Below are 72,089 nucleotides of genomic sequence, written 5' to 3' on the forward strand. Positions count from 1 at the left end.
CCATTACAGTTTGTCTGCAGTAAAATATTAGTCAACCATCACTTAACAGGAAGCCTACCCTAGATTTTCTTCTTGGTATATCTTCTGGCCATACACAATGTAACCTGGATCTTGAGCTAAATAGGTTTTTCTGATCTCTCTGTGCCACTAAAGTGCCCTGTCAAAGACATGCAATTTAGGTTTCTGTATATGGTCAATCTCAAATGAGTAATAGATGAAAAATGTTCTAAAACGTAGCCAGATAAATGAAATTCTACATATCCCTTAAGTTAGAAGTGAAAGGGTCTTATAATGCGTAGAAAAAAAAAATGCCTTTTGCAGAAGGAGGGAGAAAAGTCACTGTATTATTAACCAGAGAATGAAGAAAATTCCATGAAAGCAAAAATGCATTGGCACTGTAATTAGACACAGGGATTTAAGAAATGGCATATCTGTATTTTAAAGAAAAAAATGGTGAAGTGGGCTTTTTGTAATCTTTCTGGGCAAGGGAGGGATTTTGTTAACATAGGTCACCCAAAAAGCGCAGAATGTCCCCACGATCTGAACCCATGATAAGCTTCTGACAAATCCTGTACCATTAACAGTATTAGTTACCTTTAACATGTCTGTGGTTCTGAAGGACTTATGTAGGTAACCATCAAAAGAAGTATTTAACCTCAGTACTGCATCTCACATGCAGAAAAAAAGCATACAAAGGGGACTAAAATAGTTCCCTGCTGCAGGCGAAGGAGAACTTGCAGAAGGTCACTTTTCAGATGCATGTTGGGAAATTCACCATGCAGAAGGGTTGGTGACAAATGCTGCAAATTCAAGCACACAAAAATTGCATTCACTGTATTTTATAACATTTATATGCAGTAGGCATTTGCGTTTGGAATAGATACTTCAGTAAGTGGAATTGGGGAAAGTTTTGCAGAGAATGAAATTGTTCTCTTAAAGGAAAAACAAAAAGTTATACATGAATGATAAAGAGAATAGAGCTGACAGAAATCAGTTACCTGTTTATATTTCTGACATTCTAGAGAGATAACTCAGCAGTAAAAATTTAACCATTTACACTTCTGGTGGCTGGGGAATACAACAAGATTTTTAAAAGTCTTGACTGGCAAACTGAGAAATAGGCAATGTCCAAAATTCTCTGCAGTTATAGCCACTGTTCAAAAATATCTCTCATGCCAAACAAAATCATGTCTTCTCTTTGTGTTTGTGACCGTTAGTATTTGCACACTGACAGAAAAAAATATCTATCAATGTGTACATTCAAATATTGATTGAAGGATTCTTATTATTTAAAATGAATTTTGGAGCATGTTTATAAGGAAAAGTGAAACTTGATTTGGCAATACTAATTATAGGATCTATGAACTTAGAGTAATTAGGGCAGGACTGAGCCCAAGTGAAATTCTTCAAGAGAACATGACCAACTTGACTATCTGTAGGCATGATTTAGCAAGAAAATCCTAACTCTTTTGCTGCAAACACTGAAGTCTCTGGTAGTTAAGTGGTAAAAGTTGAAATCTTTTCAGTGTTTCAAATTAGTTTATTTTACATGAGTAAAATTATGTAATCTGTTTCTACATAGGGCTCAAGAGCAACCAGAAGTGGGGGACCAAGAGGACAGGTCTCTGGTACTTTGATACATACATTGCTGGTGTTTAGCAAGTGTTTTAGTATCAAAAGAGATCTTGGATATGTGCCCTGTGTTTTAATTCCTATTCAGCTATATAAGAGTTTACTAAGTACCATACAGTAAAGAAACCAAACCACTGGATGCAGGAATTCAGTTCCTAGACTCCCATTCTCTCAGCAGGAAAACACTTTAGTTATAGTGTTTGGGGTGTTTTGTTTTGTTTTTTACAAATCAGAAAGAAAGAAAGAAAGAAAGAAAGAAAGAAAGAAAGAAAGAAAGAAAGAAAGGTCAGCAAATATATTCCACCAGAGGATGGAAATGTTTGAGGTAGAAAAAGCAATAATTTACATAAATGTGTTTCCCAGACTTGAAAATTTGAAAACTCACTTTTTTTTCCCATTTACTGCTACTTGCTAACAATAGACTTTGTTCATTTATGTCAGAGCTAACAGAAAAACCAGAGTACAGTGCCTGACAGATTCAAACAGCATAAAGAAAACTATGCCAAAAAATAGGTAAGTGAATAAATTACCTTTAAAGGCATCCATAAGTAACTTTAATAAAAGCCGTAGTATTGATATGCCCATGTTTTAAGCAGCAGAAAGCAAAGACCAGATGTGTGGTTTACATACTGCTCGCTGAACAGGAAACCACTCAGCTTCACTCTGTTCAAAAGCTGCTGCTAACCTAAATTATATTGTGATTCCAAGAGTGGGGCACTTGAAGCTCAAAGTTTTACACTGATATTTTTGCAAACTTTAGGAAATTCCAAGAATGGGTCATCAGAAAGTAGGTAAAATAAGTGTGTATTACTTTACTCCTGATGTGAACCATCTCTGCATATTCATTGTAAAATAATAATTCCTGTTGTTTCTGAATACTAAGTACTGCTACTGTGAAGATCTATATATGTTGCTGGACAGAGTGATACAGAGACAAAGTCCAGTGGGTAATGAGGGTGATGGTGAGAAAACTATCGTCCACAACACCAGGGTTAGGTCAAGACCTGTCAATGCATTTCTTCTGCACTCAATATATCTCATATATTCCCTGTGTCTGAGTAATAGCAGGATGGAAGAATGCCGTGTCAGAGTTGGGGGAAATTGTGATACCTGTGGGGGTTGGCAGAAGGGGAAGGGAGCCACGTGCAGTGGCACAGCTGCATGCTAAAAGGTTTAGGTCCTATCTCTCCAAGCAAATTCATCCCTGAAATGATATACTGAAGATGCTGTCAATAAGGCAGTTACAATATTTATGCCTAAAATTAATATTAGCAGTATCAGTAGAGTTCTCTTTAACTGCACCAAATTTGGGGCTGTAAATGATTAAAAAAAAAAAAAAAAAAAGTACAGTTTGACCAAAAGTGTTGAATTTCCATGTCTATTGAATTGTTTTTCAAATGTAAATTATTATCCTTGCAACTTTCATTCATTCTGTTATACTAGATTGTATGTAAAGTTTAATAGAGCAGTGGTAATTTCTAATATTTAAATTGTTTTTTTTTTTTTTTTTTTTTTTTTATGTTCTTAGGTCTTGTCCAAACATACTTGCAGAAATGAATCTGGAAATACATCCAAAAGGTAAAATTCATTCAGTACTGAAAAAAAAACAAAAAAAAAAAGTGCTATAACATATCTTTTTACCTTACTGTTTATTCAGTCAGTGATGGTTTCTAGTATGCAAGGAACAAAGGGCCAGAACATTTTAATGTGATTAAAAAAAAAAAAAAAAAGAATTGTAAGAAAAAAAGGAAAAGAAAGCTAACTTCTTGGATACCCACTAATGAAAAAAAAAAAAAAAAAAAAAAACAAGAAGGTGTTTGTTTCCAGGCTGCTCCAAAAAAATGTTGGCTTCATGATGTTATATACTGAAAAAAGCCACACATAAGTTATCTTCTTGCTGGAAACTGAAAATATTACATTGGCTGGTGACTTCTAGAAAGCAATTGAGGGAATTTAAAAAGACTCACCTGTTTTAAAACAATCACTTTTGTTGTTGTTCCAAAACAGTGGGACAATGACATAGGAGCTCTAAATCTGATTCCATGACAGTTATGGTCAATGTTAGGCATGTGTTTAATTCCCATTGACTTCATAAGTAAAGTACTGCTTCTTCTCAAGTCAGTGGAAAATGATACCGTATTTCACAACTTTAGCTGAGCTTAGAGATATTTAATGCAAAGCATATATAAAATTATCTAAGTAAGTGCAAATCTGTTTAGCATACCATATATTTATTGTGTTATGTGAAGTTTTCTTAAATGTACAATACAGAAGATTTAGATTTAAGTCTGGAAAAAAAAGTAAAAGTGGTTCTGGAAAAATAAAACCCGACAGTCGAGCATCTTACTGCAGGTCTTTTATTCCCTGTGGATAACTGACATATCACAAAAGCTTAACATAACTGGCATTTATTCACATACCTTTTTCACAGTCTCTGAGGAGAAGCCTGCCTAGCCTTTTCCTTGGTCCTGGAATTAAATCTGTGCAATTTATGAAGGTTCTGCTTGTCTTGCCTAGCTCCTCTAGAGGCTAAAGGAAAATGCCAAGCATTTTACACAGTACTTTTGGACCCGACAGAAAAAAGTGACACTGAAAATTCCTGTGCAGGTTCTTCCTTGCAGTATTCCATCCTTTTTTTTTTTTTTCTTATTTTTTTTTCCTTCTATTGAAGAGGTTAGGAGACACCCTGTAAGTATGACAAGGTTTATTGAAACATAACCCGCAACACTTTATTGTTTTCTGTCACTTGCTGAAACACCACAAAAATGACTGAAAAACCACAGCACATTCACAGACCCACAGAAGTCTGTGGGAATAGATTTATCTTCTGCTTTCTCATTTAAATATGGACTAGATTTCTGACATTAGATTTGCATGCACGAATTGTTAACCAGTCACTCTTTTGGTCAGACTTTTTTTAGGTCACAATGAAAAGCAAGCAAGATGGTCAGAAAATGCACACAATTTTATTCCGCTACAAAGTAAATAAATTTAATTTCTTCACTTTTGTCCTTTGACAAGGACAAAAATGTCCTTCTCTATCAGCTGGCAGAAACACACCCACACGTATGCCATAGAAATCCAACACCTTACTGTTGTTACAACTGGTATACTCCATCTATTAATTTCACAGAGGATGCAGTGAAGCAACAAGAAATTTTAAGACTGATTATGACATGTTCAGTCTCTATAGCTTGAGAAAACTCCCACCAGTTGCAAGTTGTTAACTTCACTGAAAAAACATTGATGTGAGAATATCCACCTGATTGCAAACTACCTGACACAAAGATGGAGAGAGACTAAGAGAGCTGGCGTTGTTCAGCCTGGAGAATAGAAGACTCCAGGGAAATGTTATAGTTAGTTGCCTTATGTTACAGTTAGTTGCCTTTCAGTAATTAAGTGGGCATACAGAAAAGATGGAGAGAGACTTTTTACCAGGACCTGCAGTGACAGGACAAGGGGCAAGAGTTTTAAACTGAAAGAGCGTAGATTTAGATTGGATATAAGGAATAAATTCTTCGCTATGAGGATGTTGAGGCACTGGAACAGGTTGCCCAGAGAAGCTGTGGATGCCCCATCCCTGGAAGTGCTCAAGGCCAGGCTGGATGGGGCTTTGAGCAATCTGGTCTGGTGGGAGGTGTCCATACCTGTGGCAGGGGGTTGGAACTAGGCGATCTTTAAGGTCCCTTCCAACCCAAAACATTCTACAACTCTGTAATTCTGTCCTCTTTTATACCTGTACAATAGGGAATGGAAGCCAGGGAATTGGAAGCTCCAGGGCAATATATATAGTAAACAGCAGAAATTGTCTCTCCCTGAGTGGTGAGTCTCTTTGACAGTCTTCCACCACCCAGATGGCAATCAGCACTTTTCATTCTGCAAACCCAATATGTCTAGCGTAGTTGACAAAATGAAATATTCATCCTCACTTCCAAAATGTCATCCTTAAATAACAGGAGGGGCAGTTTCTGTCTGGTTTGCACTCCTCAGCTAGCACAGAGCAAATATTTGGGAACTCACCTTATGTAAAGGGAATGCCCACAGAATAGCACAACTCTCTCTCCCCCTTCACTGGCATTGTGCAAAGGGCTGCAGTTCCTCCAAACTGTGGTGATTCTTGGGTAACAGAATAGGTTATAAACTAACCTGAACATCAATTTGTAAATCAATGTTAGATATCAATAAATCAACCCAAAGGCTCACGTCAGCCCATTTTTGGCATTAAGCATGAAATGTGCATCAATAACTTTGATGTTTACCACTATTTTTCATTTATGTTGTTCACTGTTACTCTGTGGGAGATAAAATGACCATTTTTATTAACAGATGTACAAAAGTGACAATTTAAAGACACTGACTGTTTTTTCATTGTTATATTGTCACCGTCTAATTATCCTATCATCTCCATCGGTTTTACTCAGTGTCATTGATTTAACTGGCCTTACTTCTGATTCACACCAGCATAACAAAACAGAAAATCAGATAACTATTTTGCATGAATAATTCTCCTCCTTGTCAATGACCCTCTGAGTAGAGATAAGAGCACTATGTACATTGTATAAATGAACATTGAATGCCATCTGCTGGGGCATACAACACTCTGCAATACCAGGCTTATGTGCTTTTCAGACCTTAAAAAGAAATAATAATAATAATAATAATAATAATAATAATAATAATAATAATAATAATAATGATGAAGGTGGTAAAGACTGGCTTCTCTTAAAACACGTCTGGAAGGGAGGGCTGTGGGATGCTGCCCATCCTTCATATACTTGCACAGAGTACCCATTGGGTCTTGTTTTAACTCTCTCCTTGGCATAGAAGAATTTCAGTCCACAATTCTCCCTTCCTTCTAAGCATTAGATCATGTTGTAATTATGTTAGTCTTGACAGAACCTTCATTCTCTGCTTTTGAAACCAGGCCATTACGTAGGCACAGGTGTGAGGTTAGTGAGGCTAAAGGGTCATTTCAACAGCTCAGAACAAGAGGACTTACTGGGCAAGGACATACTATGGCTATTTTGCATTTACCAGTCACCAGATTAAATGTGTAAACCAGGTTAAGGGTGAAACTAAGGACTCTCTTCTCAAGTGAACACACTGTCTTGTTCACCAGCCCCTTGGCTCTGTAACATGCTTTCTTGGCTAAACCATGAAACAACATCTATGGGCAAACAGTCACCAGCTGGAACAGTTTACATCCTGGTAGATGGAGTGCTCTTATCTTGGGAATCATGGCTCTGAAGCTTCTCAAGCTGAAACCAGTCATATCTCCAGGGCAAGTGCTGCAAGTGCTGTGCTATTATTACAGAAAAGACATCAGCACAACTCCTTTTCTCATTCAGTCTTGAAAGCAGGAGGCCACGTTTGCTTGTACCACTAAAGGAACAAGATATGTTTCTATCCAGAAGAGGGATTTCCAGTCCAGCATCCCCAAGCTCAACACTTGGAGTTCTGCCCTAGGCAAGCAAAACTCAGAAGAGAGGTAGGAGATGGAGCACATCCTTCTCTGGGTGTTTTCTGTGGGTGCACTTAGACAAGCTAGTGGTTGTGGATCCTTTTTCTACATAGCTACTTTCTTGTGCATTGTATGGGTCAAAAAACTCTTGGGTGGATTTGCTTCTGCTTCTTTGTATCAGTCACTGATCTGTAAAATACTGTGCCATTGACAAATTTTTATTACTCTATGTAATCTACTAGTTATTGTATCATCTTCTACAGAATGATATCTGCTGACATTTTTTCTCCATTTCATACAGAATATGAGAGGAGGAGTGTTCCCACTAATGCACATTGTTCTGTAAGTACCATGCTGTTCTTCCTAGCATTTTATATTTCTTTCACTTCTAGATGTGTGCTAATATTGTCTTGGCTACAGCACCGGTAACAGAACATGTAGTCCTCACTGTTAATGTAAAATAAAGCATGAGATTTTTTTAATTACATAGGATAACTTCAACTTTGTTTTAATGGGAGCTAGATAAGTGAAGTCCATATATGGTATGCATCTAAAATGCATCTTTATCATAAGATCATGCAAAATTAACAGGAGTCAAGCTGAGCAAGTATGTAAATCGTAAACTTTGAGCTTTAATACAAAACCAATGCAAATAAAAGCTGAAAAGATAACAGTACACATTTCAATATCTTCCAACTCATATCTGAAAGATGATTTTGAGTTTCAGCTGTTAGGTAATGCATAAAAGAGTGCAAATACCTTACAAGTTACAGAAAGGTGAAAAGAAAGCACAGGTCCATTGCATAATGAAGAAGTTAAACAAATAAATGATGACAGAAGAAGGCTGCTGTAATTGATACTGTGGCTGCTTCAGGTTTTGTAGAAAGCTTAATTACATTCACACTATATGGATTTAACAAAAACTAGAAGGCAGTAATGGTGAAAAGCAGAACAAGGAAAGAACTGCTAGGAGAATATTTATTTATGTGAAAGCACTTAAGGAAGTATTCGAAGTAATTTCTGAGATATTAATTTATTATCTTTGGGAACTCTTCAAGGAGTCATAGGTTCCTAAAACAGCGGAGAACAGAGGTAACATCAATTTCTTACAAGTAAGAAAGCAGTTTCTGAGGGTTCATTGGATACCTGGAGAGACTATTACACAAAGTCAGTTTGAAAGCATCTTTTGGAAATATTAAGTATGTTTATTAAAAAAAGCTGTTATTGTGAAAATGAAGAACCATTCATTGAACCAAAATAATTTTTTGGCAGAAATATGAGCATGCTGGGGAGAAAGAAAACAGTAGATGTGATATATCTTGATTTTTGTTAGGCCTTTGACATTTTGTAGAAGACTGTCTCACAAGCAAACTGTGGAAACCTGGCCTAGATTATGTATATTATGTATATTATGTGTAAAGTGTTTGCACAATTGATTGAAAAAATATCCACCCTCAGTCTAGTTCACAGTAGGCCTGCTGCTAAACTGGAAAGAGTTACCCAGAAGAATACCCTGAAAATGCAGGTATCCTGCAGGGGTATGTCTAGGGTGTAGTGCTATTTTTTTGTGCAATATGTACAGTTATAAAAAGGCATACCTCACCCTGATATGTACTGTCTAAAGCACTATATTCTTGGATGTCCACGTGATGTTTTCATCAAGCTGTGTACAACCTGGAGAGAGTTTCTAGGAAAGTAATGCTGGGGGTATGAGGTTCAAAATCCTTTTGAGGATATAAGGTTCAAAATCCTTTGAGTTGTCTGAGCACAGAAAAGCTTTAAGCTAAAGCTTTAAAGAATTGTTCTTTTTTAGTCTAGGAATGAAAAGACTAAAAGGAAGTATAATTATAGACATTAAACATAATAAAGGTTGAAATAAAGTGGATAGTAATCAATTTGTGTGTGTGTGTGTATGTGTCCTTGGAGTGTGAAACAAATTGGTTTAATTTGTAGCACTCAAGAGAAAAAGCATTAACTGAAAGGATAGTTAACTAGTGGAAGAAGACACCTCAGGAAGCTATTGATTCTCTATTACTAGCAAATTCAAAACAAACATCAGAGAAGATCCAAGTATGCTGTGAGTGGGTGGATGTACCTATACTGTCTCCAGTAGCAAAACATTATTAACTGAGCTGCTGGGTGCCCTCAGCTGAGTTGATATGGCAATAATCTCAGCTATGTGCTGCCTGTGCATTTCTCCTCCAGAAGTAAGCCAGCAGTGATGTCCCAGCATGTAAACAGTGAGTAAGAAGTGTGGAGCAGGACTCCAGAAAGAAATCTTGAGCAAACCTGGTCCAAGTATGTAGACACATCCAGAGACATCTTGAGTCAATTGGACTGCTAATTTGCTAGCATGAAATCCCGAAAACAGTGCATGCTTTTATTTTAAAGCATGAAATTTGTGGTGAGCTAGTTGATATATTCTTGCAAGTAACATATATATATGTAAACAGTCAGTACAATACAAACACCACATGGATAATATTATGAAAGGCATAGTTTCAAATGTCTGCAATGATCATAAAATTAAACACTCTCAATGCATTTTCAAGAGTGCTGACAGGGAGATTTAAGCCGCCTCCCAAAAGGATATTGTATGAATCAAAAACAAAAATGTAGAGCCTCAAAACTCTTGCTCAATTACTTTTCAACCCTTCAATTTCCATCAGAAAATGTACGGTGTACCAAAATATGTTCTTCTGGCCATCACTTATTTCCAAATCTGAAATTAATCTTGAACTTAAACTTATTTGCATTATCTGTATATCTCTACCTCTTTTATCCAGGACAAAAATTTCACAGGGGAGGATCAGGCTGACTTCAAATCATGCTCTAATCTATACGAGAAGGAAGAAGATGATTATGAGACAATAAATTCTTCCACTCTGGAACCCATACATACTTTGAGAATCCTTCCTCCCAAACCTGTACAGGAATCTGAATATGCAGGTATTTATTTTTTTTCTGTTTGCTGAAAGTGGGCCAAACCTAGACATAAGCAGGAACAGTACACATTTGGTTTTATTTCATTCTTGGTATTTATTTTAATGGTATAGTTTAATTGAAAAAATAAAGCACTAGTGAGCAGGATCAAGAGAGGAACTTTGTCTGCAGTTTCATGTTCACCCCCTTTTTCCATTAGAGTATGTTAAATCAATACTTAGATGCTGCTTTTTGTTGGTTTTGTTTGTTTATGTGTTTGTTTCATTTTGGTATTGCTTTCATGGAAGAAATTCTATAATCCCGCCTTCTAGAAGAAATTCTATAATCCCATTTGCAAAAACTGACTAGTCAAATCTACAACCTTTACAGAAAAGCTCACTGCTATTTAAGCCTAGAAACCTTTAAGATGGAAAGCATATTTAAAAAAAAAAAAAAAATTTCCTCCAGATGATAATTTGCAGATGGATGAATGCAGCATTCTTTTAAAAGGTATTTTCTGCTGCTTTTAATGTCAGTAATTAACAATTACTTCGAATGTGTTTCTCAGAAGGTATTCTTAACTTTACAAGATAGCTGCATCAGTCAAGTTTTAGATTACTAAAGCTATCTGAAGTCAAATTTAATAACTAAACATGGCTAGAAGCCATGGATTATAGAGATTCTAAACTATTTTCAAAATAAAAAGTACAAAAATGGAGCAAATCCTAGATGAGGAAGAATGGAAAACAGAAGCCAAACACAATCTGAATTTACAGGATATATGTGTATATATATATATATATTAAAAAAAACTTGCTCCAGTTCCCATCAAAGTCTGTGAAGATTTTTCCATTGATTTTTGTATGAGTTTGATGTCTAAACAAATAAATGGCTTTTTATGTGAGAACTCTATCAGTGTGTGAGCAGATCACAATCAGTCTGAACATCCAGATATTCTACATAATGTTCCAAAGAGTCATTTGGGCATTTTGTTTGGAAAAGAGTTATGTTGGTTAGAAAAGATTTTACGTCAACAGCCAGTACCTTCTGTGGTTTATGTAACTGTCCCAAAATATCAAAAAGAAACTTTTATTTTTTATGGTTTTGGAGAAAACATATTAAACAAAAAGCTGCCTTTTACCTGCATGTTATGCCCAGTAACTGTGATGTAGCATTGATACATGAATTCCATGCTACCATCCCATTTTGCCATCTTTCCTAGAAAAATAAAAATGCCCTTGAGATACAAAGTAATGACTTGAAAACATGCCAGTTAACAATCTGCGCAGTTCCTTTAGAGGGCGATAGGTGCAGTATTTATTAGAGGCTAAAGTAAAAATTAAGATGTTCTCTGGAGACCCACCCCCTCCACCCCTTGCTAAACCCAAACAACTCATTCAAGAAGGCTGTTGGCATCTCCAAGAACAAATGTTCCAGTGAAAAACAGAATCACTGATATGTTCACAGCCTACATCAAACATCTGCCTTAACTGTGCATCAGCTCACAAAGGCTTTTTTTTTTTCTTTTTTTTTTTTTTACCACAGTGAGGTATGCCTCAATACCATTACTAAAATAATGTAGAAGTTCAGAAAAGACAAAATGAAAATGCTATAAAAATGGCATCACCTGACCTCGTAAACATGTTCTAAACCTATTCATATTGAGACACAGCATCACCGAATTACTAAGGTTTACTTTTTCTTCCTCTTTTACAGACAAACGTTATCTGATGCCTTCAGGTATCACTTCCGAGATGAGCAGCCAACACCCATGTCAGTCACCTCAATACTTGGCTGTAAGTAAAGACCTTAAACCCTGTTCACAAATGTTATTTCCTCTTTTCTGTAACATCATTTAAAGCTACAAGCGGTCCAGTCAAAGTCTTAGCCACATAACATTTGATTTTTTCCAAAGTCACAAAGGTTCCTGTTTCACTTTGCAACAATGTGCTCTCGACTAACTATTGTTTGTTGATGCCTAAAGTCAAGACTGGATCTACAAAGTATATGGGGCATCCCAGTGAAGAATAGACGTGTTTTTACTAGCTACAGTTTCAAATAACAATGCCTAAGATCACATCTTTACTTTGTTTTATTAACAGAAATGCACGTCTGCTCTAGAGGGGAGGAGCATGCTGACTATTAGAGGTATAATTAAAAAAATCTGTTTCTGCAATCAGAAATAGAATACGCTGATTCCATATTTAGCTTTGTTATATTAGGTACACATTGAAGATGATAGAAAAGACAGTTTTCAGAACAGCAGCTGCTTTCCAAATTAAACCTGCTGCAAAATGTGGAATGCTGTTTCGACAACCAAACATTTAAGTAATTATTTAACAAAGGAGATACATTTTATCCCATGAGAACCTTGTTTCTCAATGGAAATATATTTATAAAAGCTATCTGACAATGTTCTCCTACTCAGAACATGTTAAATCTATAGTATTACCTGGTATATATTATATATAGATATATATCCACTGCGTTTGTTCTATTTCTTGTGACAAATTTGTAGACAGACTGCAATCTTATTCTTCAAGAACTTAATGAGGCCTCTGACTATTAAATCCTTTAATTTACAATTTTACTCAATAGTAAGTTTATTTTAAAAGTATATTTCTAAATAATTTTCTATATACATTTCTATATGTTTGATATACTTTAGATATAGCAAAATATCATGAAACCAAGTACTGAAGAATTAAATATGATTCACCTTGAAAGGGAATTATGATTTTTCTCTTATCATTTCAAATCTTTGAACCATATTTGCTAAATATTGCCAGAAAAAATACAATTACCAAAATATGATCACTTTCTATGTTTGATGTAAAGGCTGATTTTCAGAGAGTAAGTATTACATTTGACCAGTCAGAAAAATAATACAAAGAATTTCATTAAAAAAAGAATCTGTTTAAATTTTTCCTTTTATTTCATACTTTAATTCAAAGCATTGAGCCAAGTAATTCCTACAGATGATGAGAAAGTAAGCAGTATAAGTTCAGAAAATGAAAGGTTAGACTGAATCTTATGAGCAAATACTGATATAGCTTGTATGAAAGCTAAACTGAGAGAAATACCAAGCAAGGCAGCTTCAAAATCTGCAGAAATTAGTAGGAAAGGTCCTACTGACAGTTGGATGGTTTGATAAAGCCTCAAATTCCACGTTTTACGAGTTGGCTATATGTGTTTGCCTGCCTTCCTGAGATGTGTGCTGACATCATTAAAGATGAACCAAGGACAATGCAGGAAGGTAAATTAAACTCTGCAATTCGAAGGTGTAACTTAAACATATTTTTGAGCACTTCCTGAGCTAACAGTGCTTGTAGAGTAATCTAATAGTTTTAGATAATAACTACACTATTATTAAATTTGTCTTAATGTTTATTCTCATACACACTACTATTAGTAGCTTTGCCACAAGATGGCATAAACAGCACAAAATTTTTTTCAACAGCTATTTTCTAGAATGGTTAAACATTTAAGGTGTCAGTATTTTTGTTCAGAGCAACTTGCTCTGGCTTACTTGAAGGAGAACTTAGGTTGTTTTGCATCACTTTTAACGTTACTTATGATGTCAGTATATAGAATTTCTGAAAATATTTTCAAAACCAAACTCTAATGCAAATAGAGTGAAATAATTTTTACTAGTAAGATGTCCTATGTGCATTTAAATAATCAGTCAAATTGTGGTAAATTTGGAAACAACAGCAATGACAAAAAGTATAGATTTACTTTCATTTTAGCAAAACAGACCAAAAAAAAGTCCTAAATAACTTGATAAGCACACATATAAAGTCTCTGAACAGTGTTTAAATTTGCAAATTACATGAAAAAAAAATCTCACTTTCAAATATTTCATTCTGAAATCCAGAGGTAAAAACAAACTTTACTCTGTTTTATCAAGCATCATGAAGAGTTTTTAGTTTGCTTTATTTTATATTTTGAGCTGAGAAGCTGAGACAATCAAAAATATTTTTGTTGTTTTTTGGTTGGTTGGTTTGCTTTGCTTTGCTTTGTTTTTTTCCTGCTTTAGCTTCAGGTAATTTCTAGTTATGTCTCTTATGAAACAAATGTTTGTGAGTGATATTAAAAAGATTTACCTGGCTACTATACAAGAAGACTCTCAATATTTCCAGGACTGCCATAATTATACAAGAACAAGTAGTCTACTGTTTAGTTGGAGAGAAGCACAAATGTTTGAGAAGGAGTTTTAAATTGCATCTGAATCTATCTCCAAATCCATCCTTAAAAAAAGGCTAAATAAAGTAGATTGAACAAAACCCACATGTGATGAGACAACAAAGAGTTCGAGAGGTGGAACAGGGTGGCAGGTGGATGGGGGTGGACTGCCAATAATAATACTAGAATAAGCCTATACTTTTATTTGTGGATTATATGGACAGCATTCTATCAACAATTATTATCAATTTTCTTTAGGAGAAAGAGGGAAAATACATGGACCCCAGGTAAGCAGAATCTCTCATCAGTTAGATTTTTTACAGGGCATTTTGCCATTGAAAGTTTTTTAAAAGCACACTCCAATTTTGCTCGCACTAACTGAAGGATGAGAGAACTTGTATCTGTAGTCCTACATTATCTCACTTATTTGTATTCATGGTTTGTATAGGCATCTTTTACCCCTCAGTGATTTTAAAGTGGCATATTAAAGTATGATGTTATGTGTTGTGGACTACATAAAACTTTGACTGTTGACACAGACATGCCTGCTTAATCTAAGATAGCAACACTTCTTTTAGTAAAACAAGGAAGAAAAGCTTAAATGTATTTTTGTTTTCTCTCTTTCCTAGCAGCCTTTGCCTCCTCCACGGTAAGATCACTTAAGAGATGGCTTTTGTGCATTTCCCAAAACGTGTGCTCAGGGCACTGAGTGCTGACGACTGCTCACATCCAGCTGTAGCAGTTTTAATCACTCCCACAGAAGACAGGAGTCCTACCAGGCCAAGCTCTATTCCATGAATACGTATGAATACATTTTTCTATGATACGCCCACACACACAAAAAAAATCTTTTTTGATTTTTTCCAATCTCAAACAATAATAATTGCTGTAGTTAATAGATACTTTCAAAAGGTAATCCAAAAATTCCAAGCTTATTCTTCACCATCTATATTAAATGCAGTAAGAGCTGTAAATCAGTTTTAAAATGTGATTAGAATTACAGACATTCAAATTATTTCTTAAGTAATTTGCAGCGTATTCTGCAGCTGGGCTCTATACACAGCTGTACCCACCCAGAGATGTCAGCACTTAGGAGCTGTATTTGGCACATACCAGTGAAGTGTATGAAAGTACTGTTAAGTGGCACAGAACATAGTACAGTAATGTCTTGCAAATTTAGAATATTATCCAAAATTACTTTTGCTATTGAATCCTGGACCTGAGCTAAACTCAGCACAAATACATTGAAAAAATCTTGGAAAAATCCTGTATTTTCCTTTTCTGAGCTTGCAGTTACAACAGATATAATTCTTGTGTCTCCTTTATACCCTACAAGTTCTTCCAATTCTCCTTTGACTTCTTCAGGCCACTGAAGACACTGCCAAAGCAATATCAACCACTTCCTCCAGAGCCAAAGATAAGCAGCCAGGTCTCTCACACCAGGAAAACGCTCAGCCAAGCACATACCTTTCCAGTATCAGCAAAGCTCACAAGGTACTGCTATGTTTCTTCATGCTGATTGCCTGAAAATTAAAACGCTCTCCCTGGCAAAATCACCAGACTTTACATCCATTGCACCTTTGCTTTTACTTAAGGAAAATAAATGTTGATTCTTTAGACAGCTGTGAATAATCAAGAGAAGGGGTATTTAGAGTAATCTGATACTAACATTCTTTAAAGAAAAAAATGCCAAAATAACGGTAAAGAAGTAAAGAGCAGAAAAGTAAAAGTCGAAAAGGAGTAGAAAAGTAGACTAAAAGTCATGAACACTTAGTATAAGGTTTTTCCTACTTTTTTCCTGACATTTAGAGGTTTTGCAACCACTTCCAAGCAAAAATAATAGCACTTGCTTAGCACAGTTGGTGAACCGAGTAATAGCGAACCATGTGATGGGAATATACACTGACTGTGCCAGAGAAATACAGAAATATCTCCATAACCCAAGGATGCTACATTCAGCAAAAGAAAAGACTAATCTGCAGCCAGAAATCTTGCCCCAGCCTGAGACCAGTCCTTTACACCAGATCCCTGTAGCCCATCCTCTGTCATACAAAACCCAGCAGAGAATAGATCTGCAGCACAAACCACTAGTGTCCAGCTCTATGGCAGACCATGTGCATGTCAAGTTACGAAACTGTCTGCTTTTTTCATGCAACAAGCATGCTTAGCCACATGAGCATGAATGTATGCTGCTCACTGCCATGGAAACAGATGCACTCCTGCTGTGTGACCAAAACACACGTGTAAATGGGGAAGGTGGTGGGCATGTGCTGGGAACAGGAGTGGTACGCATCCTGGGGCCACAGGGTATAATGCTCAGATGCCTCTCTGTGAAAACCTATTGCAGCCAGATGTTTGGGCCCAACGAAAATATGTCAGTTCTGTCCATCCTTCCCCAAATAGTTTCAATTTCAGTTCGTCAAGTTGGAATTTTGCGTCATTTTGCAAAAGTCACCACAGTCCAAATCCTATAGTACTAATACCACAGAGAAAGAAAAAAAAAGCAGCTTACAAATCAATGAAGTAATCTTCTACTCCAAGTTAAGTATATACTTAAGGAGCTGACTCTAAGTATGTTTTATTTTTTCCTGAATGGTGCTTAAATTTTTTTTCATGGATTAAGTTACAGAAGCTTTCAGTTGTTAGGACATTTTATTAATATGAAGTAGCTTCATATTCAGATGTGTGACCTGACCTACAGCTGAGAAATTCCAAATCCCATGACTGATCCCTTCCCTTCGTAGGACAGCATATAAAATTGAAAGCTGTGAGAACTATTTCAAGCTGTGTTTGCCAGCAGTCATCAGTATGCATAGTGCTAGAATTCAAAAGGTCCTTTACAAAACCAAAGTCTGTAATATAAATACATGTAATTTCTTATTTTAGAAGTAAGGAGTGGCAGCAAAAATCATAAACACAATGCTCTGTATTGCAGTTATAAATACTAAAATCTTTCTAATAGTCTTTTTTTTTTTTTTTTTTAAGTTGACATAGGGTTTTTTTTAATCACAGGAGTAAGAGGGGAGTGGCAAAGACTAAGACCACACATAATCTGGGAAGGCATTTCACAAATTTCCGACACAAGCACTTCACTCAAAATATTTGTCACCCATCACCAATCCAGTCACAGCTCTGCAGGGAAAAAACATATGTATGGACTGCAGCATGGAGGAGTGCAGCACTACACAGTTATCTGCCAGACTGTAAGCAAAGCTGTCAAACTGCAGGCATGATTTAGGAGCACACATCCTATTTTCCAACAAGATTTGGAAGACTTATAAAATTACACACCATTATTTATACACTCTATAAACATCTGCGTAAAACATGGGCATGTGCAGGATGCTGGAATGTATCTGAGAAGCTTTGGCGAGACTTAAACGTGTGGTAAATGGAATGGGCCATACAAGTGGTGTGTCCCCTCGTAGAGGAGTCCTCCCTGCAAACACACCTTTATTACCTCCTAACTTTACTATGCACCCAGCATCCTACATATGGACTTTTCCTTGTCAAATAATGACCTCAGAGTCCAAGCTAACGAATTGCACATGCTAACACAAAAGCATCTCTCCAAACCCAAAACAGCATGATGCCATTTCCCCTGGCCTTATCACTTGGTGCCTAGGAGAAGAGCCTGATCCCCACCGCGCTATAGCCTCCTTTAAGGCAATTGTACAGTGTGATAAGGTCAGCCCTGAGCCTCCTCTCTGCTAGGCTAAACAAACCCAGTTCCCTCAGTCGCTACTGTAAGACCTGTTTTCTAGACATTTCAGCAGCTTCAATGCCCATCTTTGGACACGCTCCAGCATGTTGATGTCCTTGTTGTTTTATGTTCATAAATAACTTCTAAAATTTAGACCTCTATCTCTTTTGCTATTAAATGCAAGCTGCTGAAAAGTTTGTTCATCAAACCTAGGACATCCAACAAAATATGCCAGACTTGATACATTGTCCCTTTTGAGGGGGACAATACTTTCTGATGAATCTTCTCACTAGGGGAAGGTATTCCTGTTGACCAGGCATATCAGGAGAAGGCAGAAAAATACCTAAATACCGGCTTGAATCAGGACCAGGAGAAGCATTCTACAATTCTCTTTATCTGTTTGCATCTTAAGTTCCTGGTTTGCATTTCCTTTTGTCTATACTTTGCGTTCTGCCACCATGAACGTTTCATTTTTGAAACTCTTCAGTCTTCAAGAAAATCTGTTTATAGCTGACTTTAAAGTTTCTAATAAGATTTTTAGCATGAGAGTAAGAGTAGAGAAAAAAGCTCATAATCCTTCATATCACTTCTCCCTCCCCCCAGAATCAATCCTTACAAGGACTTTTCTCATTTACCATAATGAATTCTGCGGATGCTGTTCTTCTTTTATGGAAGTCCATAACCTTTTCTTGCAAATAATTTATGTCAAAAAATTACCAGCCTCTGAATTTCTATAGCACTAATAAAATGCCAAGGGCTGTTAATTTTCAGTGATGATGTAACCAAAGTATTTAAGTACTCAAAGTCATTTTTTATTTTATGATAATGATTTTTTTTCGTATATTTCTTTCTTTACTAGGCATATATCTCTTAGGGAACTGAATGAAGTAAGTAATCATCTTTGTATACATTATTACCACCAAAAGCATACACATTTCATGGCTGTGTAGCTTCAGAAGTACAATTATTTCAGTCACAACTTAGCCTGTTAGGTAGAAACAGTATAATAACCATATTAGCTTTGGGTCATAAATATATCTATTTTTAATGTGTGTAGTACTGTCAAAATGGCTACTCTGTGAATGACAGCTAACATCCTGAAGTTGTTTTCAGAAATAAAAACACAAACAGTGTATAGCAACCTCCCCAGGTATCCAAATAAAAGCACATCTCCTAAGTGCCAAATGCTGCAAATGTCTGAAAAATGTGCGGAAGAGGCACTCGTGCTCTGAAGGCCAGTGATACTGAGCTCCTGTGTGCAACAGAGGCTATAAAGGCTCTCGCTCCCCACTCTCACCTCCAAGCTGAGCTCCTCTCCCAGTGCAGCCTGCAGCCCCATACCAGCTGCCTGTGGCCAGAGGGCAGAAACTGAGAGATGATGCCATGAACTCACCTGTAGGCATAAATGCAACATAAAGCATTATCTTTTCTCAGAGACTGGTAAGGGCAAGTGATTTTTTTTTTCAGATCCCAGTTTCTGTAAAAAAATTTTTAGAAAGTTTGTTCACCACCTAATCTACCTGTCAATGAAGTAAAGCAGAAAAAATAGGCTTAGCAACAAAAAAAAAGGGGGGGGGGGGGGGGGTACTTATGACAAACAGAAATTTCTTAGTGGTTTCCTGTAAGATGTATTAAGAGATACAGTCCCTGCAATAATGCAGAATGTTAAAGGCTGTAAAATTCAGAGATGATAGATTATAATCTACATCATTTTGTGTTTCTTACTGTGTTCTATTTGTTACAGTAATACATTTGTAAAATGTTTTTATTTCATTACAAGGGAACAAAGGAAAAAAAGTAATTTCTACACTGGTTAAGTCCAGCCATTTCCTATCACAGAAGCTGTATCACAAACCCATAAGCTGATCTAGCTCTAACTTCAAAATCCTTTGAATTTTTCTGATCCACAGCTCTGAATGGGAGGCTATCCCAGAATCTCACCCCTCCCATGGCTAGAAACTCCTTTGCTTTGAAAGATTTTTACAAAACATGCTTTGATTGTAATATTAGAATTAACAATTAAAGCAAAAAAAAAAAAGAGCTACTGCCAAGAAAGATAATATTTTAACACAAAAATCTTTGTCTTCTCCTAGATGATGACTCATTACCAAATATAAAAATAACCCCAAGAACAACAAATATCTTACATCTGTAATTAATATTTCTGGCTGGGCACTGTACAGCTGCACAAATGCTGCAGCTCCTAGTAAGCTCATTGTTTAGCTACATCTTAAGGAGAAATACTGTATATTTCATAACATGGATCACTTCCCATCTGTATAGCTCCTAAGACATAGATAGCTTCAGTGTGACCCAGAGGAGACAGGATATGCTCTTGTTAAGTTTTTGGACATCAAACTGCAGGTCAAAATGGTTGAGAGCAGACCCAGACACAACAGGACCCAGATGAGCTGTAGGAAAGGGTCAGGAGGAGCTCACTCACCAGAGCACATCTGGAATGCTGCACAAGGAGCTGCTGGCAGGCAGGAGCGGGATGGACATAGGGTCACCAACACTATTGGGGTGCGCAGCCCTTGCCCTGTGAAATGAGGCTGACAGGCCTGGACTCCCTGAGCCTGGAGAGGAGACAACCCCAGGGGAACCTCTTAGAAATAAGGTTATCGAGAAGAAGGCAGAGGCTGGCACTTTACAGAGTGCACAGTTGAAGTACAAGAGGCAATGATCACAAATTGAAACTAGGAAGATTTCAACCAGAAATAAGGAAAAAAAAAATTATGAGGGCAATTTCAAGAGTGTTGGAACAGGTTAACCAGACAGGCTGTGAAATCTATGTTCTGTGGGTCTGCAAGACTCAGCTGGACAAAGCTCTGAGCCCTGGCCTCATCAACTAGCTTAGTCTTTGAGCAGGGGCTTGGTCCAATGACCTGCCTAGGTCCTGTCCAATATGAATAGCACTATGAATTTCTAAGTAATGCAAAAACATTAATGGGGAGGTAAGTTTTAAGGAAGACTAAAAAAGCACCATTTACAAAGAGTATTTTTTTTCTGTTTAATGCTTATGTATTATATTCTCATGTGTATCAAATTAATAATCAAAATAATTACTCTTCTTGCGTGAATCAAAATACTACAGAAATATAGTGAAAGTTTATCCAACTGTGGTCTCTAGACACCTATCTATTGTTCACTTCTCTGCAATATAATATGCTGTACTGAGACTCCGCACACAGTGATTTTGAATGAAGTATCTGCCATGACAGTTAAAGTAATTGTTCTACTAAAGGGTCTGAAAAGAAATGACTGATTTTAATCTTTGGATAGTGTATCTCCAGTCAATCAAAATCAATCTCTTGAATTCATAGAAGATCAGTTAAGGAAAGCCATATTGTAAATTAAGCTGATGCACGACAGTGATCATGAAAATGGTGATCATTGTGATACACCCTGTGTTCACTTATACCCCTAAACATTCATTTCTCATTGTTGCCAGTGGACTGAAATGAAAATTCAGCCTGAGGTTTTGACAAAGTGATCAGGTATTTATAACTGAATGTCTGAATTTAAAATGAAAAGATAGTTGAGTTTGTTGTGGTAAATTCAAGTTGGTAATCAAAAGAAAAATATTCACTGTCTATGTTATCATTTTATATAGGCATCTGGAAGAGAAAAAGGTTAGTATTTAAAAATATATTAACTTGTTTTCTTTCTTTCATATCCCAAGAACAAAATAGCCTATCATTAAAACTCCAGATGTAGTTCTCAGTACAGGAACCTGACATCTATCCTACTGTACAGGATTATGCAGTCTGGCTCTGAATTAAAACTAGTAATAGACATCCCCCAGGTATACATCTGCTGGGAACTGAGAGATTTAGAGTGACCTCAACGGTTCTGGAAAATGGAGTGGAAAAAGGGATTTAATTTGCATTAGCTACACCTATTTGGGGAAGCAGTGCATCACATTTGTTCTAAGCAAACCAAAATTTTAAGGTCCTAGGGGGAAAAAGAGTGAAAAAGAAAGTTAAAAATCTTAAAAGAGATTTAAAGAAAAATCTTTAAAGAGTTAAAAATCTGTCTTTTTAAGCTTTACATTTTTAAAGCTACAAATAGCAGCTTTTGTTTTGTTTTGTTTTGTTTTTTCAAAAAGCATTTTAAAAATATGTCAATTCTTTAAATGCACATAAAATGTTTTAAAACCACCTTAAGCTATTCTGTCTGCATGAAGGTCCATGAAACAAAAAAATACTTGAAAATACCTTGAAGACAGATACAGACTAATTGTTATGCTGTTTACACCTCCATGTCAATGAATTCATAATTTCCTCTGGCAGTTCCTTTTGTGGATTAAGGCACGGTTTCCCGATTTTCAGCTAGAAGTACTATTGACTGCATTTGTTTTCTATCTGTCCTGCCCTACAAAAAGGATTTATGAACTCTCTGTATGCTTCTAGTACAGCATTCTCCACTATTTACCATTATGTTAATCCATATTATGTTAATCCATATTTGGCACCAGCAAAACCTGCAATGTTCAGCATCACCATGTAACATTCAGTACCACAGTAATGTTTCCTACTCTAATCATTAATTGACTGATTTAAATCAGACTGATTGTAGCCTATTAGCTTTCTCTAAGCTTCCCCTTGTACACAAATTTGGTTAACAATTTTTTTTCTGTGGTAGTTGCTAGAATACTGTCAAAGTTACACAAGAGAGGATACAATAAGTTCTCATTCTTTTTATTCATAGTTACAGATTTGATGAAGAAACTCGAATTGACTTTACAAGCACAACAGTACAAAATAAAGCATCTTCCTGAATCCAGGTAGGAATATAAGAATTTCATGAGCTTGTACTGGATGCTTCAAAAACTAAACATTCTGCACGTAGCAAATTATACTTCACTATGTAATAAAAGCAAGAAGATATCACTTTCTGACGCCATGTAGTGATATATAATGTTTTGCCCTGAAGCACAGGTCTTTGGGAATTGCTTTTAAGCTATTATAAATACACTTTCAATTTTTATCTTTAATAGCATACCAGTGTATTATATTTTGCCTCAATTTCCCTGCAGTGGTGTTAAATATACTATACGAAGTAGCTCTGTCATCTCCAGCCTCAGCATTTTCCCTACCCTCTGTATTCCATTTTTATATGTGAAGATATGCTTGGCCTTCTTAAGGCCAATTATTATTCCATAGAAATCTGCCACAGTTTCTACTACTTTTCTAACCTTGCAAATCTTTCTTTTCTAAATAAGTTTTTGAATGTAATTCTACCACATCTCTCCTAAAGCATTCAACAAAATATAAAAGTATAGGATAAAGTATAGGAACTATGCCAAAAATTTAACATCTTTCCTACAGTTGACTGATAAGACAGAATCTCTCATCTAGCCTTCTTGATGATGACAGCATTTCTCCAAGATAAAATTACTACCTGTAATACCTAAAATTATTACCAGTATTTGTGACCCCTAGTATTTTGATTCTTGTGCTGTGGTACCAGTGGCTCTGTTATGGGAAGTTATCTGTCCAGTGCATTTCCCAGTTCTAACTAATATTACTACAAAATTTGGGGCACTCAGCAGTGAGCGAGAAAATCACAAGCATCAGGGAACAACTGCTTGCTGCATCTTCCTTATGGAAGGACTGGAAATATCAGGTGAAATTAGCAGGGGGTGGGCTCAGAACAGACACAGGGAAATTGTGCTTCACTATAGAATCAAAGAATCATAGAATCATTAATACATGGAGTTAAAGCATGAAACTCTTGCAAAGGCTCGTGGGGAGTAAAAATGTATGTAATTTCAAAAAGTGACTGGAGAAATTAATGGAAGAGAAATCTGTCAAAAGCTGGTAAATACAAAATTACCACCTGAAACTCAGGAGAGCCCAAGGCTGCAATTTGTAGGATGAAGGTGTGTTCTGGGGCAGCACAGCTATGCATTGCTCTGTAATTTTACTCTTACTTAAATATGTGCCGCTAACAGAAATATTTTTCTGACGTTACTTTCATTGCTTTCTCCTAGCTTCCAGTATATACAGAGCTCAAAGAATGTTTGCAGCTCAGGTAAGAAGAGAAGAGCTTTGAAAACTAAACCAGGAATGGATAAACTGTGACACAGTAGGCACCAGATCTGTGTTTCTATGTGTGTGCATCTGCACTGGGTGTTTTCAGTGCATTGAGGCAGTATAAAGGGATTGTTAAAGGAAGCAAGCAGAAGGAAAAAAAAAAAAAAAAAAAAGTAAAACAATGGCACAGTCAATAGCAATGAAGAACCAACAGGAGTTACTTGCTTGGCTGTACCCTGCGCATGGTTCAAGAAAGCTAAGAAATGCCTAACCTAGCACCCAAGGGCATTAAGCCACTACAAAACCCGACACCCAGAAAAGGAAGGAGATTTGGACAAGCTGCTGAAGGACAACAGGGATAAGAGGAGAAGGCAAATTGCTGGGCTGACATGGGTGGAAGCTGCAGATGTTCAGGATATTATATAGCAGCTACCTTGGTTTTAATGACTTTGTGTAAGTGAATACATTGATCTTTTCTTTGTGGAAACTACTTTAGGTTTATCACGGATTCCTAGAGGGAAGGACTTGTAGATGGCATTATCAGACAGGCCTGTTAACGTATTATGGCTGGAAATAGGAAATTCACTGGGCTGCGTGGTGTTTCCTGAGGGAAGGGACTGGGAGCCAAAAGTAGCAGTTGTGGGGTGCCCTGCTCAGCCCCAGCCCGTGGTGTGGCTTATCCAGTAACTATGGCAACATCACTCCCGTCATTGTCCCTGTATTTTTTTGAGACTCACAGAACTAAATGCAGCACATGGGAGTTTCACCACATTCACGGGCACACTCTGTAATCTGGAAGATGATGCTGCCACAAACACAGTTAAAAGCTGTGTTGGCTTTTTGCTGTTGTGTCATATTGTATCCGGTGTCTGTCAACCTCTCTACCTAATCTCTTCTAAAAAAAACATGGCTTTATTTGTATTTAACCCTTTAGCCCAAAAGTTCTATTTGACTTATCCCTACCTGTCAAAGTTACACTTGCTTTAAAAAGCAATTCTATAAATCCAAAAGAGAAAGGATTAAAGTAAAATAAAATAACATAAAATAACATATAAAATAAAATAAAATAAAATAATAAAAATGTCATCTGTTTACAGACATTTGAAAAGCAAAATCCCTTTGTTAGCCAAACTTCATGATAAGAATTGTGTAAGAAAAAGAAAACATTTATCACTATGTTGTATAATTATGATTTTTGCACATATATATACTAAAGAGGAAATATTATAGAAAGGAAACTCTCTGATATGTTGGTCTTTCATAAAAAGGTTGATTGACAAAGAAGTGTGTCTAAACCTTAAGTGGAGTACATATAAATAACATGACCGTGGTCTTTTGAATTCTGTGGGTCTCTGGGTTTTTTGAATGTCATTAAAAGTGCACCAGCCAAGTTATCTCATATTTTATCTCATTTTTTTTTAAAGTAAGTCTTTGAGAGTGCATGCCTTGGGAGACCCAGTGGCTCTGGGGCCTCAAGGAGTACAGGGCTCATCCATGCTGGTAACTTTCTACTGTCTTTGACTACACTTACTGTACTTTTGTATTCTCCCTTAACTGCCACTGCAAATGCCCTTTCTACCAAAAATACAAACCTCTAAGCCATGCTGAGAACCCATGAGCTGCATAATCTGAATTCATGCTAAAAGCCAGGAACACCAGGAAGCACATACAGGCTGTATTATTTGTTCAAATAAAGAAGGATTCACCTTGACTTCAGCCTGTGTCAGGCCAAACAAGCCCACCTCCCTCAGCTTCGTGCCGTAAGCTCCTTTACTTCTGTTTCGGGCTGTTCTCAGGAGTTTCTCAGTCCTCTCATCTACGCACAATTCCTTGTTTTTCCTAGGTTCCCTGTACCAACCTCTGCTTCAGAAACTCCTGCCATTCCTACCACTGCTTTTGGTCCTTCACGCGCAGGCCCTCTGGGACAGCGCAACCACACTTTATCTCCTTAAATTCCTTGCCCTTGTGAAACAACAGGGACAGAACAGAACAAAGAAGTGGCCTTCACCCCTGCTATCCTACGTGGTCCTTTAAAGCCCATGTTTGGATTTAAAAAAAATATTTTACAAAGAAATTATTAACTTTACTGGATTTGTACGAATAACCTTGTATTTTTTACAATATGTAAATATATATTTCTCTCACTCTGATTTTTTTTTTTATCCTTTATTGTTTAAAACAAGTTATTTTCTGTGTAAAAATCTAAACTGTTCTTTAATTTCTTGGCAAGCAGTGTAAGAGAATTTTCTACTTCTTGACATACGAGAAAGAAATTCTACAGAACACACCAGTCACAAAGCAAACATAGTGCTAGCTGCAGGGTTTCTTTTTAAGAATAAAGTATCTGAGGACAGCCACCAAAAATGAAATGTGAACACAAATGACAGCTTCAGGATCTAATAAACTGAATGGTGGCATATGGGTGTTTTAACGACTCAATCTGCAGAAAAAAAATGTAGATGCCTGGTTACAGACCCTTTACACAATTGGCTCAGTAATTTCATTTCTGAAGGGATCGATTGCCTATTGAATATGAATGAATATAAATGAATATGGTTGTTTTCCTACTGACATCAGTGGACATTGTTTACTGGCTTAAACACAAATGCAATGTGCTGTAAACCAGAACAAGACACATGGTACATGCATGAAACAATGAAAACTATTATTCTTCTGTAAAAGAACGTCTCTGAACTTCTTTAAAACTTTCATATGTTATGTATTGGCAGAATAATCTGATAAAACATGAGCAACAGATAAAATATAATGAAATTTCATTTTGGCAAACATTACTGTCTCTTATGACAGTAAAGGAAAAGATGGAAGCCATCGATAATCACATTTTTCTCATTTACTCTTACAATAGTCACTAATTCATTTCTACCAACAGCACTGCACAAAACAAATAAAAATGCCTTCTGTTTTATGGCAGGATATGATGTTTTCATTCTGCAGTTAACCATTTCTTTTTCTCATGGTGTGCACCTGCAAAATGGTTCCTAACCATACATCTTGAAGCTTTTCTCCCGCTGTTTCCACTGCAGCCTCACCAGCCTGAGCTTTCCCATGTCACCCCACGCTTTGTGGTCCTGCGCCATCCCGTGCACTCTTTGGTGCTGTGCTGTTAAAAGGCAATATTAAATATAGACTGCAAATCACTTGCTTCAGGAGGACGCTTTTCAGCTGCCTGAGCAACCTCAATTGGCTCATGTAACCCCACCAGGAAAGGAGGGAGCAGAGTGTGCAGCCTGGGAGCTCTGCCTTCACCTTTTTCTTGATGCAAGAGCAAATTCACTACTCCGTATCCAAAAAATGAGGCCTGGCCCTAAATTTATTCACTGCAGCAAGCTGCAGAGCAAACTGAAATTCATCAGCACAGCAGAGCCTTGAATCCTCTAAGGCTTGGTGGAAATAATGCCATCTGGCAATGGGATAAATGAGGAGCTTTAATATGCTTGGATACAATACAAATGCAAGGGGTTTGAAAGGTAAATGCAGAGCAGAATTACACTTGTAGAACATAAATGTCCCCGTATTTATTATTTTATTTAGTATTTTATATTTTATTATAATTTACATATAATATTTTGCTGTGCTTACAGGTACGAGAACCTTGTAGAGTGATGTCAGTTAAAAGGCATCAGAAAACTAACTCATGTCTTAAATTTCTTGGGGCATGAATCTGAAATCACTGGTCCTGCATTAGCACAAGAGCAGTCATAACAGTTCTAAATTGTAAAGGTTGAGAACACAAAACTGCAATTCCAAATTGTAAATGCTATTCTCTTGTGTATAACAGATAGGGTAAAATGAAGCTAAAATTTAAGTTTAAAAAATATGACTGTTTTTCTTTCTGAATTTACAGAGCCCACATTAAATGTAAAGGATGTGTCAGTGAAGAGGTCACCGTCTCCTATACAGTGCACATCATATGAAAACAAACCATTCACAAAACATTCACTTGTAAAACGGGAAATGAAATCTCTTACCCAGCCCACTGAAAAGGTAAATAATACTTTGCTTAATGAAGGCAGGGTTGTTGTTTTTTAAATGGGATTATCACTCTATAGCATGCACACAACTAAGAAATATGGTCTACTAAATATATTTGTCTAAGAAATTAAATAGTCTGAAACCTGTGGGCTTTCAGCACCCCTGAAAACAATCCAACATGATAAGAATTTAGATGTTTAATTTGAAACAGATTTTCCAAAACAATTTCTAGATATAGATGCATTATAATCATTTTAATAAACCATGATAAATTTGCTTTAAAGGCAAATTTGATTTAATCAGTTTTCACTGGGAATTGCTTCTACCAGCTGTGGTGAATTTCTCAACACTGATTATGATATCTTAAAATTAAGGACTTAAACAAATATGAATGGTACATTGGAGAATATGATCGCCATGAAGCAGAGGTGGCATTGTTACAGGAGAACACCGTAAGTACAATTTATCTTGAAATCTGTGGTGTAAATCTTGGAGAATATGTCTTTAAACTGTCCACAATGGCTTACTTTTTTTTGTTGTTGTTGTTTTGTAAACTAACTATACAATCCATAACAACTTAGATTTGATACAAAATATAGAAAGAGTTAAAAATATTGTCAACTGATTTTATTGCATTTCTGATAAACAAATTTACATTAAAATTCTTAATTGCCACACTACCAAACACATATACACCAACAAGTAGTTTGCTAATTAACACATCAGACATTATCAACAGGATTAAGGACAGGAGTATGTTTCAGTGTTTGTTTATTTCTAATTAACTACTAGTCATATGGGCATCCACCTATCTTGCTGTTTTGCAGTCATTATTATGCTTAAGTGTTTTGCAAAGCACAGCCTGGAGGGCGTGAGCAGAAGGACGGATGACTCCTGGGAGCAGGAGATGCTGAGCAGAATGCTCTGAGCAGTGCCCAGCAGCCGGGGCAGCTAGCACTGGCTTGTGACCTACATGAAAGACGCTCTGCTCTCACTGTCTCACTCTGGGCAATGCGGGTGGATAAAAATAATTCTGTTGGGTTTAAAAAAGGTTTGTGGTATGGTCAACAAAAGGCATAAAATCCATTTATCTTGTAACTACTTCAGAGACTGAAAGCAAGCCTTCAGGGCTGAAACGTCAAAGACACATTCCAACCCATCAGCCAACCCAGAGTACCCCAAACTGTGAAGGGCTGGATTTATTTACTTATTAATATAATAGAATGCAGTGATTGCTATTTTTGAGGGCAATTTTAGCACAAAACCTCTCAGCTGCAGTCTCCAGGGAGTTGCAGTCACTGAAGGAGTCAGGAGCATGAGGGCTGATGTACTGCCATGGTTTAACAGCCAGCAGGGAGTTTCGAAGGGCTGGGGCCCCACACAACACAAGGGGTCCCACACGTCCTGGTGGCTGCCCTGGTGTTCTGGCAGACCCACATCAGAATGAGCTGCGAAGGGTTGCTGAGGACAGCCAGGCCAAAGAGCGCTAGCATCAAGTTATTCCAGTGTTTTTAATTTTTCTGTGGTCATTTAACTTCTTCCACTGGGCTTCCAGTCTGATAGGGTTTTACAATGTTTCTTTAGAATACTTCTGTGCATAATAATTTTAAATGCAGTATGGGATCCCAGGGCAAATGGGAGAGAGAAGGCAGTTTCTCAGTGAGCTCTTTCTGATTGCATTCAGAGTAATGGCTTGAGGCCTCCCATCAGATCTGAATTTGACTACACTATCCTGAAGTGCCCACTCTGAAAAGAGTTTGGAAAGCAAAGCATACAGCCGCTCTGTGATTGTGTAGGGGAGCATAAATGAGAAGCAGTTAGTAAAGGTGTGCCTTTGATAACAGCTGAGTGTGGGGATTAGTTCTGATACCAGATCCTGGCTTACAGCTCAATGCTTTGCACCCAGGAGGACTATCAGCAAGAACAACAATGTAGGTATATTTTTTGGACTTCAATTTATTCATAGCATCTGCTGGGAATAGCATAGTGATTTTCAGCTATTCAGAAGTAAATCAGATTTTATAACCTCCTATCCTTAGCTACCTGTGAAAACCCCAAAAAGTATCCATTTAAGAATTAATGACTCTATTTTTTAACATTCTTGTAGAAATACACTGTAGCAGCTTTCTTCAATATTAGCACAGTCTCACTGAAATGCATAAATACATTTTTTCCCTCTTTTTTTTTTTTTTTTTTGTATCTGATTTCTGGCCAGAAAAAAGTCTTGCACCCCACAGCATGGGTTCTACTACTGATTACAGCAAGCACAGAATCAGATATAATAAGATTAATAGCATTCCTTGATTATTGTCATCTCTTGGTTTCTTCATTAGCTGCCGATCCTTAAAAAAAAAAAAAAAGTTCAGGTCTCCTGGTGCAGTTGGCAATTCTCGTCAGAAATTCCTGTAGTTCCTACTACAGTGACAATAATTTGTTATTATTCGCATAGAATCCAAAAACTTGTGAAATGCTTAGATTTGTCAGCGGTTCTTAGCTTCTCTGATTCTCTGATTTACATATTCTTTCACTCTAGTCTCAAACATTGTTACAGTTAAGGAAAAAATAAAATAAAACCATATATATGAGAACACACTCCATAGAGTCGTAATTTTGAAAAAGTGACATTTTGTTTTTCCTTCCTCTGATCCTCTACTGCATAAATGAGAAATATCAAGTTGACATGGATCAGAATTAGATAAAGTCATTTGAAGGAATTAATGTTGGAATCTTAGTTCCATCACTGGTAACTTTCTTATTCTAAGGCCTTCCTACAAAAGAGTAAAACTAGACAGCCAGATCACAGAATCTGAAACATTTTCTAACAAACATTTAGGTTCATGAACTCTTTACGCATATGAAAATCTTCACTGTGTTGAATGAAATTGCTAAAATCAATCATGCAAACATTTAATTGCATACTGAACTTTATGTATATGAACAACCTACTGGGTAGTTCTGCATGGGTGTCAACTCAGAACACGCATTAAGTGGACAAAGCCATTTTTTCAGTATTATTTCTATATTCACTGTTACACTTCATGGGTATCTTTTTATTATTGCATGTCCTTAAAAACAGAAACTATAATTGAAACTGCTGTAATAATTACATAAAGGATTTATTACACACCCAGGTTACCCCAATAGTGTAAATATATATCATACCAGCTTAAGACTCACTACAATTTAAAACTAAGAGGTCATAACAAGCATTAGAGACCATGTCCTTGTATCATAAATCATTATTCTATCCAAAGGAAATTAACCAAAATCATACACTGTTTTTTAAAAAGAAAAAATGTCATTATCTATCCTTTCTTCCTTCTTACTGTTACTCATTAACTTTTTTCTTTTAATTGATTTGACTTTTGATATCTCATTTTAAGATTATTTACTAGCATGGAGCTTCAATAAAGATTTCAGCTTAACATTGTACAAGACAGCAGCGTTGATCAAGCCATGCTTTTCACTATCATCAGTCAAAATGTATGCTAATTATATTTGACTCATGGAAATTATTGATTTAAACACAGTTTCACGACATTTAAAGTAAGTGCTTTGCTAAACTGCCTACCATCAAACTTCATTTAAAAATATATTTTCTTGATACAGTATAACACTGCACTGTAAAAATTAACTAGTTTTGCAAGATTTAAAACCAAACACCCAAACACCAGCTCTAGGCAAATGTTATGATACACTTTTACCAGGATTTACTGGTATAACTACTATAATAATTTGTGTCATACAGGATGAGACTTTCTTGGTTAGAGACTGTTCAAAGAAATCAAACACTGAACCATATGTTTTGGTTGTCTATTATGGAAGAAGAGTATACAACATTAAAGTACGTTTTCTAGAAGACAGCCAACAGTATGCGCTGGGAACAGGTCTCAGAGGAGATGATGTAAGTAAAATGACCTCTGTCTATTGTCTATTTTATTGTATATTTGCCTATTTTATTGTATGTTGTCTATTTTGTGTTGCACTTCACAAGTTCTTAACACCAAAGATTTATTATAAACTTCCACACATAACAATTTTGCTGTTTCATTAGTTTCTTTTACAATACTGGTGTTTCAAGTATGTCTCAATGTTTCAAGTAACTTCAAGACAGTAATTTAAAACCTAATTTTACATGCCATGCTCAAATACTGATTTAAATAACTGAAAATTTCCTATGCATGTATAATATTTCTACCTATCCTAAGTATCACCTGCAAAGTAAAGCGGAAAGTCCTCCTTTTCCAGGTATACATCTTTATACCTATAACTTTAGCATATTTTGTAATTTGTTAAAATAAGTAGAAATTTTAAAATCTGTACAACTTCATACATCTGGCAGCATGGTCTGTTGCTTCTATTGCTACAAAATCAACCAGATTCTCTAATTGTCTGTCCCTCATATAACAAAAGGTGAATTAATATCTTTAAAAAGAGATGAGGAAGTAGGAAAAATATGGGACAAAGGATATTCAGAAACCATGAAATAATGTGGGAGGGTTATTTTTCCAAGCAAACGCTATTTATTTGGTTGTTGCCTTCCCCCATTCCAGTCAGTTTTCATTATTAAAGATCCAAAGATAACTATAACACTGCTACTTTTCTTGTACACAGTTCTTTTGACAAACAACTCAAATCTTTGCTCACATTTAAAGCTCATCATGACACAAAAATTAAATATTTTCTACTTTCTAACTAAATATTATCTACTTTGCTAATCTGCTACATACAAAATACATGGTTTTAGCAGAGTGGATCAAAATTATATTAGTAAAAATTACAAAAACTTTTAAAAAATAGCACATTTGCTTTGAATCAAGTAATTTTGATTCTTAAAAAAATACAAGATTGCCAAATCAGATTTCATCTGATCCTCTTGTTATAAACTGGGCATGGATCAGGTGGAAGTGACAGTGATTACCATGAGATACTATCATGTATACAGTATGCCTGTGAATATAGGAAATGTGATAGAATAAGCCATGCATTTCTTCTAGAAACAGCACTAAAAGTACTAAACTAACAGTATACTTGCATTTCTGTGTACAGTTCTCGTGACTTAACAATGAATCCAAAGAATAGCTCAAGATGAAAAACAGTGGTGTGATCACACATGACACGTGACTGGATCCATGACAGAAATGGATCACTTACCTCTAGAGTTAAAGTTAGAAGTCAGTTTGTCTCACCTGCAAAAGCTTTGAAGTTACACACAGAGGGAAGAGTACTATTTAAATTGAAAGTCAATGGCACAAGGTGATTAGTAATGAATGGACTGGAAAGTAGAGAAGTAGAGGATTGCTAACCATCAGAATGGCAGAATCAAGGACAGATTCTCACCAGTAGGACAGGTGAGGGTAGCTTTCATAGAATCATAGAATGATTTGCCATGGGCACGGACACCTTCCGCTAGACTAGGTTGCTCAAATTCCCATCCAACCTGGCCTTGAACACCTTCAGGGATGGGGCATCCACAGCTTCTCTGGGCAACCTGTGCCAGTGCCTCACCACCCTCGTAGGAAAGAATTTCTTCCTAATATCTAATCTAAATCTCCCTTCTTTTAGTTTAAAACCATTACCCCTGTCCTATCCCTACATTCCCTGACAAAGAGTCCCTCGCCAGCTTTCCTGTAAGCCTCCTTCAGGTATTGGAAGGCCGCTGTAAGATCTCTCTCCCTGGAGCCTTCTCTTCTCCAGGCTGAACAACCCCAACTCCTTCAGCCTGTCTTCGCAGGAAAGGTGCTCCAGACCTTTGATCATCTTCATGGCCCTCCTCTGGACTCATTCTAATACATCCACGTCCTTCTTGTGCTGGGGGCCCCAGACCTGAATGCAGCACTTTAGCTGTGGTCTCACAAGAGCAGAGTAGAGGGAGAGAATCACCTCCCTCACCCTGCTGGCCACGCTTCTTTTGATGCAGCCCAGGACATGGTTGGCTTTCTGGGCTGCAAGCGCAATTGCTAGCTCATGTTGATTGTCTCAACATGTTTGAGAATGGTTCAGTTGCAACTTGATCAGTTCAGGAACCTCGAACCAAACATTCATCATTTTATGAATGGGCTTAAGGGACATCATTGTTTCTCACAGCAGGGAACAAAATTAAAACTCTGCTGAAACCCTCCTGATCTCGAACATTAAAGGGATTTTATAGTGACTTAATTAGCAAATCAAATGGGAAAATAAAAGGTACATGTAAAAAACAGACAAACAAAACAAAACAACAACAAAAAACAGAGAAACCAGCAGTATATCATGTACTACAAACTAAGAGTAATTTTGATAGGATAAAGTTAGTAATAACTTAAAGTTGCTTCATCTTTTCAAAACCTATCATTGCATCTGCTATCACAGACTTTTATGGGGTCACTCACTGCATTCCTGGGGCTAGACATGCTCCCCTTTTGCTCCAAGCAGACAGCTGCTTTCTATCACACAAGATGGAGACACAAAGAAAATAAGAGGATTAAATCCCATTGCGTTTCCTTTTATCATAGCTTCTGTCCAATCATAATTCTATGCAAAATATTGCCTACTTCTAATGTTGTCATTTGCAATTCTTTTAATGTTATTGACAAAAACATATAGTATTTGCAGTGTCAATGAATAATTACAATTTTCCTTTTTCCCCAGAAATTTAATTCTGTGAAAGAAATCATTGACTTCTACAAATATGTTCCCATCACACTCATCGATGGAAAGGATAAGGCAGGAAGCCAAAGAGAACAATGCTACCTTACATATCCATTCAAGTTACGCAAATGATATTTTCTGCCTCAATATCACCCATTTCTGTATAAATGTAAATAGAATAATTATTTAAATATGTCAAAAGCCAGATTAGCCTTTGAGTGATGAAGCATTCATACTATGAAGCATTCTAAACACTCTCCTAAAAAACTTCTCTCCAACTTGGATTATAGATTACTGTATTTTTGATTTGTTGCAATTTGTTTTTATCCAATAGATGTAAGTGAGCCTCACATTGTATTAATTCACAGAAAAGTCTTAAAAGACTAACTCCTGATACTTTGACAATGGTTGAGCAATTTGCTTATCTTGCACTGTACCTGCTAATGCAAGATGAAAACCAGTCTTGCTTACCTAAATGTCACTGAAGCTCAGTTAGTAGCAAAGCCTAATAAAGCACATTGTAGTCATATTAAATATATTCTTGCTTTTAAAAATACACACCAAATGCTATTTTTCTATTTGCTGTTTAACACTTTCATTCAGCGTGCATATGTACTTGCACAACAAAAAGCCCTGCTCAGCAGCCACTGAAGTCAATGGGTATCAGCTGATGCTCCCAGGTATTGGAGCAGATTCTAAGGCTACCTTTAGCAACGAAAACTCTTACTGGTTAACTAACACATATTCTTCACCTTAAGTAGAATCATAGAATCATGTAGGTGGGAAAAAACCTCTGAGATCATCAAGTCCAACCATTAACCTAGCACTGCCAAGTCTACCACTAAACCATGTCCCTAAGCACCACATCTACATGTCCACAACCAGCCTGTACTGACATTGGAGATCTCGCCAACCTAGATGCAGGAACTTGAACATGCCCTTGCTGAACTTCATGAGGTTCACATGGCCCCAGTTATCACATCTGTCAGGGTCCCTCCTGATAAAATCCCTTCCCAACAGGGATATCAAGTGCACCACTTGCCTTGGTGTCATCAACAAAGTTAGTGTCACCCATAAACATTATGGTCATTCAGATTCTCTTAGGCATTGCCTTTCTAGGCAGGCCACCTCTGGTCTTGGGTTTTAGACTCTCCCTCAGATTAACTATTGCTCTTGGGAGAAATGTGCCTGGCTCTTCTTTTACAATCATACTTCTCCCCTTCATACCTTCCTGCTTTACACAGTGTAAAATAATACTACGAAGATTTGGGAATGAATGTGCTGAGCTATTTATACACATCCCTCTATCTGCCCATGTCTTTGTGCTTTGGCTGTCCGGACTGACAGCACAGCAGGCACAACCACATAGTTAGTAGGATTTCCACAGGACACCCCACCCTGCTCACCAGAGGTGCCCCTAACGCTGCCTGAGGCAGGGTCAGCAGAGTGGCAGAAGCAAAGCACTGTCTGTGGAGGACAAGAGCATGGGAAGGGGGCGCTGAGAACAGAGCTGGCGGTGTGCCACTGCCTCAGTCTCCCCAGCTTGAGGCCAGGGTGGAGGGACAAAGCGATCACTGAAGTAACAGATACTTGTATTCCATATTTGAACTTTCAAACATATGTTAGGACCATTAAGCAAGCAGTCCCTTTGAATTCTCACTATGTTCAAGTGTACAGATAAAAATTATCAGTAGGAGCAGTAGAATTGTTTCAAAGTCACCTAAAAATGTTTCAGCATTTATCAAAGCGGATGAGAATTTTATTATTTTTTTTTCCCAGAAAAAAAAAAATATAATTTATTCATATCTGAGTTTGGGGAAGTTTAACTAATTTTCCCTATGAATATGAAAGGCTGTTCTGTAAAGCATTAATGATCTTCTTTTCTCAGCATGCTGAGAAGTTTAGTGAGGTAATTGGAATACACCAAGAAAGCAACCTCAGGTACTTTATCCTTACAGAACAGGACCAAGAAGAATAAAAGCATTAAAGCCCAGAATATGACATTCCAACCCAACTTAGGATGTACTGTGTAGTCGCACAGACTAGCTCTACATGAATTTAACAGTTGGTTGTTGACTTCCTTGCAATCTTTTTATTTCTCCATGCTGCATCAGAATGCAAAGGAACATTCATTACAATTATTTCTCTCAAACCACTGAGAGTATTAAATATGAAGGAAATTATTTTCACATGACGTTATCTGATCATTAGAACCAAAAAATCAACAGAACAGAAGCTGCTAAGTACAGTTTGGCAAAGCTCATGAAAAGGAAGAGAGGCATCATGTAATCTGCTTTCAGACTTTTATAGTCACCATACAAATTAACTTGTGGAAGGTTTTCATGTTAAAAAAACATTTTTTTTTCTAAATTAAACCCATGAGAAAATAGAACAGCTTAACAATTTAGATAGGAGACCATGTCAGTGACATACAAAGCCTTGTAGATGTTTACTAAAACAGCAAAGTTGCTTACTAAAGACAAGCATTAATAGTATACTTAAACCACCTACAGTTTATAATGCTGAGCAGCAACACTTTTTCCACACATACAAAGATTACAGCTTTCATTAGGAATGTTCTAATTTTGCCAGTGACAACTCTTAAGAAGAAAATTCAAAGCCATTTTATTTAGTAGCTTCTACAGAAACAAAATCAATTCAAACAGTAACCTGGACTGAAAGAGTTTAAACAAAGGAGGAATTTTAGCCATGTTTTTCTTATGTTAACAATTTCAATATTTATTGTATATGATAGGCCAAAGTTTTAAAATGGAAACTATTTTCAGAATCAAAAATGCAAATAGTACTGTTAGGTTTGGCATAAAAGTACATGAAGTGAAAAAACCCTCTGGTGTACCCATCTAAAAAAATATAATTCCATTTGAATACAAAATGAGAACTGTCATTTCGTTATTACTGACAAAGCAGACAAAAGGAAGTTTGTTCTGTGGAATAGGTTAGTCTATGATACAAATGATACAAAATTTTTCAATGTGTGATGAAAAAGATCTCACTTAAAGCACCAAATATCTGAAGGATTTTAACACTATTGCAAAATGTTTGGAAAGCAATGTTTTAACTGTTTTTTAAAATAAGCCTCAGTCAGATGTACTTTATAGTTTTAAAATATTTACATTTCAATACAGATACCATACATACTTTATCAAAACAATGTATAATCTGCCGGAGTGTATAAAAAAATATTCCAAGCTTAGTTCAACTGTTTACAAAAATGCACCAACAGCAAAAAGAAGAGTTAGGAACTACCAGTTTTTCAAAAGAGTAGTCCCAGTTCAAACATACAATAAACATCCAGCATTACAGTCAGTATTGATTTTCTTATATTTAAAAATGTAATAGGTGATTTTAATTGCAATTGTGTGCTTCAATATAATTCACTCTATATGATTTTAAAATAGAATGATTTAAAATTGACGAGATGAAGAAAAACATGTATTGTTCACGTACAGTAATAACCATCCCTCTTCTGTAAAAACTTGAAATTTGGCCCTGACTTAGAAATGTGTTTACGCAACTGAGCAATGTTTATACTGCACTGAAGTCAGTAGATATTATAGGTACATATGTAACTAGGCACATGCTTGTATGAATTGACACCTACAAAAAATATACTCTAGCAACATCTAAAGTTTTAAGATTAAGGATGAAAGATTGCACTGGAAATCTGGTTCAACACTGTCAAAGTTGTGCAACACTGTTTTTCATTTTGAAAAGTCCTTCCTCTTCAGCAAGCTTCCCCTGTAAGTAAGCATTAACCTACTGACTAAAGTTTTAACCAAATGCCCAATTCTGCAAATGTGTTCCTATCAGACTACACACATGGTATTAGAGGGTTTATGTTTGGCTATTAATTCCTCAGATTTCAGAACAATCTGTTGAGACCACATTAAGAAAAGCTTCTCTCTCCTATCAGTCCAAGTTTGATGGTATCTCTGGCTCTGCCTGCTCAAAACAAAGCCAGTACAAAAAGCTTGACAGTCTTGTGCTCTCCTTCTCATCTCTACGCAATACAGTCTAGGTAAAGACTAAGTACTACAAAAAATTAATCTTTTTAGTGCTATTTGACCTAGCGTGAGTAACTCTGATCTCACAGAGTCTTCACTTACACACTTGTATTCCTTGAAAGTCAGTGGAGGTAGTTTTCTTCCACTGAAACAGTGCTTGCACTTAAGTTTTACTTTCTTTGCTTGGTACATAAATTGCCACCAAAAACTGATATACACTTGCTGCCCACTGAAGATTGAAGGTGCTTTTCACTACATATATGCCTAATCTCTGAAACAGCATGCTGTAACAAAATGAATTAAACCCTGTGAGACAGATCCCATAGTCTAAGATTTTAATTCATACAGACCTAGAACAAATCAGTTACAGCACACTATTCTAACACAGAGAATGGCAACTAGAAAAATGTTTGCATAGCAAATCTTTTTCAAGTTTATCTTATGGAACAGATGAAGTTGACCTCCAATAAAAATTTCAAACATGAGTGCAAAGTAGTGCTTAGTCCTCATTATAAGCTTCTCAGTATCTTCCTAATTCTGCTCTCTTCTCCCACTTTGCTAACAGTAGAGACCTTCTCACGAAGTAAAATGTTTTTTTCCCGTCTTCCTTTCCAAACAAATTGATGGCACCCATTAAAATTGAGATTTAAAAACAAAAACAAACAAACAAACAAACAAACAAACAACAACAACAACAACTACTACTACTCTCGCTTAATGATTTTTTACTGGAAGAGAAAGAACATCCCAACCCTTAGTTGCCTCTATCAAGTGCCTTTGTCCATGACTTATCCATTCTTCTTGGTCCAAATATACTCTTCCACAAAACCAACACTTAAACATACACTGAAGTGTTTCAGCTGGTGAAGCTTCTACCACCTGGTAATTGTTTTTATGGGTCTTTTTTAGTTTCATTTTTAGCATACTCTGCTTTTTTGCTTGGCTTCCTGTCTCAGCATTTTGAAGAGTAAGACGCTTTCGATAACGTTTGACACCAAGACAACTACTTGTCCTTTCCGATAGAACTACTTTCAGGACGTGACCTTTATACTTGTTGATAGTCTTCATGACATTAATTATCTCTGGCGTGTCAACGTCAGGATGGTTTAGTACCACAACTGGCTGGTTGCGACGAGGGCATCTGATCAACTGATTCATTCTCAGAGGGACAAGCCGAAGACGTCTTGCTGTCAATAGATACGACATGTCAGAACTTGAACTGGTTTCTGACTGAGTTCTTGTTTTCCTCTTAGGAAGTTCCCTGAAGCTTGCTTGTTTTACCTTATTTTTGGGTCCTAGTTGACTTTTTGAATAGGGTTTGCTTTGCTTACTCACATCACTGCTTTTCTGATATGGTACACCATTTTGTTTGCTATTTTTAATACTTGCTTCTCGCCTTGGTCTTTGCCTGAGCGATAGACTTTGAGACTGAGCATTTGGTTCAATCTGATTAGGCAAATGTGGCAAATTACTGCTAAATTTCTCAGAAACACTAACAGGAACTGGGCGAGGCAAAAGCATTTCATTGCAATACACAGAAGGAGCTGATACTTCACTCCTCTTCTCTATTCCTTTAGAGTTTTGACTGCTAGTAGCATTAAGCACTCTCAACACTGTCCCTTTGGGGATAAACACTGGAGTAGCAACATTGGAATTTTTAGTTACCCTGCTTTTAGATGTTCTTGCAAATGTAAGCAGCTGCTCGTTACTGTGTTCTTCACTACTAATCACACTATTTCCACCATGCACTTGAGGGAAAGACATAGCTTGTTCCAATTCAGTGGCAGGAACGACTCTCTCACAGCTTGCTGAATTTTCCTGAGGGAAATGCACCTTTTTACTAGAAGCTTGACATCTCAAAGGCATAGATTTCATGTTAGATTCAGCAGCAGACATGAGCTGAGCAATCTTTCTACACAGCAACGTTGCTGACTTCTTATTGCATGTTGTATTATCCCATCTGATGCCCTCTGGAACATTTTCGGCCCCAGAACTAAGAGAAAATACAGATGAAATAACAGGTCCCTCAAAAGGATTGCTCTTATTTTCCATTTTCTGTAGTTCTAATGATTCCAGAAGAATATTGTTTTTTGGACTTATGGTTTCAGCTTTCTTTACTTTGCTAAAGCCAAAAGTCATGTCCTCCCAAGGTGGAGTTTTAGTGAAATTAAAGTTTTTTTCTGCTTCAGAACATGTAACAGATTTTTTATCAAAACCCTTACCAGTTAGATGTGTTTCTGCAGAGCTAACTACCAGATTCTTACATTCTTTGTCATCCCTCTTTAGAGGCAATGTATCTTTTTGTTTAAGGACTGCAGCAGAATAGAATGTTTTGCCCTCCTGAGTAGCCTTTACTGAAACATTCTTGAAACTTTTATCTTCAGAAACAGTGGCATGTTTTGGATGGGATATATCCACACCTTTTTCATAACAGTACAAATCATAATGTAAGTTATTTTTTCCATCTACTTCCCACTTTGAGGATTTAAGATCACTTTTTTTTTCAGTACTGTTAGTCACCAGAGACTGAGAATAAAGCTCTGCAACACCTGAATGCACATCAATACCTTTTACCAAATGAAGGCGTAATTTTGATGCATCTTCTCTCTGTATAGATACAGAATTGTAGTCTAAACATTGAGAATCTGAAGAACAAAGACATTCAGAATTTTTGTCATGTGTACTCTCCAAATTAAGCTGGTTACTAACACTGGATAACTTGTCTACATTCACTTCCATGGTTAGTAACTCATTTTGAATCACAGGAGATGGTTTTTTTCCTTCTACAGATCGTTCTATACCTTGATACTCAAGTTCCTCTTCAGCACAGTTCACAGGTTTGTAAGCTGCTTCTTTCATAGGAATTAGTTTAAGAACCAGCTGTTGAGCTCCATTCACTATTTTAATCTCTACTATCTGAGCTAAACAGTTAGAAGGAACTACAAGTTCAGATGGTGCAATTACTGTTAAAGGCATTCCAGGTTGTAAAGGCTCAGATTTTGGAGAATAAACCTCAACTTCCACACTTTGATTCTCACAGATGTTTATTTCAGATGGCTCCAATATTGTTTTGTCCTGTAGTGATGTTGCATTTATGCTACATTCTGTATCATGAGATGAACAGACTATTTTAGTCACTCTTTCTGGAATCTCACAAATCATATTTGAAGATGAATTTGAAAGTTCACTTTGAAAAGGAATTTCTTCATATTTCTGCTTTTCAAATAAAGTGCTTTTACTTGGCAAGCAAGCCTTCTTTCGCTTGTGGTTTATGGTAGTATTTGAAGGCCGTTTTGTGGGTGCTTCATGTACTCTTCTTGTATGTTTTACTATATAGTCATGTCTAACGGCACCATATTCACAGTATTCACACTGATAAGGAAAAGTTCCAGTGTGTTTCACCAAATGTCTCTGGAATTCACCTTTAGTGTAAGATACATAATTACATTGAGAACAAATAAATTTAATTTCTTCATGTTGACCTATATGCTTTTTATACTGTAAAGGATCCCGTGTTGAAAATCTACACTTATCACAGTAGTATTTACCTGGCAGAAAGTTTTTAACTTTAAATGTTTTCTGTTTTCTACTTGAGGATATTTTTTCATGCTTTTCAAAGTCTACAGCGTTGGCACCTTCAGGAACAAAATGGAAAGCAGGCGGTGGAATATGACTGCATGTCTTACATATGAAATTTTTGTCTTCAGTCCACCCGAGTTTCTTATGCTTTTCCATATCTCGCATTGAAATTTTCTGAACATTTCTGCATTTTATACAGTTTATCAGTGACAACTTATTATTCTCAGCCTCAGTCCCTTGGTACAGGCAGTTCTGGTCATCATCCCCTTTTGATGGATTTGTTTTATCTTCAGAAGATTGCTTTGGGGATGTAGTTAAGGAATTATTTTTATCATTAACTTGGCCAGGGTACAATCTTGGTAAAATTTCCCTCATTTTCTTCAATTGCATTTGAGAAGATGCAACTCTGTAGTAGTCTTGTCAAACAGAGCAGTAACAGACAATGTTTTCTTGATATTACTCTTGTGTATGCTGCTTATCAATTACTCATTCGGGCCACCAATCTGCAAAATATGCTCTTCGGAAGAAGTGGTGCTCAAGGAACTGCATCCATATTATATTCCATGTCCTTAATTTTATTCAATCAACTTGCAGCACTAAGGAATAAAAAGTAGAAGATTAAGTCAGTTATGATTTACTAATCACTAAACTACAGTGAACTACAGCTTAATTACAACATGCAAACTTGTCAATGTAACATTGATTGTATTGTGCACATACAATCATTAACTCTACGTGAAATATATCCAAATAAATAACCCTTTAATGTTTTCATATATTCACTGTTCATAAATTCATGAAATCATCTAATATATAACAAAACCTAGAGAGTTTCTTCCATGTTGTGAAAAAAAAATCAATTTAAAAATACGTATTTAAGCCTAACAAAAAAGATGCTCAGTAACAGAACTCAGCACCAGAATTTGATTTCAGTTTATATACAGTCCTTGACTGAAGAAAAGATACTATAAAACACTATAGTGCTATTCATAAATGAGTGACACCTAAGAAAAAGGAAAGCAACTCCAACTCTAAGGATTACTAGAAACACACAACCAAGTTAACATAAAAATTCCTGAAGTATAGATGTAAATTCTTTTCTAAGCCATGCCAATGTTTCCAAATCCAAGCAGTCCTGAACACTAGCTCGTAACAACATATGATTTCTACTTCACATATTCTCAAAATAATTAGGTCAAAACAATCTGTGGCTGCAATAAGTAATTACTTTCACTTCTATTAATATCAGTACAATCACTTCTACATACATGTGCTTGTGGACAAGCACATAAATAATTCACTCCAACCCAATAATACAATATGTATTATTCAAGCAAAATAAGCAATGCAATGGTAGGCAGAGGAAGAACAGTAGTATTAGTATAAAACCACCACAATCACTTGTGCAACACTTTTGGCCCCACAGGTTCTAGTACTTACTGTTCGTGTTAAATATAGAAAAGTGACAAGATCTCAGCTTTAAAAGCTTTTGCCAAAACTATGAGACCATTGAAATTTGGAAAATAAACAACTGAAGCGTCTTTTTGAGACATAAATAAAACAAGGTAAAGTCCAAAGCTAACAGTAACAAGTAAAAATCTATTCAACACCTTTCTTACTCAAACAGTCTTACAGACATAGTGTTGCACAGATCTGCATTCAAGTATAGAACCTGAGGTTATTTCTAGACTCCTCTGCATTTTAATATATCACACAGAAGACGGCTATTTCTCCTCCTGAAATCTAGTTTCCCTCCATATCTATCTACAGAGAATAGGGCTTGATTTGGGCTCTAAAACCCTCTCACAGAGCTGAGATCACATAGTAACATCTTACTACTATAATACCACCTGAATGAGAACTTGACACTCCGGAACACCTTTACATTGCCTGGATATGAGTAAGAATCCAGAAGGTTCTTCCTGCATCTCCCTGCGTTCCATCTGCTAACATTCCTAATTGCTGTAAGAATGCCACCCTAGAGATGGGGCTATACAAAGAGCATATAAATTGACGTAACCTCAAACAACAGCAAAAAGTTAGAAAACTGGTTAGATAATTGTCTTTTCAGTCTCTAGCAGATGGATGGTGGCACACCTCAAACTCATCAGTAGGTAGCACTTAGGACTATAGCAGTCTCATCTCATTACAGTGCAGACAGCTATAGCTACATCCCTGCTTGAAAAACAAATCCATGGCAGCTTCCCAGGAAGAAGAAAAGTATACATTACTATATCATGATCTGAAGTTTTGTGTTTGATTTGTTTGGTTGTTTTAATCTAACATTCGTAACATTAGCACCTGGATAACAGGAGGAAAGTAAAATAAACACTTCTGATGATCTCAGAAGGACTGTTCTCCCCTGCTAACATAACTTTAGACTTGGGATGAATCTTGTTGACACAAAAGACATCCGGTAGACCTATATTCAAGAGATCCACTGCTTTATTTCAGGAGAAAGATTATACAAGAGTTTGGAGAGCTCAAGTGCTGCATCCAGACAAAAGATGCTTTGATGATTTGTACAGTTTTAACAAGTAACTAAAAAACTGCATTTTGAAAGGGACAGGTGAAATTAGATTAATATTGTCTTTGCCTTTTTTGCTGTTAGCAATTACCTGCTCGTACTGAAACTGCACTCCACATAAACTGGCCGGCAGATAAGCATTGCGTACCTTATGCCATCAACAACCTTGATCACGAAAACCAGTATTAGACTAAATATATGGAAAGTTTTCTTATTTTTTGTAACACTGTAAACTTCACCTTCTGGAACAGCATGAAAAAGGATCCATCACCTTTAAAGACCAAGAAAGCACAGGAAACACTGTCAAACTTCTTACAAATGCTTCAATTTACCAGACAGACCTCGATTGCTCAGCCCAAGGAGGCAGCACTAGAAGAATTTAACAGAGGTAACTCAGAGAACAGGCTAGTAGTCTTTCTAAACTTTTCTAACTCAAGTAGTTTATATTTGAAAGAGAAAACAAATGGGTATATAACCCCAAATCCAAGCTTTTATGCAGATCTGTGACAAATACTATGTTCAAATCAGTGTTGCTAGAAGCCAGGTTTCAAATGTTGCTGGAGTTACTGTGACTGCATTTGAGACATGTGGTCAGTTAAACCCGACCAGCATCCAAACAACCACACAACCTCTCACTCAGTTCCCATCCCTCCCTGAATAGAAAGGGGAGTGAACTGCAGGACAAGAGCAAGAAAACTCATGGGTTGAGACAAAGACAGTGTCATAGATGAAAGTAAGAAGCAAAGTGTAGGGGAGGCAGTGACATAAACGAACTCACGCACCATCTCCCACAAGCAGACCAATGCCCAGCCAGTCTACACGCAGCAACCACCTTGGAAGCCAACACTCCTCCCCCCTTTTTCCTCTACTTCCAGTTATTATTGCATATTAGGATGTTTTATGGTATGAAATACCCACCTGGCCAATTCTAACCAGTTGTCCCAGCAGTGCCCCCTCCCAGTCTCTTGCTCACCCCTTGTCTACTCACTAGGAGGCTAGAGGGGCAGTAAGGGAAAAAAAAAAAAAAGAGCCTTGACATTGTGCAAACACTGTTCAACATCAGCCAAAACACTGGTATGTTATCAATTCTGTTTTAGCCACAAATTCGAAACACAGCCCAATACAGGCTGCTCTTAAAAAAATTTAACTCCATCCCAGCCTAACCCAGTACAAGGTGAAAATGAACTGAATAACCAGTAGCTGCTGAAATGACACCCTTGCTGTCTACCCAGCTTTTTTTTTTTTTTTTTTTTTTTTAAATTAACTGTTCAGTGATCAGGAAAGGTTTGATGCAAACCATTCCATTTTATCACTATTTTGGCTAAAACAAAGTACATTGCAATGTGTTGGTTTTTGATTTTTCATTAAATACAGAAATGAAATTATTTGCTTTTTCTGATTACTTCAAAAAAAATAGATCTTTAATGTACACACAGAAAGGTGGTACAATAATCCAGCATCCATTCACTCCATACCAGCATGAATGGGGAGAGGAGGGGGGAGGCTGAGAATTACCCTGAAGAATTGTGGTAATTAACTGTTAGCAGAGGCATGCTTCAGAAGATTAAATTATACGTACTGTATTTTTTCAAGTTACATTCATATGCAGAGCACACAGACCAAACCAAAGATACCACTGGAACAAGACCTGAAAGTCTACGAGGAGTCTGAATAGAAATGCAGGAATGGGACAGATTAAGAATCACGTAGAAGATACTAGGAGTGTCAAAAATCAGTTCTAGTCACTGTCTTTATAAGAATGTATTCACAAAAAAAAAGTTTATGAAAATACTTTGAAATTCTAGATACCCTAGTTTTTGGAAAAACTTGGAAGAAGAAACAGAGGCACATGAAAAAAGGATAACAGGAAGTTAAACCAAACTTTATTCACTCCTACCAAACACTTACTATTCAATGACATTAAAAAAAAGGAAAACTAATGAAAGGAAATATTCCCACCTTGCACGTAACACTAAGCAGTGTATCTTGAACCTTGCTTCTCAAGATAGAGATCAACAAATCCACAGAAGTCAAAACGTATTCCGAACAGTAGATATCACATTTTTATAAAGGTTAGAAAACAAACACCAAGTAAAAATAAATAAGTAAATAGACATCCTCTGTAGTCTGACTATGCCAAATCCATCCAGTAAAAAGTTTTTGCACTGCAGTAAATTACAAACCACTGACGAAGCCACTGTCAGAGACAGGAATTCCTAGCATCTTCCCATTATTCTATACTTATGAAAATTTCCATTAACTTCAAATACATTAATATTTTGTTCATCATCTCAAAGAAAAATATCTCTTTTCCACTCTTTTACTTCTCTTCTTTACCTCAAAGTATACACTGCTATCAACAAAATGGATGTGACAAGCAGCATGTTTTTATCATACGTGATCAAATAAGTAAGAGCTTACTTCAGCGAAGTATACACCTCTCACATACTAAGTTCACAAACCGCACTCAACAATCAAGCTCTCCTTTGGTACTGAAAAACCCATTCAAGTCATTTCCTAAGAGAAATAAGTTTAAAAAGAATTAGAAGACACTGTGCATCACTGTACCAGGAGTATAGCATGCAAAATGCAGGTCTCTGTGTGAAAACTTAAATCTCCATGTAAACTTATCTTGTCTGCATTTCACAACTCCATACTATGCCACATACTAGCCATGTAGTATTGGTTGGCTGTATCTGATAAGCTGAGTGAACCGTCCTACTGACCCAGCAACAGGGGTTGACTAGTCAACAACCCACAATTGACAGCCACTAGCTTTATGCCTAACAACTGGGAGAGATCCAAAGCACTTGACCCAAGTATTGCATAATATTGCAACTAATTAAAAGCACTGATTTTGTATTAAAAGCGAATTATTCAAATACACCAAAGAGATTTTATCTGTAATTATTTCTTCTTAAAATTGCACTTTGCTTCAAAATGACAGCTAATCACACAGACATAGGGCTTTTTGTATCTGAAATTCACATCAAGCTTCTCAATCAAAATCAATGGAGGAATGTCAATGCAGATAATTAAGAAAGAACAAAGACCACGAACCAAGTTTTTAAATCTTATTTTTATTATAAAATATACAGTTATTTCACTCTACAGAAAAAAATGTAACTACATTCAGAATGTTTACTACTTATGGTATAAAGTTATGCAAAATATTGATTAAAAGTAACTAAATATTTTTCTAATGCATAGATGAAAAATTGTAAAAATGTATCAACATTTATAGACATCATAAGAAGGCAGATATACATATGTATATATATATATATATATTAAATGCAGTATATAAACACACAGTATTCTACTGAAATGGAGGTCTGAGGCTCTAGGCCTGAGACCTAGCTTTATCTGTACCTGACATATAAAAGACTCTGGTATATAATTCAACTGCTTGGTGGTCTTATTGCAATAAACTAAGCAAGACACCCTAATGTAACTACTATATCAAAGGCAATACTTTAGACAGTGTCCAAAGAGATGCTCATACAGTTGTTTATCATTACATGCATGATTATCTTATGAATATCTCTCTATTTGAATATGAATATCTATATGAATATCTCTCTGCATATCTCTCTATTTCACAGAAATTACAACCATTTCAAAAATCCCTCTGTATATCCAAAGCATACTGACTAGCATTTAGTATTACCTTGTTCTATGCTTTAAGGCCTGTAAGCAACAAAGCAAGGAAGCATGACACTACAGAAAATGGGAGAGGAAGGAGAAAAGAGCTCTATTACATATTCCTCCATACCCAGTTCACAAAACACTCATGTAGATGCTAAAATTCATCTCTACAGATTTAATTTCTAATCAAATAAACCACTTACATAAGGATCTGCAAGAAAAGGACCTACTACTACAACCTTTTATTGTAGTAGTCATGCAGAAGAGAATACTAGCAAAATCCTGTAGAATACCTTAGGTCTTCTTCATAACAAAAGACTTCATTTTATTACATGTGTGCTTCAGGACACGTAGGCTACATCCATGATAATACTGGATTACTTTTTAAAAGAATTCCGTCATTTCATACATCAATTTTTTCTTTAGTGTCCAACGTCAGATAATTTTATGACAGATTCTGTAGCAACAAAATGTAGTTTCGGATTTAATTAAGAGATTCTTATGCCTAAACACTATAAAGAACAAAATTTACATACAAAAGGCAAGATGTTCAATTTGCTCAATAACGTGGTTACTAACCCGAAAGCTTCTCTTCTTCAAGAAAAACGTCCCAGACGCCAAACCTGGACAACAGCTTTAGAGTCCAGGCGAATCCACAGCACTCTCATGGCGTCCAAGAGCCAGCAGCACCCGCCAGCTTACCACCAAAAAAAAAACAAAGAAAAAAAAAAATCCCAATTTTCTCAGGCATCCAGCCCACCCACGCAGACTCGGTGCTGCCCCTCCGAGGAGGCCAGGCCTGTCTTGCTGAGGGAGCGTCTTCGCTTCGGTGCCCGGCCGCTGAGGGATGACCGGGCGGCCGGCGCATCCTCCGCAAGGCCGCGCAGCCGTCCGCCCGCCGCCGCCGCCGCCGGCGGGGAGGCGGCTCCTCCCGCAGCGCCGCGGCAACGCCGGCGGCGGCCCGCAGGGGGCAGCACTGCGCCGGGCCGCAGCCCGCGCTCGCCGCCCGGACCCCCTTCAGACCTCCCCCTCAGGGGAAGCCGGGCACGCAGGCTGGCAGCCGCGACGCGGGACCGCCTGGAGGAGCCCGGCGGTAAGGCAGCTCCCACCCCCCGGCTGGGAGGAGGGCGATAAAAGCGTTGTCTTCCTCTGCAGCTTCACGGACTCCCCTCGGCTCCAGGCGCGGCGCCCGCTCCACCTCTCCCCACAGAAGGCGCCGCTCCTTGGCGCCCCCGAAGCACTTACCCCAGCGACAGCGAGCCCGCGCCCCCCGCCGCTGCCGCTTCTAGTGCTGCTGCTCCTAGTGCTGCTTCGGCCCGGCCCTCCGCTCACCACAGCGACGGGCAGCGGAACTGACCTCAGCGGCGGCCAGGCGCCGCGCCGCCCCATTGGTCAGCGCCGCGCCGCCGTTCCCGCCGGCGGCGCCGTGTAGAACTCTACTGAGGCGCCCCGCGCGCGCCGGCGGTGGCGCAGGCGCGCTGCGAGCCTCAGCCCGCACCGTGAGGCCCGGCCGGGTACGGCCCCGTGGGGATCCCTTGGGAGAAGAGCCCGGCGCAGCGGTGCCACCTCGAGGAGGCGCGGGGAGTGCAGCCCGGCCCCGCACGCCGAGCTGTCAAACACCCGTGCGGGGCTCGAGAGGAGCGGTGGTGGAGAAGGATGAGGCCGGGTTGATGTTAAAAGGCGTTCAGTGTTTACCAGAAGGATGACTGGAGAAGGGTTCATCGTGGGGTTGCTGTATGCTCAATGTCTGTCGTGTGTTGCGTGACTGAGATCGCAGGGATACGGGAAAACCAGGGGGAAGCGAAGCATCCTTGTGTCGTGCTCGGCAGGGCAGCGCCCTGTTTGCTGGCCCTGTCACAGCTCTTACCACACTGCATTTGGTTTTCCTTTGTAGGGAAGGGTTCTGACAGGACAAAAGTCTGTTGGTTGCAATATCTCACCACATTCCCACTGACATCACAGTGGTTAATTTAATACAGGACATAGACTTAAATTTCACGGGGATTGCTCAGTTAAGTAGCACGATGGTGTAGTGGTTGCTTGTTTTCTGTTGCTTCCTATTAAATCTAAATTTCTGTTTAAATACATTGTTCATAGTCTAATTTGAAAGGAGAAAAGTTTAAACTTTTAGCATGCTGCCTCCTAAAAATCCTTTTAATGTGACCACAGTATTTAACCATTATACTTAAAGAGGAAACCACATTTAACATAGAATCCAGAGTCTTTGCAAATAGTGTCTTTAAAACGGAGCTTTTTCTGTACAAGACTTAACAGTTGTATGCCATTTTCCTGCTTGTTCTGTTACATGGGATCTGTGCGATAAAAGTAACCACTAGTAGGTTGTATCTTCTGATGAGTCTTTACTAGTACCATTGGAAAGAGTGGGCTTGACCTAGTCTTGCCCTTGTCTAGGTATGCCTGAGTGATATAGGTGGTATTTTGTGTTCTTACTCCACCATAGGCATTCACTGTACTCTGTGTTGCAGACAGGTTATGGGAGTGGATCGGCCTTTGCCTTGACAAATTTATGCGTTGAGATAGCTAACATTGTCATCTAATCAGTTAAAGTTATGTATCATCTGTGTGGATGCCATGAAAGCCACCACGGGCAATCTCGACTTAACTGGCTTGTGTCAACTGTTCTGCAAAGATAAATATATGTGGGTTACACTTAGCATATAGTTTTCTTGAAAATCAGAAGCAATGGAAACATTCCTGAAATAAAAGATGATACTGTGTAACACAAGTAGTAAGTCAAGAAATAAAGAGTTTGCTGGTCAAACTGTTCTGTGGTGTTCTGGTTTGTTCTTTTTTTCCACATCATTTAGCTGTATCTTAAACAGTCCTGAGTGTGATAAATGCACTTCATATCCGTGAAATTGAACAAGTTATCTGATACACAACAGTGATTAAACACTTTCACAATTCTTCCTTAGCCTGTTCCTAGGTTAGAAAATCAATTGCCTGTAGCAAAAGCAAACAGATCATTCAGTATTTAAATAAGGCCAGATTAAACGATGTGACCCAGAAAAGCCTTTTTTTTTTTTTAATGGAAAGATTAAGAGCCAATTTGCAGCTTCCTTGCTGTTTTCCAGCTACACTAAATTCAGTCTCCTCCCTGCACTTTGTATCCTTGTGTTCACAGCTACTCCACCATTTCCTTTCACTGTCATGTAAATGCTGTCTTCGCTGAAATGAGTCAGATCCGTTCAGATCCTAGCTCCCCTTCTCATTTAGTCTCCAGCCCTCAACCTATTTAGACTACCAGAGAGAGGATAATTCTGTAGACTTATCACCTCATCACTCCCCTTTCCTTTGCCATTGACCAGGGAATTCACACCCTTGTGAGGTCTTCCATTCCTTCCCTATTTGTCCTTTAATTCCCTGACCCTACAGGTACCACCAGTGTTAGTCGGGCACTTGGGGGCATCCACAATGAGGACCCTAAAGTGAGGGTCATTACTTGGTAATGGTAAGGGTTGTTACTTAGGTAGATGCTGGTGGTAATGTTACCAATTAGCAAACAGAATCATCAACTAAGCAAGTAGCCTGCTTTACTTTAGAGCGAGTCCTAGTTCTTGCGGCAAAGAGATGATGCTCTTCCTGCATTTGGGACAAAATCTATTGTTCCTTTGTACCATTGTTATCCCCTGTGAGACCTGCCCACCAGGAATTCAGCACAACTCCTCATCTGCTGCTGACTGTCTTTCTGTCAGCCTGCATTTCCTTCCACTCAGTAACAAGATTATCTGACATGAAATGCTGATGATGGCTTGAAGAGCCAGGAGGGCCACAGAGAATTTTTGATGTTGAGCTACAGCTTTGCAACTCAGCTGCAAAACTATGAAACAGATGTGCTTGGAGAGGAACCAGGACGAAAAAGTATAAAGAGGGTAAAGGGACTACAAGACTAAATGAGGGACTCTAGGAGTTTTTCTTGGAAGAGTTTTCTGTGCATATTACTAAATACACAAGCTTCAAAAAGTAGGAAAGAGATGTACTGGAAAAACTGAGAAAAACAGTAGTGATAACAGAAGTTGCCAATGAAAAGGGACACTTTTTTGGAGACATACAAAATTTCTCCTTGAACTGTAGAAGTACTCTCACATAACATCCTCCTATCTCTTCAAGACTATCATAATTACACTCAGGTGGATATGGTTTCACTATATGCTGTGATAATGCAACTGCACAGTCTATTGTGATCTGGGAACAGAGGGGAAAGTGCTTCTTTTGGTTATATATTCTGTGCATACACACTGTAGATTTGAATTATATAAAGAGTGAAACATATACTTGAAACATGGGAATATTTTGTCTTTCAGGGTGGAAGTATACTACTTTGTAAGAGTTCATAGCACTTAAAGAAAAACCCAATCTTTGTTTTCTGAAGTGTGCAAGTACAAAATGCATGCAGATGACAAAAATGAGAATTTGAAATAGAAGCAAGTTTAAATTCTGAAAGTTCCCCACTCCTCTTGGGGGGGGGGGGGGAGGGGTGCACTTGCAGGATTGGACTTGGAGACTGAAAATAACAACTTTACATTTCTGCAGCTGATCTCAATGTTTTATGATACATTCCTGATTCAAGCGGCTACACAAAGTGCATGTCAGATATGATACATTTCAGACATTTCTTGAGTTGCAGGTTAATGCTTATTATCAGAGTGCTCACTTCTGCTATTCTGTTTGACTGGAGGGCATTAGGACTATTAAGAAGCGGCAAGAGGGTAATTTTACATTATGATGTTCATTTCTGCATCTGTACTTTTAAAAATGTTACAGCCCTGTAGGGTGCTGAGATTTTACTGTACCACCCATAAAACTACTGGTTTTCTATTGCTCTCTAGTGGTCAACACGTAACCCTGCTCCTATACCTTATAAAGATTAACTTCATGTTTTTTGCTACCAGGGTGCACTATGCTAACATTATAAATCCCTCTGCAGACATTTACCTTTAGTTTAAGGAAACTTACACTCTGATCCTTCGCGGGGGCGGGAGGCTTCGTGAAGGCATGGGAGGGAATGCAAAGTGAGCAGAAACAAAACTTAGAAGTATATCAACTAGATTAAAACACGTGTTGTTACAAGTGACCAGTTCTCTATCACTGCTTATTTTTGTGTTTTGTAGCTATTTCTTATAAGTATTTGAGACCACCTAAGTACATAATAACTCTAGAATAGAAATAGTTCAGTTGGAAGGGACCCCCAGATATCATCTAGTCCAACTGCCTGACCACTTCAGGGCTAAAAGTTAAAGCATATTATCAAGGGCATTATCCAAATGCCTCTTGAACATTGACAGTCATGTAGCATCAACCACCTCTCTAGGAAGCCTGTTCCAGTGTTTGACAACCCTCACAGTAAAGAAGTTTTCCCTACTATCCAGCCAGAACCTCCCCAGCACAGCTTTGTGGAAGTGCCTTGCAACAGCCTTCCTTAGTCAAGCAACACAGTGTGTTCATGGCAGACTCATTGCATGAACATTAAGACAGAAATGTGAAAAACAGTCTTACATTTTGCATGAAATTTAGAAAAATAGCTATCATTAACATGTCTTAATACTCATTTCAGGCTTTTCATATGCAATCTGCAGGTTTACTAAAACATCAAGGATATGGTATCTTTGAAAGTGGGATAAATAAACTACTAGAAATGTGTTTCATTTCCAAATATCTACACATGCAGTAACACAATACGTCTGTCATGTCAACTGCATGTTGATATAACCTGGTAAAAACAAACCTTGCAGTAATCCTGTTCTAGTGTCTCTTTAATATCTAGTGCTTTCCTACAAAACCAATCCCATCAGACTTAACCGTCTATTTCAAGTTCTGTTGGGGAGTGACCATAAAAAGTAAAATATACCTGTGTGGGAGAAATAGGAGAGGCTTACCACATAGTAGTGAGCAAACAGGTGGCAAAATCAGTGTGGGTATTATCTTACCTGTGTTAGAGATAGCTGCTCTGTGATAACAGAATTAAATACATTTTTTTCCCCTTAAGAATACAGTTTTCCATACTTTTGCTACAGCAAAAGTACTTTCACCCCCACTGAGATAGGGACCTCATTCCCCTGACTCAACAAATGTACTTTAGACCTCTCCTTAAGTACCATAATTGCTCTAAGAGCTTTTTCAGGTAATTAGTCATTCTGTGAAACTTCTGTTTTCTCATTATTGTTGTGTCCTCTATGAGGAAATTAAAGACAGGTGGAAGATCATCCCTGTTAAATCTACACATATTCAAAACAAGTTAAAGTTATACAGACCTTAGATGGCATTCCTTTATTTAAAAGTATTTTTCTTGATGACTTTTTATAAAGGATCCTAGTTTCACATTAAAGAAAATATTCAAGGGTATATATAAGACTGTACAGTGTGTGCCTTTTTCTCTAGAATAAATGAAAACTGACAAAAGAGGAGTTTGGGGTCTTTCCCACCCTCCCCCCTTAATAGGTCTGATCATCTATATCCAATTCTGATCATCCTTACTGCTTCTGTTTTACTTCTGTATTGGTGTGTGCTTAATTCCTAAAGTGGAACAGGTGATGAATTAATAGAAGGAAATATTTTAAGGTATTCCCAAGGCTCTAGAATGAGTAAATACTTGGTTCAGTCAAGCCTGAGAACTTTTCTTCCTCCTGCTCGACACCCTAAACCCCTAGAGCTGTTCTGTCTGCACAGAGCTCTGGGCATGGCAGGAGACTGAGCTGTGCTTCATTATGTACAAGCCTTTGAATACAGCCCTGAGATGTGATGTGATATCAAAACTGACTTATGCTGGTTATTCTCTCGAAAACACATTTAAGGGGCATCTTTTAATTTCTTATCTCAGAAAGGGCTGAGGAGATTAAAATTTTATATAGCTTCTGGCTTAACATTTTTATGAACCTGTAGATTTCTGGAAAGTCTCTCAGATGCCTGACAGCTGAGGTGCACCCCTGTGACATAAGACCAAAAAGAGTGTAATTTTTTGGACAGTTTTCCAGCAAGTCTACTATTGCAGAATTTATTTCACATATATTGTTTGATGAAAAAGAGCTTGAATTTTAGAAAATGCTACAGAATCACAGATTTTCCATATTTGAGGCCCGTGGGGGTTTAAAAGTTTTCTGCTGCTATGGCAACTTTAGCAATAAATGCTTCTTAAATACCCCCTTGATGAGTCATAAGTATCTATTAAACTTTCTTTGTGGTGAGTTACTATTTGCATTCAAAGAATCTCATTGATCTTTTATAGTAATCATTCACTCTCTACAATCTAATACTAACGAGGAAAAAAATAATGTTTCAGATGTATACAGTCAGAAAATAAATTCTACGAAATTCCTGGATCTTCAGACATAGTTCCAAACATAGTGTGAGGAAACATTGCATCACATTACCAGACAGCTCCAAAACAGAGCCTTAAAAACTCTTAGATAATGACAAATATGAAAAACAATTTGTAAAGCACCAAATGCAACACACTAAATGCTATAAATATGGGGTTATCATCTCTACCGTTTATCAAAAGTTAGATCTGAGAAATCCTATCACACTTGCTCCCTACACACTGCAATTATTAGATATTTTTATTTTAAATGCACCCAGCAGAGAAAGGTAATAAACAATAAATTACTTTATATAAGGCTAAAAAATACTTTTTTTTTTAGTAAAACCACTTTTCAGCCCCTTATATTTACACTCACCCTCTTTCCACACCTCCCCCTGCCTCTTTGGAGCTTTAAACACCCTACATGACAAAGACAAGCTCAAAAGGCCATATATAACTAGTCCTGTGCAAGAGTTGATGTCAATAATTTGGGAGTCTCCTGGGCTTCAAAATTTAGCCACCTAAGTCTAGTTCGATGGCATCAGTCTGGATAGTTCAGGCAGCAACTCAAATTGGGTGGAAAACTGTATTAGCAGAATATTAGATACACAGAGACTTCTACAGTTTGAGGACCAATATAACTCCTTGTTTTTGCATCCTTTACCATTTGCAGTGGAAGAAAATAGATCTGAGCAGCTTTTGATGGGGAGATACCTGGATATGAATGTATTCTAAAGTAAGATTACTTTTTTTTACATGTGTTTAATCTTATAATCATCACTGAAAAAAAATGTGCACTGTTGTAGAAAGGATTTTTGTTTTAAATAAAAGTTGGTTAATTGACTTTGAACAGATAATGGATGCAGCTAGTCTTTTGAATACACCTAATGAGCTTATTTAGCTTTTTGAAGTCAACTTGATGTCTCAACAGGCATCCTTAGTGATATTTTTAGTTGCAGTAAACAATTTCACAAAATAATGAGGCTTGCAACAGGGAAATCTTTAGTCAAATTAGAATTCCAAGTTTAGACTGCATTTCCTAGCAGCTGCAAATTGTTATTTTTTTCAAGAAAAAATATAGTCTTCCACCTCCATTCCAGGAAACCATTCCACATAAAGGGAACCAACAACAATCGAATTTCAATAGACACTCTTTGTGTTGTTATTTTACTGTATTCCACTTTATTCTGCACTGTTGTTGCTAACACATGGCCCTGAGTTCAAACCAATTTAGTTCACTAAGTCCTTAAAGTGAACAATTCTGCATAAGATGTAGAGTTTAGACATAGGACATTAAACAGCAGTTTTACTCCAGAAGCAAAACACTGGTCTAGTTTTGTGCTATTACTGAAAGTTTCTGTGATTCTTGCCTCCCCCCCAGAAAAAGAAAAAAAACAAAGCCATAGAGCAATATTCAGCAACCATTGATTCATATAAATTATTACTATGTTTTGCTATTAAGAGTTAAAAAAAAAAAAAGTTTTATTTAAGGTCTTTCAGTGCTTATATATCTGCTTGGCCCCAAGAACCTATCTACCTCTTTAGCCACCAACAGAACTTTAAAGCCTTTACCCAGCACACACTGCTGATTCATTTAACAACACAAAATGTTATATTATTTGCTAGTACTTTTAACTATATTTCTTCAGAGTTATCTTTAAGTAATGCAAAAGGTTCTTCCTTTTACATTCATGTCACTCAATGGGACATTAATACCAATATTAAATTTATTAAATTTACATGCCCAATTTCTTCATAAAAGATGTTTATCAAGACACTTCTTAACAAAATTAGAAACATCATGAGATCGATATTCAATTCTCTATTTAAAATTCAGAGATTAACTGATCAAAACAAAATATGGAATCATGACTCTTTTTATGCTCCAAAGTCCCCTCTATCATCTTTATTCCAAGCTCCAAAGGCAGGATTCAAAACCCACTAAAGCTGATGGAAGTCTTTCCATTGATTTTCACAGGTCTTTGGTCAAGCTCCAGATGACCTAGATAATTGTGCCAATGAACAAGCTGGAACTCCTTGTATGTTCTTGTTTACAAAAGAGATGGAGCAGGTCAAAATTCTCATTTAATCTCACTATACTGGATAGATCAGTTACAAAACAGCACAACAGTAAAGGAGACTTTAAAGAGACAGACCTGAAACAGCCTGCTGTGCAAGTGTCATTTTATTACTTTAGTTCTCTGAGCTTTATTTTTCTTGATACAACCTGCCAGAACATTTCAAAATTGACTTAAGAATACTATTTCTGTTCTCTGTGCTTTTTTTCAGTTATTATTGGTTTTTGCATAATGGATGTATCAATAGAATAAGTTTGAAGGGAGTTTTACCCTATTGGTAAGACACAATGAGATCCTGTCCAGCTCAGCATATCTCAGATCAGCTAGGGAAATCCTTGCCTCTGACTGGCTTCTCTCTGTGTCACAGCCCAATATTTTTGCACCGCACTTTCCTCCCATGTCTAGGTCTGAAGTTGACAGGAACTGAACTGTTTCAGATTTTTCTTACTGCTCCATCAAAAAAAAATATCTTTCTTAATGGTGAACTAATTGAATTGTACGCATACTAATGCAACAGAATTATTGCATTAATATGTAAAACAAAGTTTTTAAGAAGACATCACCAGGGTTCCTTATGCTACTGGCTGCATCAGCTTTAATGAATCTTTTTACAGGGCAAGCCTAAGCCTTCCTATGCAGAGGAAGAGACACTAAACTGTAGGATAAACACAGTGAACAGCCAGCATGTGAGCAAAGCAAAGCCGAATATAAAGCAGTCATTGCATGTGAGCACCAGTTCTGAAACATAAAATAATGGATAGAAAGAAAAGACAAATTATTATAGGTGTACAACATTTCTAAAAGAAACCATAGTTCTCATGCATTTATAAACCTAGGTGAGACTTCAGGTGAGAACCCCATGATAAATCATCTCAGCTTCACTGTCTCAAGAGGAGTGGTCATTTAGATCAACTGTTATTCCAGAAAGGTAATGCAAAACTCATGATGGTAAATTCCTCTGAGAGTCAATACAGAAGCCTCATGTGATTCTATGTCTTTCTCTATGAGGGTAATTTTCAACATCTGCAACTAATAGGTATGGTTGGTGTTCTATTTGTCATCAGCATCATCAGCATCATCTTCAGTTCACAGTATACCTCATGAAAATAACCAAAAATTATTAAGGACTCCAGTCACTCCTAGTAGCACACATACAAAAGACCTTCTAATGCAGGTGTCATATCAGTCAACACAGAAGGAGATACTAATTATTTTGGTATCAAATATTAAACATGTTTCTGTGTTTAGAATTCATGATATTTTATTCTAATGATTTTTATAAGAATCTATATGAATCACTTGAAATTTCTGTTAGCTCTTGTATCAGCAATTATATGGATAATAAGACATACAAGAGAGAATCTAGACATTCTGCTGATTTTAGCAACCAAATGCTTGGATGCAAAATGAACAGACTCACTGAACAGGAGAATAAATCAAAACACCCACACATTACAATATTTTTCTCCATACTACTGCAAAAACAGGAAAAGCAAAACCAAACTCAATGAAATAAATAAATGAAATGAAATGAAATGAAATGAAATGAAATGAAATGAAATAAATCTCCTGGGATTGTTTGAATCAATAATCATGGTGGCCTGAAAGCCTGAAAACTGTTAAATGGAAAAATATACTGGATTGATACTGATATACACCTTCACTGGAGTACTGCAAGTGGAGAAATAAGTTCATAAAGAAATTTACATCAATTCAAAAGCCTTTTTGCTACACCTTTTTCTTTAGAGAACAATTGCACATACAATCTGAATCAGCTATAATGTCCTTCCAGTGCACTGACTGTTATCTGCTGCCACCAGGACAAGAAATATTCCCTTTTTTCCTCTCTTCTCCCTATCCAAACATCACATGATGTGGCTTCAAAATTGCTGATAACCTCTTTCTTCGAAGAGATTTTTGTAATAAATGTTTAGTATGATCAGCAAAGAGCTAATGAAGAGTTTTGGTCAGAACAGAATGTATTTGTCCTGCAAGAAGGTGTGACAAACAGGAAAAAAACAAACTTTTTCTACAGTTTCCAGCTCCATCGTACTGACACAATAGAGTCTTTTGCACAACAAAAGAAAGAGAGCGTCCCTGTCCTTAAACGGTTAAAATGTAAATGTACAAGATAAGTAATGGCAGAATTTGTGACAGGATATAATATTGTAGAATGTCTGAGAAGTCTTAAAGGCTTTATAGGTAGACAACCGGAATCTCAAAAAATAACATAACAGGACCAAGTATAGTTTGTCAGATGACAACGTAAGTTTTGTACAAAACAAGAATCCAGAAATGCAAGGCATTTCATGCAGTGCATTCCACATGGAATATACATGCTACAGGGAAAAAAAAATATACAGTTATTGAAGTAATTTCCAGGAATGAGAAAAAGCAAAGTGGAAACAAGATAAATGATTATAGATCTGATCAGGACTAACTTAAACAGAAATATATATATATATATATATATATGTTTCTTTGTGAGAACAAGTACAAGGACACATTATTTTTTTAAAAATGCATATCATCTAAGGTAGAAAACTTAGGACTGTGTTCTATGATAAAAACTATGTTGAATTAAAATATATCTCTGAATACAAAGAGGGGATATTAACCTTTTCTATTCAAATTAGGCATGGCTTTGAAGCAGAATTTAAATTGAGTAGTAGCCTGGAAGCTTTGATTTACATCAAATAATTGGATATGAGCTTCCAACATGCAAAGCAGGCAGCTGCTGAAAATGATCTGACGAAAAACGAGATTTTCAAAATCATCACTGAATTACCAGTAACAAAGGCCAGGAGTATTGGGAACAAAACCAAGACTGAGGAAAGTATTAAAGATCAGATGATTCACCCAGGAAAACTTTGCATATAAAATAATGGCTTCTATGAATGCTGCTACCATTCAGGGAAAAGATCTATTTTCTACAAATGAGAATTTTAGGAAAATGTCAACTAAGTGTGCAGATGCTCAGGCCAGAAAAACAAATCAAATGCTAGAAATGACAAAGAAAGGAATAAGGAACAGACCAGGGGATGTTATTTTTTCTGTATATGGAAGCAGTATGCATACACCTTGCGTATTCTGAGATGTTATGATTTTCCCATCCCAGCCAGTAGAATGGGTTCACAGAAGGGCAGTGGAGGTTATCAGGGGCTGGATGAGCTCTGTGAGAAACAAGTGCTAGCATGAGAAAGAAACCACTGAGGAGGGAATACAACAGCTGCCTCTGCAGCCGTTGGCAACACAGAGAATAAATAGAGGACAATTGTTTTTTACAGTCCAAGAGATAAGGGTATTATTCTTAAATAAAAGAAGCATGCAGCAGATGCAGAACAAAGGAAAGGAGATGATCTTCCACACAGCAGATATACTGCAAAAATTGCAGTGATAGAGTGTAGTTCATAATAAAAGTGCACATGGATTCAGTGAGGGACTGAACAAATTCAAGCAGAAGTGTCTGCTGGGGGCTGAGCAGAGGGACATCACTCTCAGAGAACACTGCCCGGTTGCTGGTTTTGTACCCTTCACTAAGCCTCTGCTGCTGATTACTGCTGGGTGCTAGGTTGGAAGGACCTTTGGCCTAACATGCCTTTTGTGCACTCTCAGGCAGCTGCAGGTGTACCCTCGTATCTTAAACATGTCAGCTTAATTCACAGTACAAATCATTTTCCACCTTGTCAAAAAGAAAAGACAGAAGCAATGGAGACCTGTTAGGGATCAGTAAATTAAAATTACATAATAAGCTAGTGATGGTGATTTTCCCATCAAAGACAGCAACAAGTATTTGTTACAGAAAAGCAGGTTTATTATGACACAAGCAGAAGGAATAAGTTAAAAAGTGATGTAACAAGATTGCAACTTAAAAGTCCAAAGGTGTTTGGGGATCTTCAGCATGCAGGAATATGTTTCCCATTGATATTTGGCTCAAATGTTCAGCAAATAGCATAACCACTTTGTACATTTTATATAATACGAATATCTGCCATATTTTTTTCACAGTATTACTCCATTTGTATATATACATATATATATATACACATACATATATATGCATATATATATAATCCACAAGAACTCATCCAAAGCTTGATAAACATTGGTAGTATTTTTAAGATGTTAAAAAAAAATTAATAAAATTAAACTAAAAAAGATAGGAAGCCTAGAATCAGAAACAAGAAGTTCCTTGATTAAACATAGGAATAAACACCAGTGGTATAAATACTCTTTAAGAAAGTAAGATATGGGTAAAGTGAGAAGAGCTCAATAAGAAGGTCTGTCCAAAAAAGTCTTTTCAGATGCAGGAGCAAAACGATTGAACAATTAAGACAAACCTCTTTCCTTTACAGGTTCTTGAAGACCTATAAAGACTGCAGTGATACAGCAACTTTACTAGATGAGAAAAACCCACTCCTTTGATTTTACTGGGATTCAAGTGTATTCTTCAAATGTTATTGTTCCTCTCCTTATCTTCAGTAACTTAATTCAATTCCTTTGTTGAACAAGTTTATGGGAGGATTTATTTTTAGTATCTCCTGTCACTGCATCACAACATTCCCACACTGATTACTCCTCAAGACAATTGTGCTTCCATAACAAGGCTGTGGAGGCAATGGGTGGGGGATGATGGATAGCGGGCAATATATTCAAAGGCTGCTGTAACCTAGTGAGACCGAACATCTTGGACTCCTTCTAGCATCGACAGTTGGAGGTGGGGTCCTCCAGAAAGCAGTTCAGAAGGAAGTGAAATTCCAATTTTCCCACCTTTAATTTCTCTCTGGAGAGCTTATCTTTCTACACTGATTGTGGAGGGAGCTTGGGAGATCAGGCTTATTATGTTAATATTGAGCTTTGGGATGCTACTCCCCTTTGAAGATCTGGCACAGAGTGCCACAAGCCTATTGGATTTCGCAGTAGCAAAGGCCCCCGAGACCACAAGTGCAAGATAACAACAGAGGCTTTAAGAATAGAGGCTCAGGCCCCAGGGGCATAAACACAAATCACAGAAGGTCAGTGACTCACCAGTGCGGGAATGCAACCTTGGGAGTCAAGCTGAGCTGATTTTAAGGCATCACAAAGAGAACAGAGAAAATGTATCTAACATATGTAAAACATCCTATAGACATCCTATACACAGTGAAAACACAAAGATAACAAGAAAGTGCAAATAACAGTCAGAGTCCCTGCTAGGAAACAAAGGAAGAACAGAAATAAGGGAATTTCTCCAGCACCCTCTCTTCTAGTTGCAGAGGCTGTGTCTGAGTCACATTGCTACTTATCCACAGCTCTTCCTTCCCTCACCTTTAGCAGAGAAGGAGCAACTTCTGCTTTGCCATCCCCCACATTTTGCTACTGTGACTCAGCAGTTATATGAAAAGAGTTTTCATAAGTTAAGTAAATAAGAATTTTGAATAAAATTTGTATTTTCTGCTCCAGATTTCCCACAGGATAGTGCGATTTATTACCACAGCACCAAACCAATGTAAACTAGGGTGCAACAATCACAACGGTGTGCATGCAGTGGAAATTTTTTAACAGCTCGATAGAAAACATCCCAGGAACAAGCCACTTCACACAGAAAGTGAAATGAAAATGATGAGATGGTAAAATGAACTGTGCAAATACCTCTTAGAGGCAAAGATGAAGAAATGATTTAATAAATCTCACTAATTTTTTTTGAAAGCATTTAAAACATTAACACTTGGACCAAAAAAATAAAAAATAAAAAATCCTTGGAATATAACTGGATTTTACCAATCTAATGTACAATATTCACCAGTGAATTACTGTGCTAAACTATGAAATTATCACTGTATTCCTTTACTGATGTTATATACCACAGATAACCCCCCCAAAGTGTGTTTTGTGGCCTGCCTAAAAGTCTTCATATATATCATAGAAAAGTCTTCTTTAAATGAAATAAATTGAACCTTATTTCTTGCTCTATGATTATTTTGACATTAGAACAAAATGTTCAGCTACTTGCTTGAACCATGACTCTCTCCAAGAGCTTTAGTAGCTAAGCTCCCAGTAGTTTCTTGCACATCCTCCTCTGCAGCACTCAGCATTATTTCGCTAATTATTTTCTTAATGTTAAGAAAACAATTCCTCCAAGTTAAGGAATGCTTACTCCTTCATTACCAAATAACATCATAGGTCAGTCAAGGATATGATGTCTGCCAAAATGACCTCTGTTTGTTGAAAGAGATCCTATAGTCCTTAGTTTAGGGGCAGAGTGTCAGAGCAGTCTCCAAGTCTGTTAGAGAGGACCAGGAAGAACATCAAGAAAGGAAACAATACAGAAATTTGTTCTGATAAATGTAACACATGGAGTGAATGAAGAGAGAATTTTCTGACTGTATGGGCCAGAAAAGAGTCTACAATATGCTGGCTTAATGCAGGCTGACTTCAGATTTTTTATTTTCTTTTTTATAAAAAGATAAAAGCATAATTTGTTTTCTTTTCTTTCTTTTTTTTTTTTTTTTTTTCACTGATGCCTCTTATAAACACTTATTATTGTACAGCTGTCCTGTCTGTTTCTGATGCTGATTCCATTCCACTTATCTTAATCTAAATCAAGTGAAATGTAATGTCAGCCTTTGGATAATATTACAAAACTTTAAGTCTGCAGTGGTTATATTCTTTACAAGTTGGGATCTGGAATTTTGAATGAGAGCTTTGTTTCCCAACAGACTGTTTCAGGATATTCAAACGATAATAGGATGTAGTTGGTTTTTTTTTAATGTTTTTGTTGTTGTTGTTTTGTTGTTGTTTTGTTTTGTTTTCACAAAAACAGTTCAGGCCAGTTTGAGATCTAGCATCACATTGGTCAAGAAAGACATTCCTTCTAATGATTAGCTGTAATTTTCTGGCCTAATGTAAGATCATAGAATCATAGATTCAGTAAGTTTGGAAAAGACTTTCAAGATACTGAGGGCTGTGTCTGACACCCAGCAGTCCTGAGGGTATATTTAGCAGTTGTTGGTTCTTCATACATCTTAGTACACTTTATTCACTAAGTGTGAGAAAGCACTAAGAATTCTTTTTTCAGCCTGCTTTCTATACAGTAATAATTAACTCATTACTGAGTTAATTGCAGTGAGCAGTCATGATTTTAGCTTAACTTATCATGTCACCTCTTTAAAAGAAGTACATATACACATAATGCAGCTACTTAGTAACAGCATTTTAAATGGAATTCAGGTATCTAATGAAATTATGTTATTCTCTAAACTCACAATGTTAAAATGCATTGCAAAGCAGAATATGTAATTGTAACATAGGCAAAAACTTGATACATTTAAAATTAAGGGACAGCTCTTACAGCTCAAGTTAGGCTAAACCTATACCAAAAACAAACAAACAAAAACAACTAACTAAAACTTCCCTTTTCTTCTTATTTTGGGAGGAACTACAACCTGAACTTATTATATAAACAAAAGAGTAGAGCACATGCCTCAACCAGGATATGTAACAGAGAGTGTCAACTGAGAAGAAAAGAGACAGCTATTTAAATGACAGTAGTCACATATTTCTAATGGTGAATGAACCAACTCAGAACGAAACAGCTTCTAAGAAACATCACTAATCAGGTACTTTCTTCATGTTCAGTCTTTTTTTTCTGGGTAAAATAAAAGTTTTTTTTTTTAGAAAAGAGCTAGTTAACTAAGATAAGAACCCTTCATGTATTTCATACTTAAGAAGGGAGATCCAGTAGCTTACAGGAAGAATAAGCTCCCTCAGCATCATGAAAGAGTTTCCAGCAGCATAGGACCTAACAGACCCATGGTTTGAGATACAGTGTGCTAAGTATTAACAGAATCACTAAACTATTTTGTGATGGCTCCAGCTAGAATATTTGCTAAAAGCTTCCTGCCAGTTAAAGAGTACAATAGAGAAGGCTTCAAATGTATTACAACTGTTAGCCAGCTGTAAATAACAAGCAGTTGCATTCAGTGAGTCAGACCAGTGCTAAAATAGAACTTGAGGAATCTATTTTTGTTTGGAATAGAACCAAACCTTAACCATATTTCTGTTCAAATTATTAAACTGAAGCTGCAGTGGATTTGAAAAAGAAAATAGGATTGCTGCTAAATAAAGATTGAGTATTGAAAATCTTCTTGATGAAAACAAAATGTCAAATTGAAGTAGATTTGCAATCAGGAAGTAGCTGAGGAAATTTGCCACGATGTTAGTCACTGATAGAGGTGTGGGAAGTGAATGGGAGAATTCAGTTACTTCCCCAAAGAGACCTCCAGATGTCCCTTCCAACTTTAGCCATTCCGTGATTCTGGGATTTTGTGATTAAAATGCCAGCTGGAAACATTAACTATCTCCTCTGTTGCCAAATCCTTACCAGCTTCAGTGAAAAGAGCACACACACACAAAAAAATATCTAATAGGTATTTTTTGCTCGTGTGTATACCCAAATACCAATTTCTGCTATCGTATGTGGTCAAAGTCAAGGTGAAAGTTAGAGTAACATGGCCTTCCCATTTTGCCGCTGAACTCCTCTGTGAATGTGTCTACATTTAAGATTATTTTTTTATTCAATAAATGTTGAAATTCTTACTAATATAAGCAGGACTGAACGTTGGTGGCATGGAATTTTTGTCTAGAAGAAAGACAATCCCTTAGCATATGTACAGTTTAAACTTCAGCAGAAAACAGAAAGTTAAAAGCAACCATTATTTGTTTTCTGAACTTTGACAACAGAGTTAAAATTTATAGCTTTCCTTTTTTTAAAAGCTTGTTTGGACAAATGCCATCAGAACAAATCATTCTATATTATTATTTACCAATAAATAAATATTTTGAACATTTAATGAAATTAAAAAACAGTAACTTGTGATGACAGTACTAGTTCCTCCAAAATTCAAGATGTTTTTTCTCAGACTTCCTACCCTCAGCCCATCTGGAACACATTCTGGCCCCATGTTCTGGAACGTATAATACAATCATTGATTAGCCATTTCTTAAAACAACACCATTTGCAAGACAGTAAGTGTCTCTTTGATATAAGTTTAGATACTTGCATGAGCTGATTTTTCAGAATTATGCAGGATGGATTTGTCATTATTTTCTCAGTCCTGGCTGTCAGATTTTTTTTTTCTCTAACATCCTAATTCTTTTATAATCAGCAACAATCAGAGGGTTCGGTACACTACAACACTCAGCTGAAATGTTGTAACACTATCCAAGATTTCAAATGACTTAAGGACGGTATTTTAGTTCATAATTTTATCTTTGAATATGACATTGACAATACAACAACTGGTGAGATTTACTTGCTTGTTAATACAGAAAGATAATATCTGCCTTACTTAAACCATTTCAGAGTAGTAGAAGCCATTATTATGATTTGTCTTTCATTTTACATGACTTACAACCTGTTTTCAAGCCCAGACTAGACAGAGTTTCTCCATAGCCTTTGATATGTACTCCCTTCCTTCTCGGGGGACTGTGGGTGGATTTGGCCAGAAAACTTCCTGATGATAGATATTGTAGTGTAATCTCATTCTGAAAACACACCATAATTTTCTGCCTAGTACTCTTCCTATTGTGGATCCCAGTTTGACAGCCAGAACTTCCAAACTAGTATTAGCATTGCCAATAATGCATTTTATTGAAATATTTCATCAGATAAAGGAATTTTATTCAGATAATGTGAGCTATGTGAAAGCTATATCCCTTTTAAGAGTCCTTTTTAAGTAACTTCCTTGCAAATCCCAAGGCAATGAACCAATGTCTCCTGGATGTCACTTCTCTCTTTATTTCCAACACAGTTATTAAACACAGAATTGCACTTACTGCTACCAGTAAGAATCACAAATCCCGAAGCTGTGAGAAACTAAAATACCAAATTTGAGACCCAACAGCTGTTTTCTCCACTGAAGAAAATGTAATCCAATTCAGAGCTATTTTCTAAAAGCTCATCATGCCATTCCTACAAATGAAAATAACTTACATGCTTCACTTGTAACAGATTTCTTGTAAATGGCCTTAATAATAATCACTCTTGAGACAATATCTCTGGTTAAATTATCCTCATGTGCCATGAGATGATTTCTCAGCATCACAGTTCTCATATTTGTGTGGTTGTTTACTTGTTCTCCCTTTAGCAGAAAGGGAACGAACATATGCCATGGCCTCAATATGACACTTGCAGAGCATGTTTCAAAAACCACATGCATCGTCTTTGCGAAGAACTCATATGTCCTGTTATGAGGCACAGAAAGATGTTTCTTGCTAAATGTCTTATACTGTCCTACAGAGCAAAAATAGGGAGGCAGGAGAAGGGAAGAGAACTGGGAGCAGCTGAAGACTTCTCTAACACCCTTCTTTGTTATTTTGCAATGCCAGAGGTAGGCAGATAACCCGCCTTGGGCAGGTGACACAAGCAATTAGCAATATGATTTTCAGAGACCTTGACTACGCAGATGGTATCGTAAGCTTGAATAACGTCTGAGATACCTGAATACTTGTTTGCAGAATGTCCTGGTGAGGCCATATCTCCTGAGATGAAACAAATGCAAAAATGCATTCTAGGTTAAATACTGTTCCTCCAAGGCCTGTGATCCTGTCCTCCCACTTGGTATTAACACTCCTCAGCTACAACTACCTCTGCATAAAGACTGAGCTTCAATACATGTCTCATGGCCTTATCATATATAGGTGTGGCTTCGGTGATAAACTCATCAAGGGATATTTATGCTTTCTGAGGGCAAATAGCCATGGCTGAAGAGCCATCTTACTACATCTTGTGCCTATATCCAAAATGGCAATTGTTTTAGGGTCAGCACTGCATGAAGGGTGTGGTTCAGAGCAGAATTCAAAGCTTCCCAAAAATGTGCAGTGAAAAAGCATAAGAAGGAACAATGCACTGTCAAGTTGCTCAAGATTAATGACAATTTCCATTAAACCTCTGTCCTTGTGAGACCCCTGAATGTTAACTACAATTTCTTAAACATATATACCTGTCTTATCACACGCTGTATTTTGCATTTCACAACTGTCTGTGAGTCCTTCTCAGAACATCAAGAATCACCATTTAAGAAGCACTGCCGAGCAAATTCCCCTTTCAGTTATGAGCCGGAAAAAAGCAGAGGAGTTTTTCCCCCAGATATACATACTATAACATCAGCAATAAGCAGCTCAGAGCAGTGCTGTGGTACAACTAAGAACGACAATCCAGACAGCAAGTAGGTAGCTCATACACATCGATGGCAACATTGTGCAAGTAGTATCTGAAAAATGGTCTGAGCTCCCCGCCCTGTAATAGGGCTCTTCTAGCTCAGCCAAGTCTAGTTGGGGTTGAGCACAGTAGTTGTTGTTGGTTATAGCCATGACAAGTCCTGAAACAGGGCTCATGTATGTATGGAGTTCTTATTCACTTTCTCTCCTGGGAAACGTAGGGCTAATACAGTGCATGAAATAAGACAAATTTTAATATACACAGCTGCATTTTAGTGTGTTTTTCAAAATTATAACATTCAAGAGTTATCCATTACCAGTACACTGGCAACCCTTCAATTACATGGGGTGAACTACCTCAGCATCTTGAGTGTGGGAGTTGTTAATTTTACAGAACAATCCTTAACTTGCAGGAACTCAAGTATAAACACATGATATTGGATCTACAAAAGCCACCTCAAAATCTGTGTTAACATCCATGGAATTATTCTTGAAAATAAAATTGGCTTGACGCAGCCTTTAAAATAGTACTAGCAAGGCACAGAAATTTAAAAGCAGGTTGTGCAGCCTAGTCATGGGGACTCTATGTACAGGAATCCTTGGGACTATTTTCCTCTCTCTTATGGGCTTGTTGGTTAACTTGAGCAAATCACCTCATTTCTGGTCCTACATGACCCATAAGAATGTCTGAAATGTTAAGTCAGATGTCAAGAGAACAAGGAATGTTGTTGTTGAGAGAACAATGTATGACAAGTTTACAGGTATCTTAGTGAAGAAGACATTTCAATGAGAAAGCATACATGCACCTAGAAATTACAAATTTATCTTGTTAGAGCTCCTTAGCACCTCAAAGAGACAGCTAAATCTGTGTGTTAATGAATATCAAGATGAATGTTTCAAAAATAACTATTGCAGCTAATAATTATTCTGCATATGATGGAGATTTGATGAACAAAAACAATACCATGGACAAAATCCCATTAAAACAAAGAAAATGCTCGGTAGTAAAGCATCCCCTGTAGTGCTTTTATTCTCTGCGTGACAGAAACACATTGTACTACCAAATGTCAAATAGGGATAAAAAGTCTGAAGTCCCCCAAATTTCTTTAGGGTATCTTTCGAAAATTAAACAGGCATGGAGTTTTGCAGTTTCTGACCACCAATACATGGGGAAGTACAGACATGAATGAAGAACTTCCCAATCTACCCATGTAATTCAATAACATTTTTACATGATAAAGAATGTGAGTAATGGAAAGATCACCTAATTCCAATCCCCCTGCTGTGGGCAGGGACACCTCCCACTGTGTCAGGTTGCTCAAAGCCCCATCCAGCCTGGCCTTGAACACCTCCAGGGATGGGGCAGCCACAGCTTCTCTGGGTAACCTGTTCCTGTGCTTCATCACCCTCATAATAGAGAACTTCTTCCTTATATCTAATCTAAACCTATCCTCTTTTAGTTTAAAGTGAACAGAGAGTCTTGGACTGCACCAAGGTTCTACATCTCCAAGGCAGGCAGCAGACTATTCAGGTATGCCATCTGTAATTTTCCTGAATGCAACCAATGACTAAAGTCATCTACTAGCAATTATGAGTGGGAATAATGACTGTGGTGATTATGACAACATTCCTCTTGTAGCTAATGGTGTACTATGACAGGAAATATGGGCTATTTGCATATTATAATGGTTTATGTGAGGGATGCTTTGGAGTCCATATATGTATACTTTGAATTCAGGCATCTTTGAACCAGAGGCAATTAGTTAAAATACATCCTGCTCCACACTGTTCCTGAATAATAGGATGAGTTAGGATTCCCGACTACTCATTAGGACGAAAACAGACTACATCTAAAGAAACAAAGACAGACTCAAAGACTACAAGCTACAGACACACTGCAATGTTTACGAGATATCTTGTTCCAACCAAATGTGCATGTACAGGGTGTGACTAAACTGGTCTTCAATATTTCTCATTGATTTTCTCATTGAATTTCTCTCATGTGAGAGTTTATTAGCTTCTACTGGGAAGGAAAAGTCCTGTAGGCAAACCCAGTGACTGTGCTGACTGGATGAGTTCCCTTCTACTTTTTGCTTGGGAGATAGCTGGCAACTGACACACTGAGGTCTGCATCTCGTACACAGATAGTTTTCTGCTGCGACAATCTAGTGCAGCACATTGAAACCTGTGTTGCTGAACCGCAGGTCATACAGACTTTTTATGTTATAGTGACATAGTACTGTGTTCTAAAACCTCTTGATGTTAAGTTTGAAAATCTAGAAATACCTAATTTAAATCTTCAAATCAAGCACAGCTAAGAAATGGTGAATCTAAAATTTTTATCCATTTATCATCTAAACAAAACATTTATGTTCAACAAAATATCCATTTTTAGTAGTGCAGTGAGTTTTTCTGAGCTCCAAAGTGAAAAAGGATGCAGCTTTGCACTTTTTTGAAGAACAGATGAGTCTTCACTATTAATGTCTTGCCTTTCCAAAGTTTCATTTGAAGAATGGAACATGAATTATGTTGTCATGAACCATGACAATAGATCTCCCAGGAACAATTATACATCTTCATCATACGTACCTCACTCATTTTCTCAGCTAGCCATGTGTAAAAGCAAGGGGTGGCTGAGATAGAAGGTTTTGGCATGTCAGAAGGGTGCTGCTGCTTTGCATAAGGCATAAGCACCCTCAGGAGCTGTGGTTGACTTTATGAGATACCTGGAAATTGTCCCTGTAATCCATTGGCTTTTGGCTGCAAGTGTGCTTGCAGGATTTCAGGCTTTCCTAGCTAGTATGCTACAGCAATGGTTTCTGTGTAACAGCTTGTATGAATAATGGCACTCAATCATCCCCAGCTGGGGTGTAACAAGCAGACTGGTATTTTGTGAAACCTGGAAGCAAACTAGTAGACACTGCTGAATGATAGCAAAGTGAACTTTAAGGCATCAGAGAGAAAGACATAATAGAGGAAAAAAGAATGGATGAAAGAAAAAAAAAAAAAAAGAAAACTGTGAGAGCCCTGAGGGCGCTCATGGGATTTAATTGGCTAGAGAAGCTTCACCAGGGCCCCTAACCATGCACCAGCTGCTGGGCCTCAAGATCTTAGTTCTGCTCAAGTGTAGGTACTCTGTCACTGCCCAAGT

General features: G+C 37.2%; 2 protein-coding genes across 5 annotated transcripts; one reads left to right on the top strand and one right to left on the bottom strand.

Moving 5' to 3' along the window:
- Nucleotides 1-7,278: 7,278 nt before the first annotated feature.
- Nucleotides 7,279-37,208, top strand: CLNK (cytokine dependent hematopoietic cell linker). Of its 2 annotated transcripts, XM_040555775.1 has the most exons (15): nucleotides 7,279-7,435; nucleotides 9,880-10,042; nucleotides 11,732-11,811; nucleotides 12,118-12,163; nucleotides 14,459-14,487; nucleotides 14,830-14,849; nucleotides 15,566-15,694; nucleotides 18,763-18,790; nucleotides 21,517-21,535; nucleotides 22,614-22,689; nucleotides 23,899-23,939; nucleotides 27,807-27,946; nucleotides 28,309-28,386; nucleotides 31,683-31,838; nucleotides 34,565-37,208. In XM_040555775.1, exons 1-15 carry the CDS (start codon nucleotides 7,358-7,360, stop codon nucleotides 34,694-34,696), a joined length of 1,215 nt encoding a protein of 404 aa, XP_040411709.1. In that variant the 5' UTR covers nucleotides 7,279-7,357; the 3' UTR covers nucleotides 34,697-37,208. The 2 variants fall into 2 exon arrangements, with proteins under 2 accessions (XP_040411709.1, XP_040411708.1); XM_040555774.1 differs by lacking the exon at nucleotides 34,565-37,208 and having other exon boundaries at nucleotides 31,683-33,625.
- A 2,093-nt stretch (nucleotides 37,209-39,301) lies between these two features.
- ZNF518B (zinc finger protein 518B) lies at nucleotides 39,302-54,406 on the bottom strand. 3 transcript variants are annotated; one of them, XM_040555771.1, is made up of 3 exons: nucleotides 54,292-54,406; nucleotides 49,589-50,985; nucleotides 39,302-42,764 (listed from the first exon to the last, which is right to left on the bottom strand). In XM_040555771.1, exon 3 carries the CDS (start codon nucleotides 42,556-42,558, stop codon nucleotides 39,304-39,306), a length of 3,255 nt encoding a protein of 1,084 aa, XP_040411705.1. In that variant the 5' UTR covers nucleotides 42,559-42,764; nucleotides 49,589-50,985; nucleotides 54,292-54,406; the 3' UTR covers nucleotides 39,302-39,303. The 3 variants fall into 3 exon arrangements, with proteins under 3 accessions (XP_040411705.1, XP_040411704.1, XP_040411706.1); XM_040555770.1 differs by lacking the exons at nucleotides 49,589-50,985; nucleotides 54,292-54,406 and adding an exon at nucleotides 48,923-49,285; XM_040555772.1 differs by lacking the exons at nucleotides 49,589-50,985; nucleotides 54,292-54,406 and adding an exon at nucleotides 45,614-45,751.
- Nucleotides 54,407-72,089: the final 17,683 nt, after the last annotated feature.

Source organism: Cygnus olor, chromosome 4, assembly GCF_009769625.2.
Source record: "Cygnus olor isolate bCygOlo1 chromosome 4, bCygOlo1.pri.v2, whole genome shotgun sequence".
In the NCBI taxonomy this organism is placed as follows: domain Eukaryota; kingdom Metazoa; phylum Chordata; class Aves; order Anseriformes; family Anatidae; genus Cygnus; species Cygnus olor.

Bases quoted from the DNA above. Each gene is read 5' to 3' on its own strand.
- CLNK (XM_040555774.1), top strand. From the start codon at position 7,358: ATGATATCTGCTGACATTTTTTCTCCATTTCATACAGAATATGAGAGG. The intron at 12,164-14,458 runs GTATAATTAAAA...AATTTTCTTTAG, and splicing joins GAGCATGCTGACTATTAGAG to GAGAAAGAGGGAAAATACAT. The intron at 15,695-18,762 runs GTACTGCTATGT...TTTCTTTACTAG, and splicing joins GTATCAGCAAAGCTCACAAG to GCATATATCTCTTAGGGAAC.
- ZNF518B (XM_040555771.1), bottom strand. From the start codon at position 42,558: ATGCAATTGAAGAAAATGAGGGAAATTTTACCAAGATTGTACCCTGGC.